The sequence below is a fragment of the Zingiber officinale genome, chromosome 9B, assembly GCF_018446385.1.
Source record: "Zingiber officinale cultivar Zhangliang chromosome 9B, Zo_v1.1, whole genome shotgun sequence".
NCBI lineage: Eukaryota > Viridiplantae > Streptophyta > Magnoliopsida > Zingiberales > Zingiberaceae > Zingiber > Zingiber officinale.
In genome coordinates, this window is record NC_056003.1 from 31279119 (window position 1) to 31340066 (window position 60948).

At 38.8% G+C, this 60948-nt stretch overlaps 2 protein-coding genes across 2 annotated transcripts; one reads left to right on the forward strand and one right to left on the reverse strand.

Moving 5' to 3' along the window:
* Positions 1-5433: 5433 nt before the first annotated feature.
* On the reverse strand, positions 5434-17696 carry LOC122025517 (serine/threonine-protein phosphatase 6 regulatory subunit 3-like). Its single transcript, XM_042584328.1, has 18 exons — positions 17412-17696; positions 16568-16671; positions 16305-16391; positions 16110-16185; positions 15934-16008; positions 15770-15823; positions 15310-15369; positions 14901-15017; positions 14127-14221; positions 13819-14024; positions 12113-12210; positions 11678-11781; positions 11433-11598; positions 11226-11348; positions 7575-7657; positions 7166-7304; positions 6474-6544; positions 5434-6398 (listed from the first exon to the last, which is right to left on the reverse strand). Exons 1-18 carry the CDS (start codon positions 17448-17450, stop codon positions 5666-5668), a joined length of 2430 nt encoding a protein of 809 aa, XP_042440262.1. The 5' UTR covers positions 17451-17696; the 3' UTR covers positions 5434-5665.
* Positions 17697-44434: 26738 nt separating this feature from the next.
* Positions 44435-60727, forward strand: LOC122023445 (uncharacterized protein slr1919-like). The gene is made up of 16 exons (XM_042581555.1): positions 44435-44788; positions 52682-52857; positions 52955-53120; positions 53243-53295; positions 53402-53545; positions 53935-54039; positions 55277-55402; positions 55506-55703; positions 56306-56412; positions 56623-56785; positions 57436-57501; positions 58447-58540; positions 58690-58802; positions 59046-59116; positions 59757-59913; positions 60053-60727. Exons 1-16 carry the CDS (start codon positions 44488-44490, stop codon positions 60488-60490), a joined length of 2478 nt encoding a protein of 825 aa, XP_042437489.1. The 5' UTR covers positions 44435-44487; the 3' UTR covers positions 60491-60727.
* Positions 60728-60948: the final 221 nt, after the last annotated feature.

A 60948-nucleotide genomic window follows, 5' to 3' on the forward strand; every position in this document is an offset into this window, starting at 1 on the left:
TTTGTACTCGGTCCCCTCTTTCGACTATTCCGAAAGAGATATTTTAGTAGATTATCCATCCATAGGTCCACGGGACCTGGGTCTTAAAGTAGGAGTCGCCAAAGACTCCGAACCAAGTAAAACTGATTGAGTTTTCCTTGTGTGTTGTTTTTCTTTAATCTTTCCGCTGCATAACTCAAATAACTCGAGATTTTCGACAAACGTAATTCACCCCCCCCCCTCACGATCCAACATACACCAGCGGACGAGAAAGACACACGTAGCATTTTCGACAGACGAGAAGCCTGGGAGGAAGATTACTTGAGGAGAAAGTCGAAGTTGGGTTTGGGTGACCCCAACTCTAGATGGCCGGAGAATCACCCAAGCGAATGGAGCAGCAGCCAGACAAGTCAACTCTATGTTGACTTGTCTAGGTGCTTGGACCAGCCTAGTATTGAACAAGCGCCTCTTTGAGACGTTGCTGTCGATAGAGTTCAAAGTCCATGTCAGCAACACTCCAAGCCTCCAAATAGCGTCCAAACACCCGGGTAACAAAAAAATGTAATCAGCAAGTCGTTGTGAGCAGATAAGGTGCACCGCTGGAGGTGCTCAGACTCGCTCCAGGTGCTCGGAGTTGCCACATTAGCCAACGGGCAAATTCAACCAGTAGGCTATAAATAGAGTCATGGTCTTAGGAGTTTGAATAACACACTTTCTGTAATATCATTTCTAATTATGTGCTTTTAATATACACTTTCAACGTTTATATGAGGTTTCTCCGCCTCCGAGGATTCGCTCATAGAAGGAGATCTTAGTGAGCTTTCATTGTCTTGAATTAGCAATCTTCTGATTGCAAATCAAATAAACCTAGTTGTCTCGTATTTCCTTTTTATATATTTTGTTTTAGTTTAATTAAGTGTATATTTGTGAAAGCCCAAAGAATAAAAAAGGTTAACTTTTATTTCATGTAATTCACCCAATCTTGTCGGTCGTACCTGGACCAACACATCCACTTGGCTCAAGAATCGATAACTATATCAGAAAGAGAATCTCCCCGAGATGCACTTTGAAAGTGGATCTTCAAAAGACTTTTGACTCAATTTATTGGAGTTTTTTTCAAGATGTTCTCGCAACATTATAGTTTCCTATCATTTCCATCACATGGATCAGAGAATGCATTACTACCACCTCCTTCTCTGTAGTGATAAATGATATTATGCATGGCTTTTTAAGAGGTGGTAGAAGACTAAAACAAGGGGATCTGCTCTCCCTATATTTATTTGACATTTGCATGAATCTATCACATTCACTAGCAAGGTGCACCATTAGGGTAGATTTTCATTTCCACCTCAAATGTGAGCATCTGAGAATAACACATTTGGTGTATGCATATGACCTTCTACTCTTGTCATGTAGAGATGTGACTTCAGTTACCCAGTTGGTGGATTGCTTATCATAGTTTCCTCCGATGGCTGGGCTCACAGCTATTCTAGCAATGTCCAACATTTATATCACAAGGATAGATACCCCTACTCGGCTTCTCACCATCACAGGTTTTCGGTCCTCAACTACTGAGAGTACATAGTGAACAGCCTGATGCCTTTCAAATACCTTGGGATCCTAGAACCTCTAAGAAATTGAAAATATTTGACTATAACACACTCATGGACTCTCTCACCAGGAGGATCAATTCATAGTCAAAGAACACCCTGTCTTACGCTAGGAAAGCGTAGCACATAGCCCTAGTTTTGCAGGGTGTTAAATGCTACTAGATGCCCATCTTTCCCCTCCCCTGTGGAGTTATAGACCGCATCTACAGTCTATACAGATCATTTATGTGGACTACCAAACCCTCCCATAGCGTGGTCAAAATTATACATGCCTAAGGAAGAATGTGGTCTTGACTTGAGGGACTTAAAAACATGGAATCTTGTCTTATTGGCTAAGGTCCTATGGCTTATACAGGACAATCAAGACACCTTATGAATATGATGGGTACACCACACATATTTATAGCATGTGGGATATGTGAGTGACAAGTGAGACACAGCCACTTCACTCATTAAGAAGGTATTGTACATCAGAGATATTATTTTGACAGTTGCAGATAGTTCAAAGAATGCAGGACAAATCCTAGCTGCATGGTTTAGTTAGAGGAAGGGGGCGTGCAAAAGGTCTATGACCACTTTAGAGATACTAGGCCTAGGAAACCGTGGATAAAGATAGTTTGATAGAAATACCTTTAGTCAAGCCATGCCCCCCCCCCCCCCCCCCACTATGACGACTAGCGCACGAGAAGCTCCCTACACGAGCTACGAAGGATTATCTTGAAGATAGACTGTGTGCTTTCTGCTAGCACGAGGAAGATACACTAAAGCATGTGTTCTTTTGTCAGCTGTGGGGGAGGATCAGGGCATGACTACAAATGCGACCCAAAATGGGCACATATCGGTGTATGTTGCAAGTGTTCAGACTTCAGTACCGAAGGGGCCTTCGTCTTAATTAGGGTGCGACCCCTTGCCATATCAACATTAATGCATCATATTTGGAGGTTAAGGAACCACAACAAATTTGAGGGGATGCACTTTGATGCGGAGTTGATATTCAAGTAAGTACATGCCCATGTCTATAAGACGCTTGACGTATATTCGGATCAGATACTACGGTAAAGATGATATCATTTTAAGGGCATACATTTTTGATAGTATCCTATTACTCATACATACATTTTGATATACATATAAGTTAGGATTGTGAGAACATACATTTTGATAGTGCCATAAATTAGGATGTGGAGTATACATTCTCAAAGGGCATGCATTTTTGAATTCATAGAGAACATGCATATAGGTAGGCCCCGATAGACCATTGACGATTTGGGAGCTTGCATCTTGCATTTGCATTTCCATGGAATTTTGTTTGTGTCTCAATGATCTTTAGGTCTCGATCAACTACTCGGTTGGATCATTTGAATAAGCATGAGAAGTTGACCTAGGTTGTAGTAACTGAGTCCATGTCAGACATTTTGGTACATCATATAGGGATCTACTAGACATTTTTCTGTTACTGATTTTATAGAACTAGGGACATTACTCTGATCTGGCACTTTATCAATCGCAAGTAATTGCCCTCAATCGAAAAAAATATAATAATAATAATAAATAAATCATTCCCTGCTTAATACCTGATATAGAGACGTTAGCGGCACAGGACTCTACACGGAGAGATTCATGCAGAGGAGGGGACAAATCGCTTGATGTGAGGGACACTACCATGCTCTCGTCAGATTGGTTGGCGTATCATCATACACCTATCTTGAGAGTGCATACATTGAGATAGCGAGGAGTGAGAGCACATGTCCTGTTAGAGAGAGTGTACATCTTGGTGTTTGTGAGGATATGTGAGAGCATATGTATGATTGATGTGGATGTATAGGTGAATAGATCCACCTTAAAATTAAATATCTATCTAGTTCACAACAAACGTCTCGTGGTAAAGATGTTTCAAATCCGTTTATGGCTGGGACTTTACCAAAAAGTCTATGAGGGTGAATAGATACATCAGAAAAATCTATCTAGTCCGTAACAAACGGCTCATGGTAAAGACATCAAATTTGTTGATAGTTGATCATTTGCTAAAAGTGAATGGGCGTTGAGGACCTAGGTGCAGTTTGGAGACAACGCATGATAATAGAAGTAAAAGATCCTAGACTACGATGTTTGGAATGTAGACATACATCCACACATCTATCAGTTTTCAGTTTGGCCTGCATTGGTGCTGGACCCTTAGAGGGATGGAGAGATGATTTTGATACATGCGGTATAATTGCGTCTGTAGAAGGTGGATGCTTGACCTAACGACAGAGTTCGGTTGACATCAGATCCCCATGATGGACAGAGACATGTCAGATTAGATCCATTTTAGATCCTTTGAATTTCTTAGGCTGTAAGGAGTCAACAGTGCCCTCCATTACTCATTTCAACCTCTTCGAAAGTATTATAATGTTATTCAAAAAAATCAACTAGAATAAAACTTTGATCTCTGAAAAATCAAACGTGACGTTGAGCCTAATCTGAACGAGACCATGCCGATCACAGCGCAAACCATCACCATTAATTCCTGTGTTTTAAACGACCGAAAAGGTCCAAAATAATACTTGCTTACTTACAATGACACCCATGACAGCACTGGAACCAAAAATATGATGTGCGGTGACCGCTAGTACCTTTACTTCCTATGTCAAGTTGGAAAAAAAAAATTCAAAATTCGTTTAAACGACCATAAAATCTCCAACTTAATTACCTGTATGCTTACTTACAATAACACGCAGGAACCACACACGTACAACATAAATACGTAGCGTAGGTCTGAAATTATCGAGGAGGCTTCTTCTCCATTACTTTCTCTTCTTCATCCTCGGGGAAATCGCGCAAGGGGTCGATTTTGTCGAAGCGATTGTTCGTCCCTCTCTCCGTGAGGTCGGTCGGGATCGATCGTGTTTGGAACAAACAGAGTGGCAGGAGAGGGGTCGGTCGTGTCGGCGACGGGGAGGACGCAAGATGTAGCCTGACATGACGGAAATACATTGGTCAAGAAGTGGAACCCATTATGGGTCCAGCTATAGAGTCACCGCCGTCCAGCTATGAAGGCACCACAGTTAACCTTGCAATGAGAATTCGACATATCATGCGTACGTCCGCAACGCTCAAATTACCGATGATGTTGAACCGCCAACATTCAAATTTACCGGATGGACGATGATAGCCATAGGGAAGACTGCCCGCCTACCATATTAATAGGATCAAAAGTAGGTAAATTAATTCGATTTAATTGTTTTTTAAAATTGATATCAATCTAGTCCTATGAATAAATCGAGAAATAATTATTATAATAAATTGAGAAAAACTCATAATTCTCAGACTCGGAAATTTTCTTACTGTTGACTCGGAGATACTTGGGATCTCATTCCATTTGGGATAGATTCGAATTCTAATCCTTTTTATTGTTTCAGTCTTTTAGAGAGACTTGATAACAACATAGTGTACTCTTTTCATGAAGCATACCGTCTACAGATCGACTGTCGATCCTCGGAAAAAATATGATCAGAAAAGACACGGAAGCAAAGCCAATATAGCTAGCAATCATACTTACCGGTAATCCTCCAAGCTGGGCTCATCTCGAACCACGAGTGTCCGTCACATAGCTGGGTATAAGTTGGTTTTGCGGACCCTGCAAATTACTAGTGCCAGAGCTCAAATGGACTGCAATAAGATCATGGAACTCGAGCAAGGAACGAGTATGATGCAACCAAGGAACACTGGTAAACAAAATATGAAACTGGCAGAAAGTTGCTTTTAAGTAAAAGAAACAATATGCAAGAAAAGGTTAGCAGACGGTTCAATACACAACTCAGAAGCATGAGAACACATCGAAACTGGAATGCGACAGCAGAACTAGAGATAGAGGGTTGTTTCAATTATATAACAGGAAACAGTAACTGGCGATTAAGAAGATGAAAACAGAGTTATGTGGGATAAAGACGATAAAAATACACGGAATGACTCACCTGTCTAGAGACAAAAATACAATATAGAACAGTTTGTACCCCTGCTACGACATACTCGTCTGAATAAATGGTGCTGTACATGGAGGCCTTTTGCGCGATCAATATGGTTAGACGTAAGTGCTACTCCTGAACGATGCCTACCTCAGGTTCCATCCGCCAATGACTCTTGCTGAACTTGATAGCCGTTCCATCTTCATGGGGCTTAGGAAGTTCCGGAACCTGAAGAACAAAGTTCCTATTTGTAACACCAACCTCACCGATTATGGATTTCGCTTCCTCAAAATCCACACCGACAAACTCTGCATCCTCAAACAATGAAGAGGAAGTTTCTTCTGCTTTTACTGACTCAACAGATTCTGATGTGTGCACAGTACTTTCACCTGGTGCACCAGCTGTGATAACTGATGCAGTGCTTGCAGTGCCTTGCATGGAGTTTGATTGGGTTGGAGCATCGGTGGATCCATCCACATGAATGTCTGAAGCTTCACGCCAGCCCACCCATTCAGGTAGCTGTTGGTCGTTAAAGAGGTCCTCATTCTCAGTAGTATCCAACCGAAAAAGGCTCACATCATCCGTGACGTTCAGCTTTGTCACATCCGTGGACAAGTCATTCAGGGATTGATCTACACTAGAAGCATCTTGAGACATGAAATCTGAGTCTGAATACTTGTGTTCAGGCATCCCAGCCTTTGTAAGCTCCTCAACTCCAACCACTTCCTCATCATCGCTGCTGTCATCACCACTCGATGTCTCATTTAGGTTAACATCATCCATCTTATCATGGGTTGTGATGCTCATAGGCTCCATCGAATTATCATCCTCAAAAGTGAACCAGTTGGAGTTCGTGAAAAGACTACAGTACATGGAGGAGAGACAGTCAACAGGAGCCATGCTTTAAAAGAATCAAAGGAATTAAAAGAGCTTCTACCTCTGGTTATCACCACCAAGCCTCAAAGAAGAAATGACAACCCCAGTAGATCCTTCATTCAAATATACATCCTGCAATATGAGCAGATCAGAACTGCATGAATAAGCAGTAATTGTTTTCATCTGACAAAATTTTGTGGCAACATGACCTACTCATTTGTTTGAACGATACACAAGATTACAAATTACAACACAATCATAATTCCTCTCAGATAAACACGCATGAACACATTATTTCTGTTCAGCAAAAGTAACACATTACTACAATTAAGTAGTGTGTTAGTGCAAATTTAAATCCGTTAATATTCCCTAAAACTCACCAAGTGAACTTAGAAATACTTTAACTTCAAATTTTGTGAACTGTCTTTAACAATGAACAAAATGGAAATTGAATCGAGAGGAGTATATGGAGCATTCCCAAACTGTTAGGAAAATGTACTTCAGGCAGTACATATTGATTATTAATTAGGATAATGTCATTTTGCTCATATACTACCCATTTATGCAAACACCGCTAAAGATTTTCAAACATGCCCCCATCTTTCAACTGTTATGGTGAAAACGAGTATGGATTTTGATTTATCATATTCATCAACAGTTCCAAGTGGGGAAAACTTAATTTAGATAAAACAGTGAAACAAGAAGTACAGTTGCTCAAATGATTGATGATAGGGTATAGAATCGACAGAATACCTCATCCATGTCATCATTCTCATAAACTCGATATTGAAATGGTTGGAGAGGATTGTTTGATAAAGCTACATCATAATCTCTAACATGAAGTTCTTCTTCATCACTATCTCTCGTCCTTTCTTGAAAAGATGTTGGACGACTGCATAAAGAAAACAAATGTAGAAGAATGTTATACAGTGGCACATAACCAACTTTAGCAGATTCAAGATATCTCACAATTCGATTCTCTTAGTTCAGAAATAAAGCTACCACCAAAAACAATGCAAACCCCAAAGCTAATTCAGCTCAGCTCAATATGAAAGCATGTAGATTCAAAGTTCACTATGAGACGAATTATGTACTGACGATAAAAATCAATTTTAATACTCAATCCACCATAAGAATAGCATATCCATTTGATGATGCTCACCCACAGGCCCAGTGATACACATTCTCTACTGCATTTCGTTCACGCAGCACATTAGTTTGCCAATTGACCCAGTCAACTGATTCCTACAAAAGCAATCAAACAAGTGGAGGAAAAGTTAGGAACAAGCACAAGCTTATACATGACATAGAACAGTAGGGAAAGTGACAGACAATGAAAAGTACAAATTAGAGTTTATCAGAAACAAAAAAAAAAGTTAAAAATTGGACAAGCGAACTATTCATCTGTGGGGCATTCATATGACCCATTGCGATGCCACTATTCCAGTCTAGCTTCAAATCATATGGCTCAATAAATCCTCAGTTTTAAGCAGAAAATGATGACACCTTTAAAAGCCTCTAAACTTAAATTAAGCGACCTGGGAGAATTTCCAGCAGCTTCATATACTTCAATGGATACTCTATTCACCTTTTTTTGACTTAGTTTAATTAACTTTGATCCACTCGGTAATGAGACCAATATCAATTATACCATAAACAATCATAATGAAGTGTTTCTGCATGAGAAAAAGTCAGGGCTTCTATGTATCTTGTAGCAATAAGCAATCTGTAGTAATTGCAGGAAATTGAACTATGGGGAGGATTGACAAATAATCCTGTTGTTATCAAAAGACATGACATCAATTTTAATTCGCTAATTTCTAATGTACAACGCAGGGGAGCCTTGGCTCAACGGTAAAGTTGTTGATTTGTGACCAAAAGGTCACGGCTTCAAATCCTAGTAACAGCCTCTTGCAAAAGCAGAGTAAGGTTGCGTACAATGGATCCTTCCCCGGGACCCCGTATAGCGGGAGCTTCGTGCACCCCTCTAATTTCTAATGTACAACAAAAACATGATCATCATACAACCTTAAACACTAATTTCCTGCTTGATGTGTTATTTTAATTGACTAATTCTACCAGAGTTAAAATAAAGGCTTGCAGCATGAAGCTTTTAGTTAAACTTCCTTATAAGTGCAACGAAATGCCCAGACCATAATTTCATAGAGATAACCTCCGGTTGCATGACTAAACTCAATACCTTTGACATCCAAAATTATGGAGTAGTGCCTGACTATTTAGGGAACAAATTAACTGCAATCATTTGCATATAGAGTTCCTGCTGCAAATAATGCAATTGCGAAGCAGCTTTCTGCCTTTCAGAGAGCTAAAGTTTCAACCAACAATCCAATCACAATTGACCAAGAATGGTATTTGTACAGTCCAGGTACCTAAGTTTTTAGTCCATCAGTCTTTTCAATGATAAGTTGAGAATTTCCGTGCATATGTAATACTTAATCAAATAGAGAACTGTAAACAGCATAAAGTTTCATTATGACCAATGTGTATGTCCATATAGGAACCTAGTGCTCCTTCCAATTCCATCCTTCACAAAAGCTTGCTGTAGATGATCACTGAATACATGCAGATAGCTTACTGCATTTTACCAGCAAGCATGGATTCCGATATTTTGGACTGACAGTTTTGCTTGCAGCGATAGGATACTAGCATAATTATCTAGATGAACAGATATTCAAAGCTGGAATTTGTATTGACAGCAGTATTCAGCCTTGTCAAACTACCATCAAAATCTTTTATTTTCCTTCATTATGTTTATATTCAGAGTAAAAGAAACTTTCTGAAATAACCTTCAAACTCAAAAGAAGTTGTGTTTCATCAGCAATCCTTTATTTGTCTATGTTTTAGAATGAGTTACACAAACAAAACAATAGTGAGCTTTTCAAATTCGTGAAAATAGCGCCACTGGCTGACAATGAATATTAAAAGCATAAACTACCGTGCACAGATGAAATGATAGATTCAGACAACTGAAAATGACTTAAATAAAACAAAACATATTGATCTTGAAAGATATACATGATTATATCATAGAGATGATCCTAGTATGACTACCTGATATGCAAGGTCTTGAAACGTGTTGGAATTCCTAGGTATACAGATTTTGTATTTTGAAGATACAGAAGATTTCAACACAATGACACAACAAATTGTAGATTACAACTATTTGGAATCAGTGACAACATGAATATTCTCTCTCCATTGAGGCTTCCTACAAATGGCATTTTCTAAGAAGTTTCCATTGCTATATTTACAATAGAACAGAAAAACCATGTCATTTTACAATGGAAGAGCAATTTTAAAAGTCCCAACTCCCATGCCCGTGGACCATGGTGTCAAAATATTTTGCATTCATCATAATAAGTTAAGAATAATATGCAAGTAATTCACTAGATGATAAAGACATGAAACATATAGCCAAGATTTTGAAAATGACATGGAACCATCAATTTATGTGTATGCATGAGGATGTGTTCTGAAGAACTTAAAGTTAATGACAACTAAAACTAGTTTTGATGGGCTTGGAAAGTGTAATATTAGCATGCAGCAGTTACAAATGAACTAGTTTGAAGCATACTAAGATATATTTTTATAACTTCCTGACTGCTGTTTATGCTTCTGTTCTACTTTACCTATTTACCAGCGCATCAAAGCTTCTACAGAACCAGAAAAACATGAATCAGCTTCAAATGCCCTCTGCTTAACCGCCTTGCTCCCTGCTTCTCCTCCTCGTTAGTTTCTGCAATGTTTCCTAGTATAGACCTTCATTTTCTTTCAATTTTTGCTAATTTTTTGTGGCCTTCGCCCTTTCTATAAAATATATTGGCATTGTGTGAGTTTGCATGGGATATCACTCGAATTGGATTCAATTAATCCTACTCCTATCTGGATCCGCAATTGCAAATTTTTCCATTTAGTGTTAGCACAGGTAAAATCCTCATGTGCACCCATAATGTATCATTAATTTTATCCCACACTACTGGTGAAGAACAGAAAAACAATACATCAGACAACAAACTCCTTTACACCAAGCTTCAAAGTGATCACTCAAGGAAGTTCATTGTACAGAACTTCATGTTAATACATGTCATGCAGGAAGAATTGCCATCATAGCAAATAAATACTCAGATCAAACTAGTCCGAGCTTGAGCCTGAATGTAGCTGCACAACATATATTATATCAGTGAATGTAGGCTTCATTAGTCTTCAGTTTTCATTTGGCTACAGAAGGAAACTTAGTTGCACTTGCTAAACCACTATTTAACAAACTACATTAAGTACATGCACAAATCACAATGAGTAGCCATGAGGGTGCATGATGCTCAAGTCTAATTAGTCTCAGAAAAGGAACCATTTCCTATTTGCAAAATGAGAAAGGAAAATAATTATTAGCAACATGATTGAGGATCCATCATCACAAGTTAAAACATACAATAACAAAATGATGGGAAAATGTAGCATGTCCACCCATGCCAAACATGCCAAGATGGATAGTGAAGTTTTTGGTTTAAATGACTAATACAAGGGCATGTCAACTGAACAGCATTAAGCAGAACAGTAGCATCAATCCTTGATAAAATCATGAAACTCCTGTTAATAGCTATAGGCAAACAACGAATAAATTCACTCCATCAAATGCAACGTCCAACAGAAATCACAGTGGAATTGCAGTCTATTATACTGTATAAGTAAAAACAACTAATGCAGACAATTTTGTTGCATATCTATGTAGAAAATAATCAAACCTTTGATAGAAGTATTAAAATATACATCAGCATCTCAATCAGAAACTCACCTGTAGGTAAGACTGAATATGATCATTGCCAATTCCAAGTTGGACAAGTTTGTTACAGATTCTTGTTATGTGTCCAATGTTTCCAGCCCGAATTGGTTTTCTTCCAGAGGCTGGTACAGTTGTCTACAAAGTCAAAAAGGGAGGGGAGAAATTAAGCTGCAAAGTGCAATATGAACACCTGTGGTCCTTGATATCCAAAATTCTTACCACACTGGATTCACCAGAAAGAAAGGGATTTTTATCTGTCAGTAGAAACTTAGCAATGATACCACATTCACAAAAGAGATAATCGACAACTGCAGTGTTTTTGCTTTCAAGGCAAGATACTACTAAATTCTCCACATGATGGTGTAGTGAGTTGTTGAAAGGATACCTAAATTATTATCATTATTAGGGACATTGCAAAAGCAATGAATACAATAGGACCTAAAACCACAAAATATATAGCTTACTTAAAAAATAGATCTAGGATTATCTGAATGGCACTAGATTGAATCAATTCCTTCTCGGCAGCTTCACCACCAACTTCTAGTAATACTGTAATGAACTCCACTACCTGAGAATTCAAACCAAAATAATCTCAGATGGGAAAGTGAGATAAGAGATGCCTGTAAATACAGAACATTGAAAACGTGTGAAGCATCCATCTGTAAGAATCAGACTGAATGAGGAAAAAAGTCATTCCTACTGGTACATGAGTTACTAAACAGTTGATAAACTACCGTATAAACTAACTGAAAATTTTGTTCCAGTTTTGCAGAAAGAAAATTCTTAAGACATACTGACCATTTTCTAAAAATCAATTAATAATTAGAGCAAATAATGCTCCAAATTTTACCCGTCATTTAAATCAATCAAGAAATCTGCTCCAACATGAACATACATACTTTAAGACGATGCTTCCCAAGTGGAGGATGCAGTTCACCATATGTTGTTGGAAGGGTATTAATCTCAGATGATACATTCAAAAATTTAAGCAAGCCATCTGCATAAAGTAAAGAAGAAAAAATTGAGTACTGACAGCTTAAACAAGATGGTAAAAGTTAAACAAAATATTATGGTGAGAGCATGGGTAAAATTCGAGCATACTAAAATCTTTTACCAATACAGTTGCAAAAGAGATTACCAGAGACTTACCAATATAAGAAATCAAAAGAGGTGCAGATATTGATGGCACAATAACTTATGTCTCATAATGGAATGCAATTATAAGTACTAAAGAATTATGATGAAAATAATGAAAGATTATAGCCGTCTGATGGATTTTGTAAGAAAATTTATGCATGATATCATGTTTATTATTTAGTCGTGTTAGCACTAGAATCTACATAATAAGTGGCATGTGGGCACAACACCATGCTTATTATTAGGTCATATCAAGGAGAGTAACATCATGCCAGTGTATCAAAAGTGTGTTTCACATATAACACTCTTGCCTTTTTTTTAATTAACTACTCCATATTACCAAATCCTGACATGGCTGTAGAACCAGGCCTACTGCATAGTAAAAATAAAAATAACCTAGATTAATGGCTGCAGACCGAATTGGAGGTATATTTATTAGTCGCATTTCTTGCTAAAAAAGATACACCACAGCAGAAAGTAGGACGGACACAACCACAAATTACATGCATATATAGGAACCAATGAATCTAAAGGCAATCAATAAATATATAGATCTGAATGGAAAATCATTCGATGTCTCAAGTGTATTTCCAAAGAAATTGTTTCTATAAACTCATGCAACCCAGATAAACCTTTTTCTAACATAATACATTTTTGCACCTTATTACATGTTATGCAGGGCCAATACTACCTATACTTGATGGTAGGAAGCAATTAGATAATGGCACAACAGAAATGAAAGGAAACCAATCATATATCATTGTCACAAAGCAGTGTTTGTCCCAATGGAATTATGTGAATCTTATCTGTAAGATGTGCTTTATGCATAGCTATACCATCAGTAACAATCAATTCAATTAGATCATTTTTATACAATGGCATGCTTTATTTTGGTCTGTCTCTTTACCTTTACACCTTCCACTCCAATGGATTTAACTCATCTAATTAAAAATATATTCGCTATCTAGAACAAGTCGATACTACCTCAACCTAGTTTTTCTCATTTCCTTATCTATTAAAGTTCAACTTAATTGTTCTCCAGTAAAAGGTTATATGTGAATTAGTAATTTAATCTAATCAATGAATCAACTTGTCTATATGCAATTAGACCTCTTGATATGTGATATGAGAAATGCATTTTTGGTTTAAGGTTATATATAATAGACATAAATCTTCAATTTAATTCATTTCTTTTAAGTAACTACAAAACATGAATTAATTGAAATATGCTGCTTACCCTAGAGTATAATAATTTTAAGTAGATTGATGTAGCTATACATATTGTCAAAGTCAAAACTCATTTCATTTTTTAGAAAAAAGAGGCATCCGGCTTGAAAATACAACTCGTGCAGAAGTATCTGTATATCCAGAGTCGTTCCACTTTGTCCCTTTAGGACAACCTACACCATAATGGATTGAAATTGTACTGAGAAAAAATATGAAAAAGCACAGAACTTATCCAACATACCCAAATGTGTCAACATGGCATGAAGAGCCATCGAATCAACATCGCTAAACGGTGCATATAAATGCTGATTTCTGATGTAATTAATTGATGCCGCGGATGCAGATCTTTTAGGATCCAGCAAGGCAATGCACACAGATAAAGAGTGGATAAGAGCAGATCTAGATGATGAATTTTCCAATGCATGGCCAAATATCCTGGTGATAAAGCTGAAACCAAAAAAGAATGGAGATAATGGGAAGAACAATATTGATAAGATAATACCACCAAATTAACCATATCTTTAGAAAATGAAACAAATAGACAATTACCTTTGGCTGGAAAGCTTGGCAGCAAAAGCTGATGGAGTATTTCGAATAATGGCCATCAAAACCTCAGCCGCATTCGCATTAACTTCAGTAGAATGCTGTTCAATTTAAAGATGCAATTCCATAAAGAAAGATTGACTCACTCTAACATATGCAAGGTTATTTGAACAAAAGCAACATGCAATATGCCTAGAATGCAATAGAAAAATGTGTCAAACTTTTCAGAAGTGGCCATCTTTTGCAGGAATAACATACCAAAACTCACAACAGAAAAGTCCAACGAGATGACCAACTTTAAAATACTGCAAGCGACCAGCATCTGTAATTTGGCAAAGGGATGGCATGTGATTTGGTAGCTGAGCGAGAGCTACAGGAACAAAAAACTGAGGATGGGAAGGGATTGCGTATAGTGTGTATAGGTTTCAATGGTTATTTAAATTTCCATTATATCCTCCAATTATCAAAAACCATTATCTTAATTTTGGGGCATTTCTGACTTTCAATCTCAGTCATTAAGAAAATCCATTGGTCTAGCAAATTGGGAAACTCATGTGGTTCAATGACAACCTGTCTAGATCAACCAAATAAACTAGGTCCCCTTGGCTTTTGGGTAATTTCAAAACTGTAACAGAACCCAACCAGCCAGAGGAGCGGTTTTGATTTTTCAGGTCAGACTAGCAAAGTCAATCCAGTTCTGGCTTTTGATAACTATGTGAGAAAGTACTGCAAAAATGCTTCAAAACATATAGAAAAAATTATGTGTATTAAAGAACTCACAGAGGGACTTAATTTATCCACAATCATCTCAAGAAGACTGGTATCAGCCAACCACTTAATGATATTCATATAGTTTGGATTTGTATGATCATCAGCGCCAACAAGTCGAATCAAAATCTGATAAAAAAGAAGAAACAAAAGGTCTGAATTTGATTATATCCTAGTTACAAGCAGAAATAACAGTATGAAAAACAATAACATATCACAAAGATAAGATAGCATTAAATCACAAATAACTTACTTATGCTATTAAGTGGTATATAAATATAAAGGGAATCAAACTGGGAGTTTTTCATTCATAAGACACAATAGAATAAGTGCACAGACAAAACAAATTCAAGAAAGAAAGAATATAAATGTGACCACAAAAAAAAATGAACAAAGTTGTGACTTAGAATGAAATACTAACCTCCCTGATTGATGTTATGCCAATCAAATTGACCAAGTGATTGAAAACATTGACGTGGGTCTGATGCCAAAAAAAAAGTCGACATTGTAAGAGTGAAGTAAATATCACATAACATATGATATTAGTATAAAAAAGCAATTGCAAAGGAACCTCAAAAACCTCTCATGAGCAATACTTCCTAATCCAAATTTTTTGAGGGAAAAAAATAAAATCATAGATGAAACATAATATATAAAGATTGGCTAGTCAGTATAACTATGAAACAAGAGGATATAGACACAGTTGATACTTGATAAACAGAAACCAAAACTATTATACTTATTGTCACAAAAAAAAGAGCAGCAAACAAAACAGGTTATTTGTGCCAGGTGAGACTATAATGACTTGAACACAGGAATACTAATCTGCCAAACATTTTCACAATAAATTTTCCAGATAATGCGATAAAACAAAAACTTACTTGAATATACGCCATAAGTGAATTGGTTTTCCTTAACATTAGGCACACCACAACCTAACAAAAATTAAAAGAAAAGAAACTAGATAGTTAAATAAATCAATGTACATATTCTGTCTATGATTAATCGATTAGAGGATAATATTCAAAGAAGAATAGATTACAACCTTGCCGAAATACCCAGCTAAAGTTGAATTGTGTGTACGATTTGGTTCAAGAAAGGAGAATAACATGTTCATCAACTGCAATGGAAAAAACACAAAATAAAATATATAATTTCAAGCAAATGATCAAGAAACATTTATGTCAAAGTGGCCAAATGCATCAGAGTTTAGTGCCTTACATCTTCATCATCCACCAAGGTTTTAAGAATGACATCAATTTCACAAGTAAATATCTCACATGCAAGGAAAGGGAACCTATTTCATTCAAATAACAAAGTAAGTCCAAATAATCCATTAGCTTCACCATAGAAAGGGAAAAGTGAATTTATTTCTTCTAAAGTAACTGACAAATGAGTATTTACAAAGGAACATACTTAAAGGTTCGTAAATTGTCAGCATCACCAGGAGCATCCTCAGTGATGTATCGAAGTAATTGCTCTACCTGTGCACGATCTCTAAGACTGAAAGCAAATGAATTTCACTATTGAGTAAACTAACATGGTCAAAAAAAAAGAGACTAGCTTTGAAGTTCAAAGAAAATTAGTAGAAGCACATTCTGATTTCATCATATAGGTGACTCAAAGTTGGAACTAGATAGCAATACTCAGATAAAATTTTTGCTCAAAAGAAATATTACAAATTAATAAGTCGTGAGTTAAGAGCTTTGCATTCTTGAATTATCTCTTCTTCGTCCAAAAGTTCTTCTAAGGTGAAATTTTCCTTATCCAAGATTAACTCCACCTGCATAGATGGACGTAAGACAAAAGTAAGACTGTGAATCGACTATATAGGGCATGATAAGTAACCAACAGAATGACGTTAAATTTCTAAACAATGCTAACAACACAGCTCAACCAGTGAAATTAGTATGACAGGTCCAACAGACCCATAACATGCACCGTAGCCATCACTGATTCCACTGGCCTATGCACCTCGAATGACCAATGTTTTTTTAAGGGTTTTAAATGCAGAGCTTACGCTTACGCGTCTGTTATCAACGCTGATTGTCTCGGCTAAACAAACCGCAATTTTTTTCTGGGTTTTTAAACATCGGTTTATCTTGCAGGTGACATCTTTCGAGATGGAAACAGAAGAGACACATGATCGATGCTCCAGTCGACGCAAAAATAAAAAAAAAACGATGGCTAAATGAGAGAGAGAGAGAGAGAGGAGAAAACCATGCGTATTTATCCGTGACAAATATCACACCAATTTGTAAGCACTTAGACCATGTTACGTGGCAGAATGCCTACAAAAGTACTGAGTAGACAAAATTCCAGGTGGCTGGACAAATAAACAGATAAAAGTCAAAAGAAGTACGAGTTAGAATGGAGGTCGAACGGATAGACAAACCCGCAAATGACCCAAAAAAATTCATCGAATTAATCAGCAGAAGCAATGAGAACAAAACAGAGTAAGGAAGGAGGAGCACGAATCCAAAATCGGCGAGACGCCAATGATCGACGTGGGGAGCTACTCACCGGAGACGAAGCGGGAAGGTTGGGGATTCGCCAGAACATCTCCGACCCAGCGTGAGGAAACAGCTCAGAGCTACTAAAGCGGACGACTTCCGGAGGAACCGAACCGAACCGACCCACGAACGGCGGCAGCAACCGCTGCGCGGAAGAAGCGGCAAAGAACGCGGAAAAGCAAGGCGAGGCGGCGGAGGCGACGGCGGCGGAAGCGAGGAAGAATAACCCTAGATTTGATGGCGGAGAAGGAAAGAGAGGCGTCGTCTTCGATTCGAGGCGGAGAAAAGGAGCATGGACCGTGCGGGTCCAAATTTGGCCCGTTAAGTCAGCACCGGACCTAAACCAGAATATTTGATACCCTCGCTGTGAATTAAATGGGACCCTCAAGTTCATCGAATGGTTTTCCGGGTATTGCCTCGGGTTTTGTTAGCAACCGGCTGCTGTAGGTTAAAGATCGGAGACAGCCGGTAGTGTTTAATTAGCAAGTTAAAGTCGCATGATTCTTAGTTAACCTTGTTTATACTAATCATAAGCAATAACGACAATATTAGTGTCAAGATAAGCGTTACATTGGTGATTATACTTTGTGTATTAAAGAGGAAAGTAATTAACCCAACGAATTATTTTTTTAGCAAAAGAATGGCGTTTACTTGGAGAAGGAGAAAAAAGAGGAGAGTACTGAACTAATTTAAGGCTGTTTATTTAGAAGGGAAGGAAAACAATCTAAATTGGATACAGAAACAAAGGAATAAGGCACTTTCGGTCTAATTAATTTTGAAAATAAGGCACCTTCAAATACTATATATATTTAAAAATGTCCAACATAAAATTTAAATCTCTTATGAGAATAAGTTCATTTTTTGACCATCACCTCATATCTCGTGGAACGTAATCTTTCTTTTCCATGATTTATCATTCGTAGTGGATTAAGTGCCAACAATTAAAACTATTTTTATCAGGAGCATTAATTTGTTTATAATTTAGATGTAAATCAAAAGATAAATCATTTTCATTATCAAAAGGTTTATTCGCATTGATGGCTTTGTGTTTTATATGGCACACAATGTGAATCCAGCAATGATGTACACGTTAGATTTTTTTTAAGTGGTTAATTAGATTTAAGATTTAAATCCTAACTGTAATCTACTATAAGAAAAAAAATTTAGTGGAATAATAAATCTAACAGTTTAGATGGATCTTCATGAGCTCTTCCTAATTTAAATGGGTGTAATATTTAAATTATCAAATAATGATACCTTGCCCAACCTTATGCAAACAATCGTGGGCGAGCTCTAACTTGGACAATCTGACGTGATAAAAACTTAGGGTGTGTTTAGTCTGTTTATATTTTCGTTTCATTTTTCAGAAAATAATTTTTCTGTATTTTTCATTTTTTTAGAAAATGTTTTCTCTTTTTCTTAAAAACAAACGTGGAAAATGTAAACCACGCGCATTTTTCATTTTCTCAAAAAATAAAAATAGAAAACAACATGAAAAATGCAAACCAAGCGCCCCCTTAATTTTTTAAATCTTTCTCTCATCTGCATACAACAATTTTTTTTTCTTTTCTCACTCATTTACATGCAACAACTTCTCTTTCTTTTCTCTAAAATTATTTCTTTTATCTCATTCGATTGCATTCAACAATCACTGTGATGCTGATTTTTAAACATCAACGCCAAGGTGGTGTAGCTGCTACATATGTGTAACATTTAATAACTGCTACAATGTATACAGCTGCTGTGTAGTAGCTACTACAACATATAGTAGTTAATGTGTAATAAGTGCTACAATATAGTAATTGCTACAACGTATAACAATTACTATAAAGTAGATGCCACAACGTGTAACAATTACTGTATAGTAGCTGCTACAACATGTAACAGTTACTGTGTAGTAGTTGCATGCTACAATATTATATCAATTACATTACTTTGGTGCACCACAGTGATTGTTGCATGTAATCAAAGGAGAGTAAAGAGAGAAAAGTTATTGCATACCGATGAAAGAGAAAAAAAAAAAAGTTGTTGCATGTAGATGAGAAAGAAATTAAAAAAATTATGTTTTAGTCGCGTCAAATCATTCACATTGGATCTCGCCAAGTTGCTCACAAAAGGTCGGGCAAGATATCATTCATCTCTCTAAATATATAAAATTTTGGCTTGTTGCACACCTCGCTTATGCACCTGCAATGCACAACTGAGTGAGTCAAGACGTTAGGAAGTGATCCGGACACCTTGAGTGAGTCAGAGTTAGAGCGCAAAAGTCACTTTCGGGTAGTCCCGACCCTGGGTAGGGTCCGATCCAAACCCAGCACGGGTTCGGCCCGGGTCAATAACCGGGTTAAAGGGCTAGTTGCCCATTGACCTAGGTCGTCGGGTCGAACTAGAATCGACTTGGTAGGATGCCGAGTCGATTCTGATCCAAACCCCCAAAATCGACAAATCATCGATTCGCCCTACCGGTTTCATTTTTTTATTTTATGGTCGTTGAACCGGTAATTCCTAACCATTGAGGGAGGGATGTTTTTTGGAGTATTTTTTCAACTGCTAAGATTATTTGACCATTTTTAATTAATATCCATGATTTAGTGTATGTTACTATCCAAACTTTATAAATAAAAAGTTAAGGGTGCGTTTGGTTTGCACCGTTTTCATTTTCATTTTTTGGAAAACGCGCGTTTTCTAGAAAACAGAAAATGACTTTTTGTCATTCTCTGTTTTTCTAGAAAACAATAGCCAATTTTTTAGAAAACGCGCGCGAAAAACGCAAACCAAACATCGTTTTTCAGAAAACGCGCGTTTTCTAGAAAATGAAAATGGAAAACGCGCGTACCAAACGCCCCCTAATTTCATCATTTTCACACTCATCTTCTCTACTCTCATAATTTCTCACTCTCTACACGTTTTCAACTTTAAGCCTTCATTTCTGCGCACTTTCGTTTCCAATTTTCAACTACAATAGAAGGAGGTCGTGGAGGTTCATCATTATGATCTCAAAAGGGAAAGGAAATAGTGAATTTGCATAAGGACCCCAACATTCAATTTATTAATAATGAGGTTAAACGCTTTCTGATTTTGAATTCTGATATCCGAAACATAAAGAAATATTGATGCAATTACTTCTAAGGTTCGGAAAATTCCTTCTCTAAACTTTTCTATTTCACTAAATATTTTGAGAATGTCATTCTTTTACGTAATGTACTAACACGTTGGAATTCAATATATCAATTATTATTACAAGATTCATTTCAATCACAATAATAGAATATTTATAGCATTATTTGTGTAATTTTAAAAGTATTTAACGATGCAACCGAACATATTTATAATCAATATTATGTAAAATATAAAATATTTATGAAATACAACAAACTATTAGTAGGGGCAACCCGATGCACGAAGCTCCCGCCATGTGGGATCCCAGGGAAGGATCCATTATACGCAGCCTTACCTTGCTTTTTGCAAGAGGCTGTTTCCAGGATTCGAACATGTGACCTTTTGGTCACATGACAACAACTTTACCGTTGCGTCAAGGCTCCCCTTCACAACAAACTATTAGTAGTAATTTAAATATTACAAAAGTACAATATTTATTAAAGAACAGATGAAACATCTACGAGGATACTCAAGTTTTATACATGAACTTATAATTATTTTACGACTTCTTTTGATTTTAGTGAAGCGGATAACGAAAATTTCGATATCCTAAAGCGATGGTCATACAAGGCTCAAAGTTTTTCTGTTCACTCCGTGATAGGCAAAGAAATTTTAGCTTGTCCAGTGTCAACTATTACTATGGAATAGACGTTCATGCCGACGATAACATATTAAATGAATGACGATTGACTTTGTCTCATGACTCATTGGAAGTTCAAATATTACTCGATGATTGTACTAATACTGAGAAAAGAATCTAAGGAATGTAACTTTCTGATGATGTCGAAGATTTTGATATTAAAGGAATGAATATAATGGGAATGGGAAATGGAAATGAGTAACGTCACTTCCTAATGAGAGAAAGTTGTGAAAGAGCTCTCAGTGGGTGTCCGTTTTCTAGAGAGAGAAACTCCAACTTTTCTCTAGGATTTTCGGCCATCTTCCACACGGTGAGGTGAGTGATCCCTAGGTTTTTTCTCCGATGGCTTTGGAGGGCTCTTCCCCGATTTCCTTTCCTCTTGGTGGTGCTCATTCACTCGTGGTGGACGACTTCCCTCTGGTGGATCTTGGGTGGATTCAGAGGGTGCTGAGGGATATTCCACTAGCTATATCGAGGTGTTCTTCTTCTCTGGTATAGGGTTATCTTCTCGTTGGTATTGTCGTTCATCCCATCCCCTTCCCTTCCTTCTTCAGTTTCCTTGGTTTTCTTTGGTTTCCTTGGTCTTCTTTGGTTCCTCTTTCCTCCTCTCACCTGGCTCCCGAAGGAAGAACTTTGCTCAGTCAATTCCTACTGCAATACACGTTATTGAAGTTTTTCCGACGAAGTTTTTCCGGTGAACTGCATCTCCGGTTGCCACATTCCAGGAAAGGAAATATCTTGTCAAATCATTCCACATTAAAGGTCATTAATTGGTGCAGTTATTGACTTTAATTGGTGTAATGAATTTTTGGAAGGCTAGTGTGGCAAATTTTAATTGGTGATTGGTTAGGACCACAAGTTTTATTTTGCATGCACACGGTGATTGGTGAAGCGCGTTATCTCTTCCATTTTGGTTTCCAAGTAACGTGGTAGCTGGATTTTCCCTCCCATTTCAGTTGTGGTTAGCTTTGGCTCTTCATTGCTGGTTTTTTGATTCAACGTGGATGCATCAAAATGGGAAAGAAGAAGAAAGGTCTCAAATACTCTCATTTGAGTCTAACCAAGGGCCCACATCCTATGTCATTCGAAGAAGATAGATTTGCTACTATGAAAGATACTTCACAATTAGCAAATGAAGATGAGGTGACAAATGAAGCATCCTATGTGGCAAGCGCATGTGGACAAGTGGGCAAACCGGACATTGCTGAGTTGGACGAACATGTTGATGTAGCTAAGGAATCTGGTGAGGTGGCCACCCCACAACGTGTAGAGGCTTCTCCTCAGCCACCACAAGCCCAAGGAAGTCCTCCACCTCCACCACCACCGGTGGAGGAGGGGGAGACCTGGTCTCCCCAGTGATGCAAGAACAGCAAGCTCCGACGCCTAACACTCTGTCGAACCGAAGGAATGATGTTGTGACAGAGTGTTAGGCACAACATCATTCCTTCGGTTCGACAGAGTGCTATGAAGCAAGATTGGGCTGAACTTTTCAAAAATAATCGCAAAACTAAGCTTGCTATGAATCTAGATCAGTACGAAGCAAAAGGAGAAAGATTAACTTTCCGTTTTGAGGATATATACAATGTGGAGGATTCAATGGGGTTTTGTTTGGTTGGATGCTTCATGGGTTGTCATCCGGGCAAAGATGGAGTCCAATACATTGGTTCTCAATTGAAGACATCTCACAAATTCTTCCTACACAAGAGTGGTTGGGTAATGTACAAGTTTGATAAAGAAGAAAATCGCCAACAAGTTCTTCAAGGAGGACCTTACTTTGCCTTCGGTGTTCATTGTTGGTTAGTCTTAGGAAAACCATACCGGATCCACTGTACAAAAATTTTGTACAAGTGTCGAACCTTTCCTTAAATAACTTATTGTGTTCTTTATAAGTTAAATTAGGAATCGCAGACGGAACTTAACATCATTGATTCCAAATTTAACTTATCTGTTCTTAATGGTTTAGATTTGAATCGCAAGCGGAACTTAACACTATTGATTCAAATCCACCTATGTTATTAATTCCATTAAATATTATTTTTTAAAATTGGCTTCCAGGACTACATGACGAGGCACATAGCCTTCTTGGATATGGGAGCAACCACCACCGCCTAGACAAAGCCTTTTAAGGAAAGCTAATATTTAATTTTCTTAAATAACTCTAGGTTAACCAAAAAGAACAATAGAATCACAAATTCGACAAAGTAAAAAAAAACACAAACTCAAAAACAAATTCGAAAACTAGATCTAATTGCCTCTTGTGTTTGGAATTCTTACAAAGAAATAAACTAGCATGATACGGAAAATAAATACTAATAATACCTTTCTTTGTGAACTTTAATGACCTCTTGATCTTCTACCATATTCCTCTTCTAATCTCGGACGTTGTGTGGGCAACGATCTTCCGAGATGAGAACCACCAAACACCTTCTTCTTCCTCCTAGGTTTCGGCTACCAAGAGTCCTTCTTGATGGAGAGGTTCGGCCACCACCAATGCTCCAAGGGATGCTAGAGACTAGGCTTCCTTTCTCTCCTTCTTCTCCTTGCTTGATCCGGCCACCAAGAGAACTCCACCAATGAAGAAGTTTCGGCCACAATAAGGAGAGGAGAGAAAAAGAAGAGGCCGACCACACCCTAGGAGAAAAATAGAATAGAGTCGTTACCCATGAAGGCACCTCTACCCCCTCTTTTATAATCCTTGGTCTTGGCAAATAAGGAAATTTAAATAAAAACTTTCTTAATTTTTTTGCCATGAAAAAAGAAAATTTTAATTAATTAAAATCAAATTCCATTTTTCAATTACAATGGTCGACCACCTATTAAGCTATAAACAAGGAGAGTTTTAAATAATAAGAATTAAAACTTCCTAATTTGTCTCCGAAAATTTAAAAAATTTCTCCAATAATTTTTTCCTTCATGGTGATTTGTAAAAAGGAAATTTTATAAATTAAAATCTTTCTTTTAAACATGTGGATGATTTTTAAAAAGGAAAGTTATCTCTAAAAATTTAAATCTCCTTTTAATTTACAAATAAGGAAATATATCAAATATTTTCTTAATCTTTTGTAGAAACTAATAAAAGAGAATATTTAATTTTTAAACTCTCTTTTAAATCATGAACATAGTTAAAAAAGGAAAGTTTTCTCAAAATTAAAATCTATCTTTCAATCTACAAATAAGGAAAGATTTCAAATCTTTTCTTAATCTTTTGTAGAAAGCTATAAAAGGAAAGATTTAAATTTTAAATTCTCTTTTAAAACCATGGAATCCACATAAGAAAAAAAATTTAAAAAATAAAATTACTTTTTATTTTAATAGGGTCGGCCACCTAAGCTTGGGTTCAAGCTAGGGCCAGCCACCTCATGAACCCATGAACCATGCCTTTGGCCAGCCCTAGCTTGGACTCCGAGCTAGCTTGGCCGACCCCTATAGGATGGGTAAAAAGGTGGGTATAATACTCTATAATTAAGAGGCTACGATAGGGACCAAGAGGAGGAATTGGTTTTGGTCTCCCGATGAAATTAAGCATCCCGTGTTCGCCCCGAACACATAACTTAATTTCATCAATAATAATTCATTCCACTAAAGAACTATTATTGAACTACCGTACCAATCCCAAATTACATTTTGGGCTCCTTCTTATTATAAGTGTGTTAGTCTCCCTATGTTTAAGATAATAAATGTCCACTAATTAAATGAGTTACTGACAACTCACTTAATTAATATATTAGTCCAAGAGTAATACCACTCAACCTTATCGTCATGTCGGACTAAGTCCACCTGCAGGGTTTAATATGACAATCCTTATGAGCTCCTCTTGGGGTCATTCTCAACCTAGATTACTAGGACACAATTTCCTTCTATAATCAACAACACACACTATAATTAATATCATTTCTCAACTTATCGGGCTTATTGATTTATCGAGCTAAATCTCACTCATTGATAAGTCAAAGAAATAAATACTAAATATATGTGTTTGTTATTATATTAGGATTAAGAACACACACTTCCATAATAACTAAGGTCTAGTTCTTTTATAAAGTTAGTACAAAAAGAACTTACCTAAAATGGTCTTACTCAATACACTTGGAGTGTATCAGTGTAATTTATTAGTTAAGATAAACTAATACTTAATTACACTACGACTACTTCAACGGTTTGTTCCTTTCCATTTTAGTCGCGAGCAACTATTTATAATTTATAAAGAACCGACAACATGATTTTCTGTGTGTGACACCACACACCATGTTGTCTACTATATAAATTAATTGAACAAATTACATTTAACAAATAAATGTAGATATTTGACCATTGTGATTCTTTATTTCTAAATAAATATTTATACAAAAGCTAGGCTTTTAGTATATACTCTAACAGTTCCGACGTTCTTAAAGATTATGCCCAAGTGTTTTCTATTTGATGAAGATGGATGTTTTCTGCCGGCGTGGATACAAATTCATGGCCTCCCACCGGATTGTTGGAGCCAATTTGTGCTAAGCAAGATTGGATCATAAATTGGCAAACCGTTGTACACGAATAATTTGACTAGGACAAGAGAACGGTTGGAGTATGTAAGGCTTATGGTGGAGATTTCGGCTATTGGTGAACGTATTCATAAAGTCCCCATCGCCGTACCTACTGGTGTTCAAGTGGATTTGAAAATCAAATATGAAATGGTCTCGGATTTTTGCCAAACATGTAACAAATTGGGTCATCGATCGAAGAATTATCGGGGAAAGGCTACATCGGTTGGGCAACAACGAAACAACCCTCAAATTAATCCAAACGTGCAAAGATATGGGAGATCAAGATCTCAATCAACTAGATGTCGAGGGAGGACAAGAACAAGATATAAAAATCGTACAAGCCAACAATGGAGGCCAAAGCAACAAGGACCAAATGTTGAGGTGTCGATTGATCAACAAAAGCTTGCAATTGTCATTGTGAACGGTCCCTATACCAGTGGATATAATTCTTCCTAATTGTGAATATGAAGCCCACCAATGAGAGGATCCAATGCCACAAGAACATCCCTCTCAAGAGGTGGAAACAAATGACGAGGCGCTTAGAGAAATTGAGCAAGTGCAGCCACCGAAAGTTGTCCAGCAGCCGGCAATTTCAAGTGAAGGGAGCTCATCCTCCTCCTCTACTTCTTCCTCCACGGCATCATAAGAAGATAGGGCAGCAAGTGAGCCTATTCATACGGTATTAGAGGCATCAACATCTTCCTCATTGCCTACTGTTACATCATCTACGAGTGGGGATACGACTAGTAGTACACCTGTCCCTATGATTGGTATAAGACAACGGGTGCGAGCAGCCCACAATGTTCATAAATAAAGGTAGCATCTTGGAATATTAGGGTCTTTCACAAGCCCCTAAAGCATGGAGGGGTGCAACATCTCCTTCAGCAAAAAGACATTCAAGTTATGGCGTTAATGGAAACAAAACTCAAGGAAGAGTCACTAAGTCCTATATTACAAAGGAGGTTCTCGGGTATGGGACATGCACATAATTTCAATTTTTCTAATCATGACCACATACTGCTTCTTTGGGATCTACATAAGATTCATATGGATATTGTTATGACTACAAATCAATATATACATTGTCATGTTCAATGTCGCATCTCTAGCAGAAGCTTCTTTGTAACTTTTGTCTATGGCTTCATTCAATTGTCACAAGAAGACCGCTATGGGAAGCACTTACAGATTTGGGAGAAAATATTATCGATGCTTGGATGGTTATGGGGGATTTCAACTCATTCTTATCTATTGATGAAAAGAAATGTGACTCTCCAGTCACAAATCATGAGATGAGAGATATGCAGACTTTTACACAAGCGTGTGGATTGGTGGATCTCCGCTCCATTATATGTCGCTTTACATGGTCTAATGGTAATGCTTCTTGCAAGCTAGCTAAAGCTTTGGTTAATTATTTTTGGTTGATGATAGATTTTGATGCATATACAGAGTTCACGACACCGGGGTGTCTCACGGACCACTTATGTACTATTGTGCACACCTTATCCAAAGACCGACTCCGAATAAAGCTTTTAAATTCATCAACATGTGGGAATTGCATGAAGACTTTGAGAAGATTGTGAAGGACTCATGGGCAACCCTTGTACAAGAAAACACTCAATATGTTCTCAAGGCAAAGATGTTCCACTTGAAAAGGTGCTTGAGGGAGCTAAACAAGTATAAATTTGGGCACATCTCGGAGAAGGCAAAGAGAGCAAAAGAAGAATTAGAGGAGGTCCAAAGAAATATTCTAGATGGTAGCCCAACTCCTATAGAGTACACTCACATAAGGAAGAAAGTAAATCTTTTAGCTGAAGCGGAAAGATAATTCTACCAATAAAGGGCCAAGAATGTATACTTGAAGAGTGTGGATAAATGCACAAAAATTTTCTATGATGTGGTAATGAGGAACAACAAGAGAAATGCAATCATCACACTCAAGAAACACAACGGGGACCAAACTACAAGTATAAGTGAAGTTGCGGAAGAGTTTGTTGACTACTTTCACGACTTACTTGGTAAAAAGGAGACATGCACATTTTTGGATAACAATGAGATCGTCGGAAGGAAGTTCACGGTGGGGCAAACTGAGAATCTAATCAAGACGGTAATGCTAGAAGAAATAAAAACTGACTTGCATGATATTGGATGTGGAAAAGCCCCAGGTCCGGATGGCTACGGTTCAAAATTCTTCACATTATCTTGGGATATTATTGGTAACAATTTTATTGCAGCTATGCAGGAATTTTTCCAAAGTGGCAAACTACTAAAGTAATTGAATCACTTCTTGATCTCACTTGTGCTGAAAGGAGAACATGCGGTGGGGGTAGCGAACTATAGACCAATTTCATGTTGCAATGTATTCTACAAAGTTATTTCGAGTATACTTGCTGGTCGGTTACTGGAAGTTATGGATTTCTTATTGGATCTAGCTCAATTAGCGTTTATAAAGGGGTGGTCCATAGGTGACAATATATATTCGACCCAACTGCTACTTTGGAAGTATGCAAGGAAAATGATTTCTCCTAGATGCATGATTAAAGTTGATTTGAAAAAAGCTTTTGATATGATTGATTGGGATTTTCTTATGTTGGCACTCGTTGGTTTTGATTTTCCCCAACGATATTGCAATTGAATCAAGGAATGTGTTACAACAGTCTTTTACTCAATCTTTCTTAATTGTGCGTTTATGATTTTTTCAGTGGACAAAGAGGACTTAGGCAAGGGAATCCCCTCTCCTTTATTGTTTAGATTATGTATTCAGGTGTTATCAAGAAAACTTAAAGCCACCTCTAGATTGCCATCATTTCACTTCCATCCAATGTGCAAGGAAGTGGGCATCACCCACCTTGTTTATACGGATGATCTTATGTTGTTTTACCGAGCGGATACGTCTTCTACACGACACTTAGCGGATTGCATGGATTTCTTTGGAAATGCTTCGGGACTAAAGGCAAATACACAAAAAAAAACACAGATTTTCATGACCGGTGTAGAAGAGTGAAGGCCCAAATTCTTGATCTTTTGGGTTTTTAAGAAGGTTCTTTCCTTTTCCGATATTTGGGCATTCCATTGGCGGCGGAAAAATTGAGTATTACTAATTATGAACCGCTCCTAGAGGCTATTACAAAAAAGATAAATGTTTGGCCCAAACATACTTTGTCATATGCCGGCAGATTGGAATTGATAGGTATGGTTCTACAAAGAATGGAATGCTTTTGGCTTTCAATATTTCCAATTCCTAGTGGAGTTCTAGACAAGATTAAAGCATTTTGTCATATGTTTGTTTGGTCCTCCAAGTGCCCTTTTATATCTTGGAAAAAAATTTATCTACCAAAGTAAGATGGGGGATATAGTCTTAGAGACCTACTTGCATGGAATGAAGCTTTGTTGAGCAAAATCTTATAGGATATCAAGTCCAAAACATATTCTTTATGGATATATTGGGTACACCATCATTATATAAAAGGTGCAGATTTTTGGACATGGGAAAGCAAAGCTTCAGACTCTCCTTTGATCAAGAAGCTCATAGAAATTCAGAACAAAATCTTAAGAGCTTCAAATGGTGTTAGAAATGCAAATATGAGGATGATGGATTGGTTTGTTGGGATAGAAAATAAAGTTAAAAATGCATACAATTTCTTCATGCCAAGGGGGGCGGAAGTAGCATAGAAATCTATGATGTGGAAATCGAAAATCATGCCAAAACACCGCTTCACATTATGGATGCTAGCTCATGGAAGGTTGAGGACCAAGGATAGAATGGAGTATAAGACAAACAAGAATTGTGTCATGTGCCAACAATAAGAAGAATCAAATCAACACGTCTTCTTTGAATGCCCGATGGTTTGTGAACTTTGGTGCAAGATGAAGCGATGGATGGAGATCAAGCACAATTTCAAATCATTTGAGGAGTTGCATCAAATTTTTGGGAGATATTATAAGGGTGGTGGTAGAAAAATGAAGGCCCGACATGTAGTCATATTTAGCTCAATCTATTATATGTGGGAAGCCAGAAATAGGTGTCGGTACCAAGGCATTGCGTCGGATGTGGATTGGCTATTTCGGAAGGTCCAAATACATATCCACTGGTTTGTGGACTTGGAACCTCCTTAGTGCTCATCATTTGCAGGTTGAATGCAGTTGTTGGTTGGTGTAGAAGGTGTCATGTTGGCTGTACATGAAGGAAATGGAGACCACAATGTTGATGTTGTTATTTTTTAGAGCTCACTGAGCTGGTTGTCCAAAATTTGGAGGTCAATATTTTTGATGTTTGTGTTTTTGAAGAAGCCTCATCTACTGTATGTGGTTTTGAAGCTTCATGGCTTGTGTGTACATGCAAGTTATGATATGAATGGAGCAAAGTTTAAATCGGTGGCAAAGGGAGGATTGACCAGATTTCACATAGGTGGCACATGAAGATTGGTTTGCTATATTTTTGTTGCATATCTTTGTATTTATCTTTTGATTTTACATGTGAGGCATGGGAGAGGATGATGGTGAATACTATCTAGTCCGCAGCAAACGACTCGCGATAAAGATAGTACCAAATTTGTTGATGGTTGAGGTTTTACCAAAAAGCCCAAGAGGGTGAATAGATCCACCATAATGATCTATCTAGTTCGCAACAAACGACTCGCGGTAAAGACAGCGCCAAATCCGTTAATGGCTGGGGCTTTGCCAAAAAATCCAAGAGGGTTCATAGATCCACCATAAGGATCTATCTAGTCCGTAGCAAACGGCTCGCGGTAAAGACACAATAAATCCGTTGATAGCTGATCACTTGCTAAAAGTGGTACGACGATATATGGCGGGATGCTTTCTGTTTGGAGTTCACCGTCTCTTCCAATCCAAGATGTGCAGTGTGGCCTTTGCTTGCATCTGTGGATGGATGTGCTACTGTCAGTGTTTTAAAGCCACTGTTCATGCAATTGCTCTTGTCTGTGTTTTACCATGACTGAGTATCCCTTACTCCACATTTTGGTTCAGCTTGTTATCATTGTTTGATTGCTACACCAGCTATCCATCATTCGTAATGCATGTCGTGGTGGTGTGATATTGTGTGAGTGTGTGATTGGTGGTTGGATTGACTTTGTTTTATGTTTGTGATGGTGTGAGTTGTATTGAGTGCATGATCATGTAAGTGAATTATGTGATGATCAAGGGGTTTACCTCAACTATGAGGATAAACTCCTAGTTATGATGTATATTTTGTCATTCGGTTTGAGAGTCTTTACCTCTCAAATCAGTTTTTATACATATGTATCTATTTCCATGAAAGAGCTCTCAGTGAGTGTCCGTTTCCTAGTGAGAGAAACTCTAACTTCTCTCTAGGATTTTCAGTCATCTTCCACACGGTGAGATGAGTGATTTCTAGGCTCTTTCTTCGACGACTTTGGAAGAACTCTCCTTGGGTTCTACTCTTTCCCTTGGTGGTGGTCATCCACTTGTGGTTGACGCCATTTCTTTGGAGATTCTCAGGTGGAGTTGAAGGATGCAGAGAAGATATCCTACTGGCTATATCGGAGATTCTTCTCTGGCATAGAGGTTATCTTCTCATTGGTGTTTTCGTACATCTCTCCGGTAAACCTGCTCCTCTCTCCTCCTCTTCTACTTCAATTTTTCTTTTAGTTTTCTTCGATTTTCTTCCTTTCCTATTTCCCCTCCTCTGTCCTAGTGCCCGAAGGAAGGCTGTGATCAGTCAGTGTCATATCGCTTTACACTTCATCGGTACTTCGCAGGAGTTTCAAAATTTTGGCCGACACGTTCCATAGAAGGCATCTTTTGGGCTCATCACTCAACATTAATGAGCATTAATTTCAGAGGATATTGGCATTAATTGGAGTTCCCCCTATTTGGAAATCTTTCGTGGCATCTGATTTAGTTTTGGCATGGATTAATTGGAGCCCTCTTGATTTAGAAGTCTTGGTTGCCATTTTGAAATTGGCCCTGATATTGGCGTGGATCACTTGTTGACTTGGACGGGGATTCAAATTTAGTGGCTGAATGTTGCTCTTCCATTTGAGTTGTGTTTGACTTTTGCTTTGCACTTCTGGTTTTGTAATTCCACGTGGATGCATCAAAATGGGAAGGAAGAAGAAATGTCTCAAATACTTTCCTTTGAGTCTAACCAAGGGCCCACATCCTATGTCATTTGAAGAAGATGGATTTACTACCATGAAAGATACTTCACAATTGATAGATGATGCTGAGGTGGCAGATCGTGCATCCAACATGCTTGGACAAGAACACATTCATTTAAATGAACAAGATGAGGTGGCTAATACAGTTGATATGGCTAACTTGCCACATGGCACAACTGAATCTCCCCCTCAAGGTTAGACACAAGTTGGGTCAAATCATCCACCAGTGGTGGAGACTGTGGATCCAACGACTAACCAGCCACCACCGGCTCGAAACGACGGTCATGAACAAGCACCTTCAGATGGGGACAGCAAGCAGACTGGAGCCAACGGAACAACAAATGTTGATGGGCATGGGAATCATCCGACACAAAAGAAGTCTTATGCAAACCTTTTCAAAGATAATAGGAAGATAAAGCATGTTATGACGCTTGATCAGTACGAGGCCAGAGGTGAAAGAATTTCTTTTGATTATGGTGACATTGATGACATGGAAGATGCTATGGGTTTCAGTCTAGTTAGTTGCTTCATAGGATGACATCCGGACATTGATGGAGTCTGAATTATAGGTGCTAGTTGGAAGATTCCCCACAAATGTTTCTTGCATAAAAGTGGTTGGGTGGATTATCGTTTCGATACAGAAGAGGACCAACAAAAAGTCTTGCAAGGAGGACCTTATTTTGTTTTCGGAATTCCAATCTTTTTAAAGATCATGCCGAGATGTTTTCTTTTTAATGAAGATGGAAGATTTGTTCCAACTTGGATCCAAATTCATTGCATACCTCCGGATTGTTGGACTCAAAAAGTATTAACCATGATTGACTCAGAAGTAGGAAGACCGCTGTATACTAACAACCTGACACGAATAGGAGAACGCTTGGAGTATGTGCGACTCTTAGTGAAGATTCCAGCCTTTGGGGATAGAGTTATTGAGGTGCCTATTACTTTGCCCACTAGAGTACAAGTAGATCTATGTATCATCTATGAAATGGTGCTGGATTTTTGTCAAATCTGTAAAAAGGTGGGTCATCGATCAAAGACTTGTCGCGGAGGTGCTGGCCAAGGCCCTGGGAGACAAAGATCACAATCCATACGGGGTCGAAGAAGGACGAGGACTAACGACCGTCCTCAGCAACAATGGAAACAAACACAACAAAGAGCAAATGATGGAATTCTGGTAATGCCTAATGAATTGGCAATAGTGGAATTTCACAGTTTGATTCTGATAGCGGTTGTACAACCCATTGCACGAAATGTTGAAGTACAAAGGGCTAATGACCAGGTTGGAGTACAAGGTGGAGATGCTGATCAAACTGTGAAATTCAAAAGTGTTGAAGTCCAAGATGATGTTGATCAAAACGTGGAAGCCCAATACTATGATGTTGAGCACAATGTGGAATTCCAAAATGTTGACATATAAGATGTTGTTGACCAAGATGGAGTTCATGTTGACTACCACGTTGGCATCCAAGGTGTTGGTGAGTTTGTTAACAAAGAAGACGTTGCAAGTCACTCATCATTTGTTAACACAAAATCTATTGGCGAACTACAGCAACCACCAGGTGTGCAACATGCGGCAACTTCAAGCAGGGGGAGCTCCTCTTCATCCTCCACGGCATCAAGTGAAACATTATTATCTACATATAATGAAACTTCATTCTCCTCCGTACTGACAGCTACTACCTCAACCACAAATGGAGACACAAGTGGAGCTACAAAGGAGGTGATGCCGCACCAAGGAGTGAGAGGCAACTTCGGGCGCGAGCAGCCCGCTGAGATGGCCAATGAAGGTAGCCGCATGGAACATTAGGAGCTTTCACAAGTCCCTAAAACATTGGGGTGGTACACCACCTCCTCAAAGAGAAAGATATCCAAGTGATGGCTCTATTGGAGACGAAGTTGAATGACAATTCTCTTGACCCAATTATGCGTAGGAGGTTTTCAAGTATGGGGCATGTTCATAATTTTGATATGACTAATCATGGTCGTATACTGCTTATTTGGGATTTAGACAGAGTTGATATGGATGTGCTCTCAATGACCGAACAATTCATACATTGTCGGGTTCGGTGTCGGATTTCCAGGAGGGATTTCTTAGTGATATTTATTTATGGGCTTCATTCTATTGTCGCTCAGAGACCGTTATAGGAGGCTCTTACGAATCTTGGGGAGCATATTTCAGAACCATGGTTGATTCTTGGTGATTTAAATTTTATTATATCGACAATGGATAGACAAGGGGGCTCTCCAATCACCAATCATGAGATGCGGGATTCTAAATTTTTACTCAAGTATGTCGTTTGGTGGATCTTTGCTCCATTGGATGTCAGCTCACTTGGATCAATGGTACAATTTCTTGTAAATTGGATAGAGCTTTGGTGAATTCTTTTTGGTTATTGACAAATTTCGATGCTTATGTAGAGTTTACGACGCCTGAGTGTCTTTCAGACCACCCTTGTACCATAGTGCACACTCTAGTGAAAGATCAACCTCTAAATCGACCTTTCAAGTGTTGGTGTGATTAGCACTAACGGTCTAACTCAGTTTTGATGAATGATAAAGTAAGTTAAGTTAGTTTCATATTGATCTAACACTTCTACGAAGTGTCTAGGAGAAGCCCAGACGGGTCGACGGGCTGACCTGACGTCTGACACGAAGTCCAGCTAGGTCGACGAGCCGACCGAATAGCTAACACAAAGTCCAGCTAGGTCAAAGGGCCAACCGGATAACTGACACGAAGTCCAGATGGGTCGAAGAGCTGACCAGATGTTTGACAGGTAAGTTAAGGTAAGCCATTGGTGGGGAGTGACTATGAGGACGCGTTTTTGGGAAGGGAACATTAGGTGTCGATCCAACTTAGATCCATTTCGGAAACTCTAAGTTGAGATCGTGACTAAATTCCTGTTTTGAGAAGACGAAATCTAACTACTACTTTTATTACTCTTATAACTTAACTGTGCTAACACTTTCTTTTGCAGAGTAGTTTTGCATTTTACCTCGGACTAATATTTTTTACAGGTTGTTGAAAAAACAAAGGTTCGGGCGCCCGAGATGTAAAAAATTATCCTCAGTTGCGTTGCCATGTGGAGCTTCATGTGTGGACGAGCTACGTCACACTCCAGGCGCTCAGAAGGGATTAGGGTGCCCCGGGCCTCCTATATAAGGAGGGTGAGGCCTGGAGCAAAGAACAACAAACGACAAGATCTCCCATCGATTGCTCTGTTATGCTCCTGCGACGCTGCGAAGGCTCTCCGACAAATGCTGTTTTTTCTTTCTTTTAAATTATTCTCGATATTATTTTTATTAGCATTTCTGTACCTTACTTTTGTAATCAACTTTTCGAATTGCTAGTGGATTGCTCAACGAAAGTACTCAACGAGTGTGGACCTTGGAGTAGGAGTTGCCGAAGGCTCCGAACCAAGTAAAAATTACTTGTGTTAGCGTTGTTGTTTTCGTGTTTATTCCGCTGCGTACTCTCACTAAAATTTTTTTAATCAACATTCCCCCCCTCTCTAGCGAATTCATGATCCAACATCAAGTTCCTTAATATGTGGTCACTCAATGAAGGTTTCACCGAGCTTGTGATGGATTTATGGTCAGCTCCTGTTATTGGGAATGCTCAATTTATTCTTAAAGTGAAGCTAACCCGGTTGAAGAAAAGAATGAGGGAGTTGAATAAAAATCATTTTGGACATATTTCATAGAAGGCAAAAAGAGAAAATGCAGATTTAGAGGAGATACAGAAAGGGGTCCTAGCAGGGGTTACTATTCCCATTGACTATGATCATATACGGAGGAAGGTCACTCTACTTGCGGAGGTAGAGAAACAATTTTATCAGTAGCGTGCAAAGAATGTTTACTTAAAAAGCTCTGATAAGTGTACTAAATTCTTTCATGATGTAGTGAAGCGGAATAATAAGAGGCATACCATCATCACACACACAAAAGCGAAATAGGGAGCAAACATCAAGCTTGGGTGAAGTGGCAGATAAATTTGTGGGTTTCTTTCATGGTCTACTTGGGCAAAAGGTGGTGTGTAATCCTTTGGACAGCGGTGGACTTCCTGGAAGAAAACTCACTCATGATCAATTTGAGGACTTAATCAGGCCAGTGGAGGTGGAGGAAATTAAAGCAACCTTATACGACATTGGGAGTGATAAGGTTGTTGAACCCCGTGATAGTTTTGATGTGATCAACCAAGTTAGTTAGGTCCTGCTGTGTTTGATCCCTGTGTCTGAGTGTGCAGGAGCTTAGGAGCACAGGAAGTCGAGCGGAAGACGCAGCTAGCAAGAAGGACGGCATGGGAAGGGAGCCGACGGGCTCGGTGCGTCCGAAGGACGAGAGAGCTGCGGAAGAGTACTCCGGTGGGCGTGAAGAGCGTGCGCGGCGTTCGAGGGACGTTAAGCCGGGATGGAAGGCTGCTCGAGGAGAAGGCCGGAAACTGGGTTCGGGTGAGCCCTATTCCGGTTGGCCACAATCACCCAAAAGATCGGAGCATCGGAAGTCCACGCAAAAGAGCTGAAAAAGGAGCTGTGCTGGAAAATCCAGCTCAAGGCGCCTTCAACAGTCTTGAAGGCGCCTTCAAGGCTAGTTCAAGGTGCCTTGAACAGTCAAAATTGACCGTTTGCGCAGCGGATAAAGTTTTATCCGCTGACCGAGCTGGAGGCGCCTTGAACCCAGTTGGAGGCGCCTTGGACTCTCGGGATAAGATTTCCAGGGCCTATATAAAGGCCCCTGGAGCTAGGAATTAGAATACAACTCAAGCATCCAATCTGTAAGCAATTCCTAAGCAACTAGCGAGCTTCTAAAGTGTAAAAGGCTTCTCCGCCTTCAGAGAAGGAGATTTTCTTATTGTGCTTTTTCTACTGTCCTGGATTAACAACCTCCTTAGTTGTAACCAGGTTAAATCTCTGAGTCTGTTCTGTTTCTTTTTCTGTTTCATTAATTTAGTTGCTATTACTTTGCTGATTTTATTTCTGAGTTGAAATCTGAGGAGGGTAGTTTTTGTTCTCTTGTTTTCAGCAATTCACCCCCCCTCTTGCCGGTCTCCGCTGCACCAACAAGTGGTATCAGAGCCTGATCGCCTCAGAAGGACTAACCGCCAACTGAAGCACCACGATCAAGACGATGGCCGGAGCGAACATCCATCCCCCGAAGTTCGACGGAGACTTCGCCACATGGAAGCGTAAAATGGAGGTATTTTTAAAACGGATTTTGATATTCTTATTACAATGAAATATGGTTTTGCAGCGCCGAAAGACAAAGAAGAAAACACATGGAGTAAGAAGGAGCAAGCCGATTTCGTCGCCAACGGAAAGGCAGAGTTCCACCTGCTCAATGTGCTGCCGCCGCAGGAGGTAAATCGGATCGGTAGCTACGACTCAGCAAAAGATCTCTGGGAAAAATTCCTGGAGCTACACGAAGGTACTTCCGAAGCGAAGCTAGCAAAGCGCGACATCCTCCGGAACCAGTTGACGAACCTCCGGATGAACCAAGGCGAGAAGGTAGCGCAACTCCAAGCGAGAATCAAGGAGCTGATAATGCAACTAACGAACCTTGGAGAAGAGGTAACCAATCGGGACTCTATTCGGTACGCGCTCAATGCCTTCCCGAGAACTCCAGAGTGGGCCTCCTTAGTAGATGCATACTACATCTCTAAGGACCTCGAGGTAAGTACGTTAGAACAGTTATTTTCGACTTTTGAACTTCACGAATCTCGAGTTTCAGAGCCAAATGGAGTAGAGAAGACCGGTCAGAACATAGCTCTAAAGGCAAAAGTAATCGGTTCTGACTCCGAAGCCTCGATCGATGAATCCGAAGCAGCACTACTGGTAAAACGGTTCAATAAGTTTTTTAATTCTAATAAATTTAGACCGCAGAAAAAGAGGCATCAACAAAGAAAAAGGATGGTTCGCTGCTACAACTGCAACGAAGAAGGGCACATCAAGGATGACTGCCCGAAATTAAAGAGAAAGGAGAAAGAAAGGGAAAAATCAAAAAGCAAGAAACCAGAATCCTCCAAGCACAAGAACCTGAAGGCTACTTGGTCAGATTCATCATCCTCCGAGTCAGACATCGAAGAATTCTCGAGACTAGCACTGATGGCCAACCATCAGCTAGAAGAAACGTCTAGCTCAGAAATGAGCATAGATGAAGGGGGAGGAACATCAGAAGGAGAAAGCAATGATGAAGGGGGAGCATCGCAATATGAGGTAAGTAAGGTACGTGCCCTAAACTCTAAACAGTCTTTTGAGTTTATTAAATCTTTGTCTAAAGAATTAGATCAATTAGAAAAAGAAAATGAAAATTTAAAATATGAAAATAAAAATCTAAAATTAGAAATTGAGAAATTAAGAAATAATACATGTTTAAATAGATTTCCAAATTCAAAAATTAAAGTTTATGGAAAATTGAACTGGTACATTATAAACCATCAGGGTCAACTTAGAAGAATACCCAAAAATTATGTACCCCCTAAGTATATGAATAACCCTGTAGGAGGGAACCTCTATTGGGTTCCAAAATCTGTGCTTAATTAATTTTTCAAAAATTAAAAGCTTACAGTGAGAAAATTAAACATTGAAATTCTTTATGGAAGCTTTGTCTAAGGAAGTGGTTGTTGCTCCAATAACCAAGAAGGCCTAGTGCCTCGCCACGACCTGGAAGCTAAAATATTGAAAGAAAATGTTTAATTAACTTTCTGAAAAAGCATTTAAAAAATTAGAATTAAATAATGCTTTGAAAGTTTAATCAAACACTTTTGAAAATATTGTTTATAAATTCATTTTTAGAAATAGTTTTTCCTGGAAAAATTCAAAAAGTCTTTTAACTTAGAATTTTTTTTCCCTCTAATTAGAACCCCATTTTTGCTGTGATCAAAGGGGGAGAGAAAAGTACAAGTTTAGGGGGAGTTAGAAAAACTTAAAATTTCTGTTATTATTTTTATAACAAGTGTTGTAATTTTACTAATTGCAAAAATTATGCTTAACTTGTCAGTTTAGTAATTTTTTCTTTAAAATTACTGTTTATGTCTATGTTAAACCCTAACTTGAACTTGGGTTGATGCACATCAAAAATGGGGAGATTGTTGAACCCCGTGATAGTTTTGATGTGATCAACCAAGTTAGTTAGATCCTGCTGTGTTTGATCCCTGTGTCTGAGTGTGCAGGAGCTTAGGAGCATAGGAAGTCGAGCGGAAGACGCAGCTAGCGAGAAGGACGGCACGGGAAGGGAGCCGACGGGCTCGGTGCGTCCGAAGGACGAGAGAGCTGCGGAAGAGTACTCCGGTGGGCGTGAAGAGCGTGCGCGGCGTTCGATGGACGTTAAGCCGGGATGGAAGGCTGCTCGAGGAGAAGGCCGGAAACTGGGTTCGGGTGAGCCCTATTCTGGTTGGCCACAATCACCCAAAAGATCGGAGCATCGGAAGTCCACGCAAAAGAGCTGAAAAAGGAGCTGTGCTGGAAAATCCAGCTTAAGAAACCTTCAACAGTCTTGAAGGCGCCTTCAACTTGAAGGCGCCTTCAAGGCTAGTTCAAGGCGCCTTGAACAGTCAAAATTGACCGTTTGCGCAGCGGATAAAGTTTTATCCGCTGACCGAGCTGGAGGCGCCTTGAACCCAGTTGGAGGCGCCTTGGACTCTCGGGATAAGATTTCCAGGGCCTATATAAAGGCCCCTGGAGCTAGGAATTAGAATACAACTCAAGCATCCAATCTGTAAGCAATTCCTAAGCAACTAGTGAGCTTCTAAAGTGTAAAAGGCTTCTCCGCCTTCAGAGAAGGAGATTTTCTTATTGCGCTTTTTCTACTGTCCTGGATTAACAACCTCCTTGGTTGTAACCAGGTTAAATCTCTGAGTCTGTTCTGTTTCTTTTTCTGTTTCATTAATTTAGTTGCTATTACTTTACTGATTTTATTTCTAAGTTGAAATCCGAGGAGGGTAGTTTTTGTTCTCTTGTTTTCAGCAATTCACCCCCCTCTTGCCGGTCTCCGCTGCACCAACAAAGGTGTCGGGTCCAGATGGATATGGAGCAAAGTTTTCATTACATCTTGGGATATTGTTGGGCCAGAGTTTATTACAGCGGTTCAGGAATTTTTTTAGAGTGGTGAACTACTCAAACAATGGAACCATTCATTAATATCTTTGGTGCCAAAGGCAAACCATGCCCCGAGAGTTTTAGATTACCGACCTATCTCTTGTTGCAATGTATTCTACAAGGTCATTGCAAAGGTACTAGCCGGTCGATTAGCAGGGATTTTGGGGGACTTGTTCGATCCGACGCAAGCGGCTTTTATGAAAGGGCGATCTATTAGTGATAATATTAACCTTACTCAGGAGTTGCTACGGAAGTATGCGCGTAAAATAATCTCGCTGAGACGTATGGTCAAGGTTGATTTGCAGAAGACATTTGATATAGTAGATTGGGATTTTCTCATGGTGACCCTCGTTGGTTTTGACTTTCCTCAACGATATTGTGAATGGATTAGGGAGTGTGTAACTACGACCTTCTATTCTATTTCTCTAAATGGAGGCATCTATGGATTCTTTAGTGGACGTCGCGGTCTAAGGCAAGGTGATCCCCTATCTCCCTTATATACTTTTTAGTCTATGCATCGAAGTATTATCACGCGGGTTACAGGTTGCCTCCTTGTCACCCTCTTTTCACTTCCATCCTATGTGTAAAGAGGTTGTCATCACACATCTTGCATATGCCGATGATTTGATATTGTTTGCACGGGTAGATGAGTCTTCAATGAAAGTATTGGCGAAATGTTTGGAGGTTTTTGGCAATGAAGCGGGGTTTCGGGCTAATTCTTTGAAATCTCATATGTATATGGCGGGGATTGATGATAGCATGAATGACTAATTATGGCAACTTGTTGGGTTCCAAGAAGGAACATTTTCATTCCGATACTTGGGAATTCCACTAACGGTGGAGAAGTTGAGAATTGCAAACTATGGGCCCTTACTTGATACTATTATAAGGAAGATTAATTTTTAGCCAAAGCATACTTTATCTTATGCGGGGTGCTTGGAGTTAGTGAAGACGGTGCTTCAAGGCGTGGAGTGTTATTGACTTTCTATGCTCCCTATTTCTAGAGGTGTTTTTGAAAAAATCAAAACAATATGTCGTACTTTTGTGTGGTCCTTGAAGCATCCTCCTATTTCTTGGGCCACTTTGTGTCTTTCTCGACAATATGGTGGTTATGGACTTCGTGATCTTTATGCATGGAATGAAGCTCTTCTTAGCAAGACACTATGGGAGATCCAAACTAATACAGATTCGCTATGGGTAAGATGAGTGCACCATCATTATCTCAAGGGGACTAATTTTTGGCATTAGGAGGTCAAAGCCTTGGACTCTCCTCTTATCAAACGACTTGTGGATATTCGAAACAAAATTCGAGGGGCTACAAATGGAAGTGGGGAGGGGAACTTGTTGATGAGTGATTGGTTTATGGGGGAAAAAGTGGGGTAGTGAATGCATATGGTTTCTTGATGTCGAAAGGTCCTGAGGTGACGTGGGCATTATTGGTTTGGAGGCGGGAAATTATGCTGAAGCATCGGTTTATTCTATGGTTACTTGCTCATGGGAAACTATAAACAACGGATATAATGTCGTATGTGACGAACAATATTTGTATGCTTTGCCAAGGTCATGATGAGTCGAATGATCACTTGTTCTTTAAGTGCCCTAGCACATTTACTCTTTGGGATAAGGTGCGGAGATGGTTAGAGATAAATCATGAAGTTAACTCAATAGAGGAGTTATTTCACATTCTTGGCCAACACTACAAAGGTGCGAGCCGGAGAATGAATGCGAGGTATCTTGGAGTTTCTAGTATGATATATGTTCTGTGGGAAGCTCGCAACAAGTGCCGCTATGAGAGGATGATTCCTGATGTTGATAGAATATTGCATAAGGTCCAAATTCATGTTTATCGTTTTGTGGACTATGTAGAAATTGAAGTGATTCACCTCGCAAGAGCATGGACAAAACAATTTATAAGAATGGTGCATCTAGTGTTGATGTTGATTTCATCGGCGAATGAATTTCATTAGTGAATCAATTTTATCGGGGAAAGGAGGCTGTGCAAGTTAATGTTTGATTTCATTGGTGAATGGATTTCAACGACGTATAGAGCAAAAAAATTAAATTGGTGATACAAGGGAGGCTTGAGTAGATTTTCAATGTAAGGGGCACATGCATGCTTGGACAATTTTCAATGATGGTGGCAAATGATTGATTTGATAGATTTTGTTGCATGTCTTTGTATTTATCTTTTGATTTTATATGTGAGGCATGGGATAGGATAGTGGTGAATAGATTCATCATAATTGATCTATCTAGTCCGCAACAAACGGTTCGCAGTAAAGACAGTACAAAATCCGTTGATGACTGGGGCTTTGTAAAAAAACCCAAGAGGATGAATAGATTCACCATAATAATCTATATAGTCCTCAGCAAACGGCTAGCGGTAAGAACAATGCTAAATCCGTTGATGACTGGAGTTTTGCCAAAAAAACCCAAGAGGGTTCATAGATCTATCATAAGGATTTATCTAGTCCACAGCAAATGACTCGCGGTAAAGACATGATAAATCCGTTGATAGTTGACCACTTGCTAAAAGTAGGGCGACAATCTATGGTAGGATGCTTTGAAGTGACATTTTATGCTACTGGCTATGGGGTATTTGCTGTCTGTGGTTTTGATACTCCACCTACTGTCCGTGATTTTGTTACTCCATTTGCTACCTATGGTTTTCATGACTTGCTCTCTGTGTTTGATTGTCACACCTACTATTCATCACTTATAATGCATGTAATGGTGTTGGTGTGATGTTGCGTGTGTGTGATTGGTTAGTGTTTTGACTTTGACTTTAATTGTAATATGATACATCAGTGCCACGTGATGTATCATGGTGAGATGGAAGTTGAGTGCATGATGATGTAAGTGAATTAAGTGATGATATAGGAGTTGACCTCAATTATAGAGGATAAACTCCTAACTATCATGTATGATCTGACATTCGGTTTGAGAGTCTTTACATCTCAAATCAGTTTTATACAAATGTATTTATTTCCGTAAAAAAGTAAAAATATAAAAGAACTATATAGACTTTGATTCCCTATACCCTAAAGGGATACGTGGGAAATTTAAATAAGTACAAGTTTTTTTTAAAATAAAATTTTAAAATTTTAATATAATAATATTAAACCGTGACGAATTGTGAACTGAATTATGAATCGACGGTTCCAAACTATAAATCGTAATCGTCTTGGACGATTAGAACTAAGAGTCGACCTATTAGAAATTGCCGAATCACGGTTCTAAACTGTTGAACCATCGTTTTCGAACTATGATTAGGTCTACTTTCAGATGCCTCAACTCTCAATGATGCAAACTTGTACGGAGCGATGCGTGATATATCAAAACTATATATATAATTACGTTACACATCTCATGAGCTCTTAATTTTTTTTATTTTAATTTTTTTATACTTAATATCATAATTTAATCCCTAAATTATAAAGTCAAATTTTAAATGACATACCTCACTCGGGCACAAGTAAAAACAAAATTGAAAGCATCCGGTGGCGGCCGCATAAATTTAATCAATAAGTCTATTATATCGTGATGATTGTATATTCATACAAAATCAATTTAAACACAATAATAAATTATTAAAATACTAAAAGTAATAATAATTTATTGATTATTATTTTATCTAGCAGCTCCAGCCCCGTATTGTTCACGCTATATAGTTCATGTTGATTTTCCTAGTACTTTTCTCGTGATTATATATTCAAATAATGGGTACCAGATCCTTTCGGAAAAATAAAAAAAAAACAACAACATAAGAATGACCCAAAGATGAATTATTTATAATTATCATCGGATCCTGATCCTAATCCGATTACATTTAGTTCGGATTCCTCTATGATTTCAGTCAAAACGACTGGTAATTATAGTTATGATTTTAAATTGATCGAGCAATATAAATTAATTTAATAAATCTGTTATTAATGAACATTATTATAATATAAATTATTTTAAATCAAAATTACTATAATTGCTTTTGATAATTTTGATTAAAATTGATTTATACGAGTAGTTCAATAAACTGTTCTGTAACAAGGAAATAGATTTTTTGATTTCGTTTAAGAGACGAATTACTCATAATTATAATTATAATTAAATCATGATTGTGATTTAGTCATAATTATTTGTGATTTTTTTTTAATTTATCGTCCCTTCCAAATTATAATTTAATTCGAAGAGAATGATTGAAAATCATCCGGAGGCGGATGAACAAGTGGCTAAGTTGTTGGACATCGATCATTCTCTCTAAATTATAATTTAATTTGAAAAAGATGATCGAAAATTATTCTAAAGGCCATCATCGATGGACAAAATAAGATAAGATAAGATGATTTATAACATAGGAAACAGATATTTTCTTTTTCTTTTTTAATAAAAATAAGACATTGTTTTTTATTTTTTTATCCTTAAAAATTACTTTATGAATCATATGTGTGAATGTATATTTGCAAAAAAGGCCGTGAATTTTAGGAGAAGGGAGAAGGTACATGGCTGAAGCAGCACCACAATTAAGTGGCCGATGACTTCCCGAACGCCACAAGCAACCACCGGCTCCATCGCCATGGCGACGGCTGTCGGACCGCCTGTGCGCGCCTCGATCGCCGCCCTCCGATCTAGCTCACCTTCCAGAGAGAGTCGACGGGGCGGGACGGGGAGCGTGCTCCGGGTGCTCCGGAGCGACCGGGACTTCCTCCGCGAGCGTCTCCGGCCCCTGACCAACGCGCTGGGAGAAATCCTCTGGCTGCGGAACTTGGAAGACCCCGGCGCAAAGGACGCACCCATCACCGACTCCGCCTGGCCTAGAATTTCGCATCCGCCGGGTCTGTGCTTCACTGCTTTGGTCTCTGTGTTCGAACTAGTAGCTGAACCTGGTGGCTTATTCATACTTTTAGGAATCTGTTTCTTCATTTTATCTGGAGATTTGAAAGGATTGATCAGATCAAGAAGTATTGCTCTGTGTGTTTCTATTAGATTTAGTAGGGCGCTCTGTCTTGTGTTCGTTCGTGAACAAGTAAGGTTTCAGTCAATTTACTTACCGACTCGAGCCACTGTTAAGTGGGTTTGGATCATTGTGGACATAGTGGGACTTAAGTTGTATCATTTGCGAGAACAATGTAGAATTTCAATTTCCATTGACTAAATAAGGAATTTTAGTTTGCGAATAGAAGGTGTGCCTGCGTTTGATACTTGTAGAAGATTATTTGATCTGAATAGCGAACACAATGCTAATCAAGAACATGAAGTTGAGAACAGGGCTTCTAAACTAAATCATTGGGCCCAGCAACTGTGTAGGTTCAACAAATTCTTACCGCATAAATGTCAAAGAAGATGACTGACAAATGAAATATGCAGAAGAAGGTTTGTGAAGCCCTTTGTGCCGCCTTGTCTCATAATGACACCTGATGAAGTGGAGACCATACTTCCTCGGTCAAAGATGAAGCAGTGAAGCAGGATGAGGATAATGTATCACCCACTCAATTGACACAATCTGTTGGGACCTTGACGTCCGCTAGAGGGGGGGTTGAATAGCGTCTCATCCAAATCATCGCTTCCTACGCTTGTTAGTGCACAACGGAAACAAAAATACTAACAAACAAAAGGAAAGCTAATCTTAGAAAACAATAATCAAGAAGCAAACTCAATGACATGTTGTGTAACGTGGTTCGGAGATGAAACTCCTATTCCACGGTTGTCCATAAGGTGGACGATCCTGACCCGTCGGTGGATGACTTCCCGGAAAACCTCCGGCTAGCTCGTGTAGCTCCTTGTGGGTGGAGAAACCTCGCCACAACCTTATACAAACACGCTAGATCACTTGGGCACTAGGAGACTCTAATTAGGGTTAACCACCACTAATTTCGTCAACTTTAACCAAGCTTCCAATGCTTGGTTATATAGGCCACGGGTTGGAAAACCCCGCCTACCAGTTGACTGCCAAAACATGCAGTCGACTGCCCTTCGTGGAAATTCGACCGTTGCAGCCCAACGGCTCGATACCAGCCCTCTGTTTGCTCCCAGTCGACTGCACCAGTCGACTGATGAAACCACCAGTCGACTGCTACAGTGTTGCTACAGTACAGTACTTTTACAGTAAACCATAATTCTAGGATTTTACCCCCAGTACATTCACTCAGCACTCGTTCTCACCCGACCAACCTAGACCTAGCCTTCTAGCCTCCTCCATCGGCCTTGCGTCCCTCGGATGCCTCCCCATCCTTCACGTCTTGCCTTCTGGAGCTTCCATTGACCTTGTCATTGTTGTCGGGTCTTCATTTGCCAAGAGGTCGCACCTCCGGGACTTCGTCCATTGCCAAGTCACACTTGGACTTACGTTGCCAAGACTACATGTTTGGACTTACACCGCCAAGACTCATCCTTGGACTTTCTTCCTTTACCAAGATCACACTTGGACTTTTCTTGTTGTACCTGTATCCTGCACGCTCACAATGCATATCAAATACAACAATAAACCTAACTTAAACCTTTACCCAAACATCAAAACCTAGGGTACCCAGATTGCTCCAACAATCTCCCCCTTTTTGATGTTTGACAACCCGTTTAAGTTAGGGAAACAATATAGCAATACATATGAAAGTAAATATGCAAATCAACTTATGTATAAATAATGGAACCTAAATCCCTAGGCTCCCCCTTTACCTAAGCTCCCCCTTGAGCTAGGATTTCTTGCAAAGGTAAACTTCTCACCCTTTGCAAATAAATGAGCAATCGCTCCCCCTTCATTTAAGCTCCCCCTTGAGTTAGGATTTCTTGCAAAGGTATGTAGGTTTCCCACTTAAACCTAAACTTCTCCCCCTTTGCTATATATCAAAAAGAGCTCCAACAATATCCTAATTATTGGACTCTTTGACTTCTAATGACCATAAACATCATGTATTAATCCCCCATAAGATTACATACATGTTTTCCACTCTTTTGGTCATTTTCTAATGCAAAAAAAATATTTTCAGACCGTATCAGTCGACTGCTATAAGTCCCAGTCGACTGCCATCGTCAAAATTAGTTTACAGAGACATTCTGTGCTTATGAACAGTGTTACCAGTCAACTGGTATAAACCGCAGTCGACTGCCATCGTCAAAATGAGCTTACAGAGATCTTCTGTGCTCAAAATTACTGTTACCAGTCGACTGGTAACTGTACCAGTCGACTGGTAACTGTACCAGTCGACTGGTACTTTATGTTGGCAAAAATCAGCCTTTTTGACCTACATTCAGAAATGCGCCAAAAATTCCACAGACCTCCAAAAAATCCCAAATTTTGTGGAGAGGTCTATTTTATCCATGTCTACTTGGGAAAAATATATATAAAAATATATTTATCATAGATCCCAAGATTGACACAAAATTCAAAACTAGTTAAATGGTTCAATTGAACCTTGGCCTAAAGTCCTAGTTTTGGCTTCCTCTTGATGTATTTGGCCATACTAAACCATAATGCATCCCTAGCATTGGTTTATATGACATCTATACATCAAAAACTAATTTCATGTAATATGACCCCAATGTCATATTTTCATGCATGAAACTTAACCCAATTGTGCCAACCAACTACAATAGAGACTCAAATCCATCTCTAATTCCTTTGGCACATCTTGGTTCACTTGAGATCATTTACCATATGTCCCAAAGACTCTTTGAGCTCCCCCTTGAGCTCTTAATCTTAGCCACCTCTCTAGGTGACTCATTTACTATGACTAGGCCACTTCGGTGCACCTCGGGTGACACTTGGCCTACAAAACTCACATTCTTAACCTTAGACACCTTGTCTTCGGTTAGTTTCTTATTGTCCTTCACCTTGAACACCTCATCCTTGCCATAATTATATGTCACCCTAGCATATTCCTTCTTATTGGCCTTGGATGACTTTCCTTTATCCTTGGTCACTCCTCCCTTACCAATGTCATGTGTCACCTTAGCACTTGATCTCCTTTTGGTCTTGGAAGGATCCAATTTGACATTTTTGAATCTTTGACCACTCAAATACATGTCAAGTCCTTTAGGTCCAATAATGAACCTCTCTAGGACTTTCTCCATATCCTCAAGCTTTGCCTTCAAGGTTTGATTTTCCAATTCTAGGGTTCTAACCCTAAAGTCAACATGTCCACTTTGGACATCCCTAGACCTACCTACCTTCCTAGGCATATGTCTCCCTTTCTTGGGATTAATCCTTAGATTTTCACCTACTTTTCTTCCCTTTGGCAAAGTAGTTTGGGTCTTATTAGGTCTACTCTTACTAGATTTAGCATGAATAGGTCTCCTAGGGTTATCTTCTACATTAACCCTATTCCTATCATTATATCTAAATCCATGATTATCCTTGGGTAAATAATAAAAATTATTTCTAGAATGCATGGAAGAATTTAAATTTGAATATGAATTCAAATTAGTGTTTACCTCCCTTATCCTCGAAGCTCTCTTTTTCTCCCACTTCTTCAAGTGCGCCAATTTCTTGAGCTCTCCTCTCCTTGGGCACTTTGTGTGATAGTGTCCCCACTCACCACACGTGAAACACCTAATGTTCTTCTTCTCCTTCCTACAACTCACATTAGTTAAATCAACCTTGTTGAGTTTTGGCTTTACCTCCCTTACCTTTTGGACCATTGGACACCTACTCTTGTAGTGTCCCATCTTACCACACTCAAAGCATTTGATGTGGTCCTTTGTGCTCTTCTTGGTAGTTGAGGTGGAGGGTTGAGCTTCCAAGATCTCCTCTTCCTTGGATTGCTCTTCTTCCTCTTCACTTGAAGATGTGGACGGTTCCACTTCTTCCTCGCTTGAAGATGTGGATGATACCTCCTCATCTTCCTTCTCCTCCTCGGATGTTGAACACGTGTCAACATTCGATTGGTCCTTCTCCTCTTGGACCAATGAGCCCCTCTCCTTGGGCTCCTTCTCTTCTTGGATTTGTGTAGGACTCTCATGAAGCGCAATTACCTTTTTCCAAAAGTCACTTGCGTTCTCGTATTCACCTACATTCAATATCGCATTAGGAGGTAATAAATTAATCAAAATTCTAGTTACCTCCTTGTCCGTCTCCGATTGCTCCCTTTGCTCCTCGGTCCAATATCGACGTCGGATACGCTTTCCCTTCTTGTCCGTTGGAGCTTTAAACGGTTCCTCCAATGCAATTTATTTGTTCCAATTCATTTGGAACCACATCTCCATGCGTTTCCTCCAATAGTCGAAATCCTCGCGCTCGTATGGAGGTGGGATTCGGATGTCCCATCCGAGCGGTCCCTCCGACTCCATCTTCTTCCTCTAGCCGCTCTCTTGGTGATTAGTCCAACAAGAGCTAACCTCGCTCTGATACCACTTGTTGGGACCTTGACGTCCGCTAGAGGGGGGGTGAATAGCGTCTCACCCAAATCGTCGCTTCCTACGCTTGTTAGTGCACAGCGGAAACAAAAATACTAACAAACAAAAGGAAAGCTAACCCTAGAAAACAATAATCAAGAAGCAAACCCAATGACACGTTGTGTAACGTGGTTCAGAGATGAAGCTCCTACTCCACGGCTGTCCGTAAGTTGGACGATCCCGATCCGTCGGTGGATGACTCCTCGGAAAACCTCCGGCTAGCTCGTGTAGCTCCTTGTGGGTGGAGAAACCTCGCCACAACCTTGTACAAACACGATAGATCACTTGGGCACTAGGAGACTCTAATTAGGGTTAACCACCATTAATTTCGTCAACTTTAACCAAGCTTCCAATGCTTGGTTATATAGGCCACGGGTTGGAAAACCCCGCCTACCAGTCGACTGCCAAAACATGCAGTCGACTGTCCTTCGTAGAAATTCGATCGTTGCAGCCCAACGGCTCGATATCAGCCCTCTATTTGCTCCCAGTCGACTGCTACAGTAGTGCTGCTACAGTAACACTAACAGTACTTTTACAGTAAACCCTAATTCTAGGATTTTACCCCGAGTACATTCACTCAGCACTCGTTCTCGCCCGACCAACCTAGACCTAGCCTTCTAGCCTTCTCCATCGGCCTTGCGTCCCTCGGATGCCTCCCCATCCTTCACGTCTTGCCTTCTGGAGCTTCCATCGGCCTTGCCATTGTTGTCGGGTCTTCATTTGCCAAGAGGTCGCACCTCCGGGACTTCGTCCATTGCCAAGTCACACTTGGACTTACGTTGCCAAGACTACATGTTTGGACTTACACCGCTAAGACTCATCTTGGACTTTCCTCCTTTGCCAAGATCACACTTGGACTTTTCTTGTTGTACCTGTATCCTGCACACTCACAATGCATATCAAATACAACAATAAACCTAATTTAAACCTTTACCCAAACATCAAAACCTAGGGTACCAGATTGCTCCAACACAATCTACCCTCTATTGACCAAATACGTTATGTCGGTGGAAAAATTAAACATGCCGATCAATCATTCAAGTGCCTTCAACTACTTAACTCTCTAATCTTCTAACATCTCAATCATTCTCCTCTGCTTCACACAACCAGTCCCTGGAAGAAAATTTGTATAAAAACAATTGCTATTACTAGAAAATTTAAGTTATTCATCTCAACCAGTATTGTGCACATGATTTATGCATATGTTTTCTGTTATTTTTGAAAAACATGAATGATTTATATCATGTGTTTTGTGTCTTTCAAAAATTGGATGACTAAAGTGTTAGATTGTTTATCAGTTATCATTGTTGGGATCTTAGATGGCTAGAGGGGGGTGAATAGCCTCTTTGAAAAACACTAAACAGAAATTTCTTCAAGAACTTTGTTAGCACAGCACAGCGGAAATAGAAAAACTAAAACGAAAGAAAACAAACACACAGCAGACACAAGGATATACGAGGTTCGGGGATAACTTGCCCCTACTCCTCGGCGTGTCCGTAAGGAGGACGACTCCTTGATCTTTCGGTAGATCACACCCCGGACTAGATCCGGCTAAAGATGTCTCCTTCTCGGTGGAGCAACCTCTCAACAAAGTCTCAGATGATTATAGATTTAAGCACAAGACTTACAGTGGCTGAGAAAAATATTAAGATGAGCTTACAGCCACGCGGAGAAGAGAACAGAGCAGAGAGCGCACAATCAACCTTCTCAGCAAAGAGCTCACAGCTTCACCAACTTGCTTTCTCGAAGGCTTGATCACAAAAGACAGAGTATTCAGAATTCTCCCTTTCTGAACTCCTCTTCTTCCTACTTATGTCTCTCTGCTCGAATCACCGCCGTCTGCGGAATCGCTGCTGCCAGCAAGGCGTAGCCAATCACCTCTCCTCCTCTTCTGATTCTCTGAACACATGCCAATGGAAATCACTGGTGTCTCTGGATACCAACCAATGGGTAGAAGTCAAACTGAGCAGCCCAATCGTAATCGGATTTCGCCAGTGAACGTTGATGCCCCAAATGTATCTGTTGCAGCAAATTACAGTGAAAATGGTACTTGTCTCCTTCTCTTAATGAAGCTTAGTTTGAATCCAAACATGAGAATGTGACCTGCAACCTGCAAGCTAGAAAGACTCACAGCAGATGGTTAAAAACAGATGGTGAAGACAAATACGGCAATCAGAAAAAGTACATGCAAAACAACACATCGTGGATCGGTCGCATCGATCCATGCTGGATTATCTCGATCGGTGCGGACCGATCAGAACTAATCGATCGGTCCCCGCACCGATCGATAGCGTGTTGAAAATACGCGGCTCCGATCGGTCGCGGACCGATCAGAATTAATCTGATCGGTCCCGCATCGACCGATAGCGCCTCCCTGAACGCTAGCTTCTCGATCGGTCTCCGACCGATCAAGAATATCAGAGGCTATCGATCGATTTACGATCGGCCCGCATCGACCGCAAACGCTCGCAGCTATCGACACCTCGATCGGTGGCGCACCGATCAGGTATAAAAGTTTCACCGGATCGGTCCGCAGAGCCGATTGTGCCACCGGATCGGTCCGCCGACCGATCCAGCCTCTGCTGGATCGGTCGAGCCTTCTCTGACCTAGTCCGGAGAAACGAGCTCCCTAGCTCTCTCCGACTTCATCTGGTCCTAGAGAACGAGCTACCGAGCCCTCTCTGACTTCGCATGCCAAGCTTCCTTGTTGGACTTTTCAACACCAGATGTCCGATCACCCTTGATCCATCTGGATTTTCCCTTGCCTGGCTTCACTCACCAGGACTTGCACCTAGCTTCACTCACTAGGGTTTTCACCTGGCTTCACTCACCAGGATTTCCAATCTGCCTGGCTTCACTCACCGGGACTTTCCAACTGCCTAACATCCCAGTTAGGACTTTCTCAATCAGGTCAACCTAGTCAACCTAGATTAGTAATTAATCTGAGTTAAATATCTGATACAAACTTAAATCAGTGTCAACAGCAAAACAACATCCAGGTCAGACTGTATCAACAATCATGTTGTCTCATTCACACTATTATCAGATGATACATCCTATGTTACATGGATTTCTGTATAGGAATCCAACACATGAATGAATCTAGGTGTATATCATCTTTATTTTAAAAAGCTTTTTCATTCAGCCAATGAGAGCGTTGGGTGTTCCATATGGGTGCTTGGAGATGGATGAACAGTCCAAATATCAAAGGGCACATCTACTCAACAAACTTGAACATACTTTTTCTTTCTTGTTTAAGAAGGATCACCAGATTTTTTATTGTCTGTCATATAGTTAATTGTTTGCTTTATTAGTCTGCTCATGTTCAAATACTTCTACAGGACTCTCTTCTTTGGATCTACTGATGGCTGATTTGGAAGCCTTGAAGGTGTATGCTAATTATTTCCAGGACACTTTCAAAATTTTTGTCATGCCTTTACCTGAGGTTTATGATCCTGAGAAAGTAGCACTTTATTTTAGTCTTCGTCCTCATATACTAGCTTTCAGAATTGCTGAGGTACTTCCCATGCAACTTTGCTAATGTTTCTAAATTGATCAGACCGTTTGCTCAGTTTAGGATATATTTCTAATTTGGCAGTATGTTATTACTTTAGGTATTCTTGTCATGGGCCTCTTTTGCTATAAAACTTCAAACCTCCAAAGCTTTCAATGTGAATAAGCAAAGTGTAAACCTTAATGATGGTATTGACAACTCACAGTATCTAGCTGGGAAGCTTGTTAAGGAGTCTCTTCTGAATCTTGGTCCAACTTTTATCAAAGGTAAGTGAGATAGTTCTTGGAGGAGCTGTAGCTTATTTTCCATCATCTTGTTGCATCCTCGTAATACTTTTCACCACTGCTGGTGAGGTTAAATTAACTATTCAATCTACTTGTTTGTGAAGTTGGCCAGTCCCTATCTACAAGACCAGATATAATTGGTTCTGATGTTTCAAAGGTAAAAAAGACTCGGATTACCATGCTTCTTAACGTGAACTTTCTCAGTCAGCTGTGAATAATGACTTGGATTTAGTTTTGATCGTTTGTCAGTTTTTCCCCATCAGGCATTGTCTGAGTTGCATGAAAATGTGCCTCCTTTTCCACGTACTGTTGCACTGAAAGTTATGGAGGAGGAATTTGAATGTCCTATAGAAAGGATTTTCAGTTACATCTCAGAAGAACCTGTAGCTGCTGCATCATTTGGCCAGGTGGTCCTAGTCTTTAAGTTGCTTTTATCAATACTAATGCAGCACCTATTTCTTTTTTATAGTTAGCTTAAAGTATCTACTGAGTCATGATGCTTCTGCCCAGCTCTTTCCCAAAGTTAATTAACCTGCGAGTATGAGTGATGGCAATGCCCAAATAGTTGTATAACTTATCTGAGTGATGATGATTTTAAATCTCGGTTGTTTCCTATTCTCATGATAAGCCTAAATATTCACTAGTTAAGTGGAACTCTGTAGCCTGACCAGTAAAATAACTTATATGCTATCTCGGTGCAATATCTGATTTAGATTTTTTGGCATTCCTATTAACTTGGGCAGGCTAGCAAGTTGACTATTCAGTAAAATCTATTGCTATTTGTCTATGGTTTTAGGTCTATCGTGGATGTACACTTGATGGTACTGTTGTTGCGATAAAGGTCCAACGCCCAAACTTGCTTCCTTCAGTTGCACGAGATATCTACATTTTGCGCCTTGGGGTTTGTATTATATGTTTTGATTTTCTAAATTACTTGAGTATCTTATAATCAGTTTTTCTTGTGTTTATGGGAGCATCATTTGTGTTCTTTTAGATTCACTATGTGCTGAAACCTTTTGTGTCTGAAACCTTCCTTAGTTTAAAGTTGAAACAAATTGTTGAGTAACTTGAGTTCTTGTTACTAATATTTGTTTGATTATTATTTATCTTGTTTATATGACTTCACTTGAGAAATTGCTTCTTTCGCTCGGTAGCCTGCTTTTCTTGGTGAATTTTTGTGCACCAAAATGTTCAGTTGGCTACAGATTCCGACAAAAGTTCAATTATTTGGTTAATTTCCTAATTTCCTTCATTAGAATATAGCATTAAACAGAAAATATGGAATGGAAACCTAGTAGAGATTGTTTCAGCTGACAATATGAGCCATTTTCTTCATCACATGATAAATTATTATGCTGGCGGAATCAATTAGTGTTCTGATGTGTGTTGAGATTTTTTTTGAGTATGCACAATTTTTATTATAATTTTTTAGGGGCATTGAAAGCTAAATTCCATGTAGTCCATTTTTCAGTAACCCTGACAATTTATTTTGAATCGAGAAGCCTAAGGGCTAAATTCTTTTACTAGGATTTAGCTCAACTTATAAAACATGCCCATGTTTACAAAATTTATTTATCTCACACATTATGAATTTCGTGTCAAATGCAGATCAAAATTAAATCTATATTATCCTTTTGTTTTCAAGGAAGACTAGCATATTCTGTTCCTGGAAATCTCCCGCAGGAGATTTTTATTCCTTTCAAAAGAGAAGATACTGCTCTTTTACATCAAAGAAGAAAGCTCTCTTCCATTGGTTTAGCATTTTTGTTTATACATCCTTTCCTACTTAATGCCCAATCCTGCAACAGGGCATTATTCTGAAAGACCAGAATAATATGGAGAAAGCCTGACACCAAAAGACCCAATTAATATAATATAAAACCACTTCCTTTAGTGCATGAACCTTAGATACTACTCATTACAAAGAAAGGTAGGTGCTTCTTTTCAACTTTCTCATGAGTCAATGTGATCAAATGCTAAGTACCATTCATAGTCCCAAACAACAAACTAATTCTTAGATGTTATTCCTTGTTCAATCTCTACTGAATGCTCATATAAGAAATCTGTGAATAAAACAATGCGGTACTCTGTACTCTTATGCTATGTAATTTTCATGCTTTTCTTGCCATGTTTTACAGCTAACACTCTTGAGGAAGATGGCAAAAAGAAAAAGTGATCTTCGCCTCTATGCTGATGAGCTTGGTAGAGGGGTAATTGGTGAACTAGACTACACTAGGGAAGCAGCTAATGTTGCTGCATTTTCGGTACTTCACGCTTGAATTAATTTGCTGTAGGAACATTATTATGTTAGTTTTCAATTTAGTTTTCTACACTACTGACTTGATGTATTGTGTCTTTATTTCTCAGGAAGTACATTCTCAATATTCATTTATCAAGGTCCCCAAGGTGTTTATGAATTTAACAAGCAAAAGAGTTCTCACCATGGAATGGATAGTTGGTGAAAATCCCAATGACTTGCTTGCCCAAGCCAAAGAATTTGGAAAGGAGAACAATCGATATCCGGAAAGGAAAAGATTAGAAGCAAAAGTACACCTTGTTGATATGGTATGCACTGTTAAATGATTTGTATTATTAAAAAAACTTTTCTTTATTGACTACTTGACCTTAGGAATATGTAAAACCAACTGCGAGTGCTAGCTCAAATCTTACTCTTTTCACATTCTTTGTTCAGGATCTTTTTGGTTGAACTACTTCAATTTTTGCAATAATGGAGTCTGAAATTTCTGCTTTTTTGCTTTTAATATAATCAAAAGATAGTGTCATAGTTTCTCATATACTCTTTCTATTTCTTACCAAATTTCATACTGGAGAAAAACATGAACACTTAAAATTGCACTCTGCCACCGTGTTCATGAAGCTGGATGCTAGCATTAGGACTTTGATGCTAAACATTGCCCATATCAGACAAAGATTATGGCCTTTTGTTTCTTAATGGATATTGGTCGCTTTTTCAGCACCAATCTAATGGCGTTTCACTTGGAAGAAACTCTCTTTTTCCAATTAACATGTGATTAATTTAGCGTGAATATGCTGAAGTGGTTCTCTTATAAAGAGTGTGTACCTTCTGTCTTTTTATGCCAGAACATCCAGAATTATATATGCTTTATGGTTTGACTTGCATTTGTATGTGATGGTTCGAGATGTAGGTGAAGAAAGGCGTGGAATCAACATTAATCCAACTTCTTGAAACAGGCCTATTGCATGCTGATCCGCACCCTGGAAATTTACGTTATACTCAAGAAGGGCATATTGGGTATGGAAAAAATAGTTATTTCACTAAGATAAGTAAATGATTTACTAACAAGTAAGCTGTATTATAACAAGCTAGATTTGAGTTTTTATTCATATTGCAATTATGTTCAGGTTTTTACCTAATGGCATGCTAGTTTATCATTGAAAACCTTTCTTTTTCTTTGATTTATGGTTTCTTTTAATTGTTTTCTTTGCTGAACATTTATTTTAGGTTTCTTGATTTTGGTTTGCTTTGTCGGATGGAGAAAAAACATCAGCTTGCTATGCTTTCTGCCATAGTTCACATAGTTAATGGAGACTGGAATGCACTTGTCTATGATTTGATGGAAATGGATGTTGGAAGGCCAGGAACCAATCTTCGTCGTGTAGCAATGGTTTGTCATCTTGACCATATTCCATTTTTGTTAACATTTTGCCAATTATTTTCACAGTTCGAGGTGACATTTGATGACATTGTGCTTTGTTCTTAATTTTGTTGACACTTACAAAATAAGGAAAACATACACAATTTACTTGTTTGGAAGGGAGAGATATGGAGAGGAGAATATAGATTTTAAGATCCTCTTCCCAGTTTACCTTGGTAAAAATTCAGGAAGGAGCTCCCATAACATTTGGTTGAAGGATTTTGGAGCAAAATTGTATCTTCCCAGAACTGATGGATGCGGGTTGTCTCCACCAAAGGGAAGGGGTAAAGTTCTCTTTGTCGCTTACCTTTCAGTGTGATGTAGATAATGGCAAAGTCAATGCCATATGAGGTACCCAATAAGTGTAAGTGCTGATTTCCAGTACCGACTGTATTAACAATCTACCCTAGTATAATAGAAGTTCAGTATTGGAACAACAAAATATTGCAGCGAGTTTCCTGTACAGCTCCTCAGAAGTGTTGAGACTGGGTATTGGTTGGTATTTGAAACAACAAATGCTAGATGATAACTTCTCTCTTGTTACACCATTCTTCTGATTACTTGTATATTCTGAATGTAAAAGCTTGCCTTATCTTATTTTACCTTGTGAACATTTCAAGGATTTGGAAGAGGCCTTGGGCGAAGTAGTCTTTATCAATGGAATTCCTGACATCAAGTATAGTCGTGTAAGTAGATCGCTCCTTTTAGTTTCCATATTATGTGATTGCTTTAGTGTTTCTGTTCTCAAAACTTGAATATTCCTCGAGTGTCTGCAGTATATGATTTCCTTCATCAATTTTCAGAAGAATATGCAAATGTAAAAAATAGGAGGTCAAATGATAAAAGCTTTCCAAAATTTAGCCACTGATGTAGGATAACAATGGTAATTAACCAGATCCGTCAAACTGCTTGCTAAATAGGTCTTACTGGTTTAGCTGACTAATGAATACATTTGTCCATATGTTGTATATTTTTCAGTTCCTACCATGTCATCCAATATAGGCAGCTGATGAGCTGAGTCCATGTTAATTTGAATGTTTGCTGATTTACCGTGTGATTTAGCTCATGCCTGTGGGACAGGTACACTGTCTTACCCCCCTATATAAGCTTTGTTGTTTTACAAAATAATAGGAGTTGCAGTTGAAGTGAGATCGTTACCGTCTAAACTTTTAGATCCATTGCTTCTGGTTATTCTCGTTTTCACTCTGTAGACTCTGTAGTCTGTACTTTGATTCAGATTGCCCCAAGTCATGACTCAAGGAGTAGTCCTTTGAATGCTGTTGAACTTATTCCTTTCTGACGGGCGAAAAGCTATCCTTAATCATTCACATAAAACATTTTATCCATGTTGCTTGAGCAAGTAAAATTTTGGATTGTTGATTCTGAGTATAATCAACAATATGATTGAATTTTTAGGCGAAGTTATGGGCTAAGGCTAAGCTAATCTGGTCATATTTCCAATGATATATTCGTAATTGATTGTAGTGACCAATGAGAAAGTAGCAAGGTGTGTTAATATGTAAGCCAGTTCCTTTTTTGTCTTTTGCAATTCCATCTAATTCTTTTACCTTTATTTAATCTATAGGGAAATACCTTAGCCAATAATCGTCATATGCTATACGTTTTTGCAGGTTTTAGGTAAAATTTTATCTGTAGCAGTCAAGTATAATTTTCATATGCCACCATACTTCACGCTGCTTTTGCGCTCTTTGGCTTCATTTGAAGGTCGATTTTTCTTTTCCACTGTTACCTACATGATTATATTGGTTCATATGGATTTTAGCGACAGTACTTACATGTACGAATGGAATTTACTTGGATGTCATATGATTTGTTCCATTCTTCAAGGTCTTCAATATTTTTCCCTATAGCAGGGTTGGCTGTAGCAGCAGATCCAAATTTTAAGACGTTTCAAGCTGCATACAATTTTGTTTCAACGAGACTACTGTATGATAATTCAGCTGCAACCAGAAAAATATTGCATTCGGTATGCCTCTCCACGAGGTCAATTCTTTTTTGTGCTTTCTGAATTGTTACATCGACACATGGTCAATAATATAGATGCAGGAGGATACTAAAGTTCTAGAGCAAAACTTAACTAGTTTCTTTATATTTCCCTAGTCATATTTCGGCAGCCAAAGCTGTGACAGACTTTATACATTTAGACTGTTAATTTCTATGTTCCTGTACCAAAATGCTTTTAATGGGTAGGTTTTACACTTCGTTTCAGGTTGTCTTCAACAAAAGGAGGGAATTGAAATGGGACAGGATTTTGCTTTTCCTTAGGCTGAGTAACATGAGGTATTTATACAATGTCTCAAGCACTCAATTGAATTTATGCCATTTAACTCTTTTAAATAAACTTCTAGCAACAATTGGTTATGATATTCCATTTGAGACTCCAGTACAATCCCACATGTGAAAATGTGGGCTAACCGGGGGAGGTTGATGGGGCCATGGGGGCTTAAGCATTTTGAATCATTAGTTGATCCTACTAACTTGGTATGTAGCAAGGCTACTTTTATTACTTATTCCTACTGAGAAGTTTCAGTTGGAAAAGGTAGCATGTGAAGTAGCTTGAGAGGACGACGAGCCTTTAGGGAATTGTGACACAGTTCAGTTCCACATGAAAAATTATCACAAGCTACCCAGAAATTCTTATATCACTCTGAGGAAAAGTGGTATCGGTTGGATTTCTCCAATCAAAAGGACCTAAATAAGGGATGTAAGCATTCTAGGTCGGTGGTCGGGCGCACAAGTTTATTGTTGTCAAATAAAATCATACCTATATGGTGTCAAATATGTAACATTGTAAATTTATATATCTATTTCTCACTATTTCCTTAACATATTGAGCAAATATAAACGATCAGCCACACTAGACAATTTACCTCATTTTCCTTTCTAGCTTTCACCTTATGATTTTACTCAATGAATGCAGAAAAAACACATCTGTGGTAGAATTAGAAATGTTGCCTTCAAATAGATCATCATTTGGACAAACTGACAAAGGGGAGGTCTTCGATACTGCGAACCTCATCTTGAGGCTGTTAACGTCAAAAGATGGTGCGGTTTTCCGAAGAATTCTGATGACTGCGGTAGGTATCGTATTGCTTCCACTGTAATTCTGATCTTCAGAGGTTGTATCTTGTGTTCTTAGCAGGAGTTCACCATGTTAAACAAGTTTAGTCTACTAAGGACAATGTATTAACACACTATGTTTCCTTGATCGAACAGGATTCAACTTCTTTAGCTCGCACATTCATCTCTAAAGATGCAAAACCCCTCCGCAGAGATCTCAGTTCCGCTCTCGCTGATATTCTCTTCCAGTGGACGTCAGAGGCCTTCAGAAGAAATGGAGTTGAAGAGAGGAACAAACTTAACCGAAACATGATCCTAGAAAGTGAACAAATGGAAAGAAAACCAGCCTCACCATCCCAGTTATCGGTACCTTTGTTGCAAACTGTTCTCCGAGACAAAAGGCTCAAGGTTATATTTTACAAAATTGCAAATGGTGTAAGACAAGACTCGATGCTGACGGTGCGAGTATGTTGGAGTTTAGCGGCTGTCCTTGCTACTGCTGCAGTACTTGCGATGCATCGAGCTCTTGTTTACTGGTCAGAAACTCATGGAAGATCATTTTTACCAAGGCGAATCGCACTTAGCATTCCATGAGGCGCTTCTAGGAGTCTATAGGATATCGACATTTTTCAACAAAGAGAAAAATGTTACTTTGTACAGAATGTAGTTGAAGTAGTTTAACAAATGTTGATCAATTATTCTTTTAAACCACTTATGGAGTTGTTGCACCTCGTACGGTGTTTTGCATGGGGAGATTCATGGTTTGTGTTGAGTGTAGGAGTGTAACTGAATTGAGTCTAACAATAAGAGGTTCAAATTTGGCTCGGTTAGTTTTTTCTAAGCTTGATCTTGGCTCAAGTTCGATTCGAACTTTAATTCTTAAGCATGAGTAAATTAAATAATTCAATCGAACTTTAATTCTTAAGCATGAGTAAATTAAATAATTCACGAACGGTTCGAGCGTGATTCAAAAATTATAATCAATCATTTTCAGATTGTTAAAAAAAGCTCGATTTATAGCTCGTTAGAAACATAATCAATCTTGAGTTAAC

What these genes read in the sequence shown, in the direction of transcription:
- LOC122025517 (XM_042584328.1), bottom strand. Translation starts at nt 17,450, where the DNA reads ATGTTCTGGCGAATCCCCAACCTTCCCGCTTCGTCTCCG. An exon ending in CCTTGGTGGATGATGAAGAT is followed by an intron (nt 16,009 to 16,109) that starts GTAAGGCACTAA and finishes TTTCCATTGCAG; the next exon opens with TTGATGAACATGTTATTCTC. An exon ending in CACTTATGGCGTATATTCAA is followed by an intron (nt 15,370 to 15,769) that starts GTAAGTTTTTGT and finishes TTTTGGCATCAG; the next exon opens with ACCCACGTCAATGTTTTCAA.
- LOC122023445 (XM_042581555.1), top strand. Translation starts at nt 44,488, where the DNA reads ATGACTTCCCGAACGCCACAAGCAACCACCGGCTCCATCGCCATGGCG. An exon ending in CTAATGTTGCTGCATTTTCG is followed by an intron (nt 55,403 to 55,505) that starts GTACTTCACGCT and finishes TTTATTTCTCAG; the next exon opens with GAAGTACATTCTCAATATTC. An exon ending in CTGACATCAAGTATAGTCGT is followed by an intron (nt 57,502 to 58,446) that starts GTAAGTAGATCG and finishes ACGTTTTTGCAG; the next exon opens with GTTTTAGGTAAAATTTTATC.